This window comes from Mirounga leonina, unplaced genomic scaffold (genome assembly GCF_011800145.1).
Source record: "Mirounga leonina isolate KUSES-001 unplaced genomic scaffold, KU_Mleo_1.0 Mir_154, whole genome shotgun sequence".
NCBI lineage: Eukaryota > Metazoa > Chordata > Mammalia > Carnivora > Phocidae > Mirounga > Mirounga leonina.
In genome coordinates, this window is record NW_023270389.1 from 3,297,335 (window position 1) to 3,369,423 (window position 72,089).

General features: G+C 40.6%; 4 protein-coding genes across 4 annotated transcripts in view; 1 reads left to right on the top strand and 3 right to left on the bottom strand.

Moving 5' to 3' along the window:
- Positions 1-1,130, top strand: part of LOC118013949 (T-cell surface glycoprotein CD1e, membrane-associated-like) — a 3,461-nt gene extending 2,331 nt beyond the window's left edge. Inside the window, exons 5-6 of the mRNA XM_035009895.1 lie at positions 164-260; positions 376-1,130. Of these exons, the coding sequence (XP_034865786.1) occupies positions 164-260; positions 376-550 (272 nt within the window). The 3' untranslated portion in view covers positions 551-1,130. The remainder of the gene's footprint in view (positions 1-163; positions 261-375) is intronic.
- A 16,865-nt stretch (positions 1,131-17,995) lies between these two features.
- Positions 17,996-19,043, bottom strand: LOC118013614 (olfactory receptor 10T2). The gene is given in 2 exon segments (XM_035009478.1): positions 17,996-18,629; positions 18,632-19,043. Coding segments are annotated over 2 exon segments (945 nt in total). The 3' UTR covers positions 17,996-18,096.
- A 17,402-nt stretch (positions 19,044-36,445) lies between these two features.
- On the bottom strand, positions 36,446-37,390 carry LOC118013615 (olfactory receptor 10K2). Its single transcript, XM_035009479.1, has one exon. It carries the CDS (start codon positions 37,388-37,390, stop codon positions 36,446-36,448), a length of 945 nt encoding a protein of 314 aa, XP_034865370.1.
- Positions 37,391-58,460: 21,070 nt separating this feature from the next.
- LOC118013616 (olfactory receptor 10T2-like) lies at positions 58,461-59,418 on the bottom strand. The gene has a single exon (XM_035009480.1). The coding sequence runs from the start codon at positions 59,403-59,405 to the stop codon at positions 58,461-58,463; it is 945 nt and encodes a 314-aa protein (XP_034865371.1). The 5' UTR covers positions 59,406-59,418.
- Between the last annotated feature and the right edge of the window lie 12,671 nt (positions 59,419-72,089).

The window sequence follows — 72,089 nt, forward strand, 5'->3', positions numbered from 1 at the left end:
TGATTTGGGTAAGAGATGGGGTGGGAGATTGGGGACACAGACTCAGGAGGAATTGAGATGAAGTCTTCAGAACATGCAGATGAAAATTCTAGGAAGGAGAAGCATTGATGGTGGTGGCGGCGTGGAGAGCCTTGTAGACTGATATCCTTGGTTTACACCCAAGGAGGTGGAAACGCAGTCCTGCTGACACTGCTCTGTCTGGTGGTGATAGTTGCCCTGCTCCTGCTGCTTGTAAGGCACTCCTGCTTTAAAAAGCACAGGTGAGCCTCTTCTTGTTCTGTTTCTTCAATTTCTTATCAACTCATTCTTCTTTCCTCCACCCTCCCCGTTCTCTTTCTGATTTCCCTTCCTTGGGATGAAAATCTTTTCCCACAGCTCAAGTCGGAAGGCCCTGGCGCCCCCTACCCCCAGTCCTGACTCCCCCATAGGGGCCGATGCCCAGGGGCCCAGGACTCCTGGACACCAGCTCTACATGCCACAGGAATCGTGGATCAAGAATAGATTTTTAGAGAAATGGAAAACAAGCCTAAATCAACTCTGGCGACATTAGTTTTACCTCACACATAAAATCCTTTTCTGCTTCTTAAACATGGTTTATACCTATAAATAAAGCATAATTTTGATAAAATGGCTTGTTGTGGCAGAAATCTTGACCTCTTTGGAAACTTGTTTTATTTTTTGCCCCATCTTCTAGCAATATCTTTTCTGCTTTGGCCACATGTTCATTGCTGCTGATCCTTCAGACTCTAATTCAGATGCTTCTTTCTCATGGAATCTTCCCTGCCTTGCCCAATTGAAAGCTGTTCTGTACTTCCAAAATTGGATGGATCATCCTAAATACGTTCATCTCTTCCTACTCTGAACAGTGGTTATCCAGATTTTTGTTTTTCTGTTTTTTTCTCAGTTGCTTAAAAGCAGGATGTAGGTGTTTATAATTGGCACCTATGACCCAAACAAAGCCTGACCTGGATTCAGGGCCAGCTTCATGGGCATGTCATCTAAGCAGTGTTTGCTGTCTTGAAATCCTTAATAAAACTTGGAGATACTGTATTTTCATTCTGGACTCACCCCACAAAATATGTAGGTGGTTCAGCGTAAAGTGTTTCTCATTAAATTCTGCCTGAAATAAATGTTTGTCAAATCGAGTGATGTTTTCTTAATCCACTCCCCTTTGACATCACTGCATCATCTGACTGTGTTCTTATTAAAACCCTTTCTGTCTCCAGGTGTCTCTCACCAGAGGTTGGGGGAGGGGCAGGTGAGTGCTCTAGACTGCACAGTGATTGGGGTGTCTCTGCATCTTCAAAGACATTTCAAGAAAATAATAATACAGGACATGTCTCCCATCAGAGTGAGGACCGGGCATTCCCAATTCTCTGAGATAGTGTGTGACCACATTTGTCTTCACATGGCAGGTACTCAGGGAATAAATTCCTACTTTGAGTGGTCAGGAAGAGGACATGGGGACAGAGGATGGGCAGAGCCAAGGCAGCGAAGGAAAAGAGTGCTTAGATGCTATGTGTTTACTTTTCTTTATTGGTTCAGTTTATTATTATTTTTATTAACATTATCATTTACAGTTTTCCTCTGACTTTTTAAAATATGGATTTTAAAATGATCTACTTAACTTTGAGACACATTGACTGAGCCTGTTGGAGAGCGGGAAGCCGTTAAGGTGTAGAGTTCATGCAGATGTCTAGCCGACACCTCCCCTTAGGTGGGATAATTGAGCAGACTGCAGATTTCTTAGTGGAAATGCGTCACTCTTTATATTGGTCATTTTCAAGTTAAGACACAGGGTTCCATGACCCCTTACCCAGGCCATAACCTACCCATGAATAAGGTATTGGGGTCAGGCTTCCCCTACCAAGAGTCCATCACCTTCCGCATGACATGTTCAGACTGCTTATATGGAAGAGTCCAGGGAGGAAGGCAGGACTTTACAGGGCTGTTTGAAGCCCTCTATGATGAAGTTCAAGGTCCCCTCACATGGCACAAGGCCACAGGCGGTGACCTCTATCAAAATGAAGAGACTCACATAAGGACTTCTCAGTTCCTAGCACTAGTGTGTGATGCAAATATATTTTGGGTGTTTCCCATTTGGGTGGACTTTCCCCACTAGTCTAATTTTTGGGTCACAATAATTCTTGACCTCCTAAGATGCCTCAATCTCACTTCTCAAGTCCCACGTCCAACCATCCCCCCCACTGTGTGTTGTGCTTCTATGACGCTAGGCTTTCTGCCCTTCAGTTGTGCCAAGCTTCTTCTCAGCTCCAGGCGTTTATTTTAACTCTTCCCTCCACCCAGGGCCATTCTTCATTTACCTTGATCTTCCACGGATGATTTCAGGACAACCTCCAGCTCCTCAGCTCAAGCATCATCCTCATAGAGAGGCCCTTTGTGGTCAGTGTAGCCAAAGTGGCCAGTCTCCCTCAGTCACATACTATTCCAATGTTCTTTAGTCATTTGTGTTGAATACTGGATTGAGCTGAAATTATCTCATTTGCTTTTATGTAGTTAATGCCCTTTTCACCTACAATGTGGACACTGTGACATCACGTATATTGTCTGTCTTGATCACAGGTGTATCCTAGTGTGTAGATGGTAGCTGGACATATAGTGGGTGACTAAAATTATGTTTGGTGAATGAACAAATGCCATCAACTTTGACTTTCCAGAAAAGATCTTAGAGATCCCGATTCTCTAGTAAGCCATTGGTTTTCAGGAACTGACATGTTTAAGTAGATCATCGATATTGTGGCAATATGGTCACTGGTGGCTCTCTCTGTCCTTCAGATTATTGTCTTTATAAGTGTGGCAAGAGCCTAAGATGCAGATAGGGAGGAAGGCAGGAGGGAGGAGATCTCAGAAGATCTTGTCAGAGTCCTTTATACTGTGAGTGAGGAGCCCAGTTAACCACAAAGTCCTGCTCCTGGTTTCTCTGCTGCTGAATTGTACTGATCCTCACGGAATCTTTCAGGGAAGGATGATTGTTGAATACAGAGATTTTCAGGAAACTCTGGGTTCCTAAACACGATACCCTAACACATCCTAGCTCTACTCTGACAAGGTCCTGTAGTTGAGTAGTGGGTGTATGTTTGGGTGAGGCACAAGATATACACCCGAAGGAGATGGACCTGGGCTGCCTACACGTATGCATCCTCTCCCCCATCCCCCCAAAATTGGCATAAATGGGCTCAGAGAGAGCCCCAAGGGTAAATGACTATGTTGCCAGATATGCCACCTTAACAGGGTTTGGGGAAGTTTTACATATTGGTTCAGGAGATTGTCAGAAAACCTGTGTCATCCCCATGGTGTAGACCTTCATTCTGGGTAATCTAATGTATTTTAAGCTCCTGGGTGAGGAGCTAGTATTTAAGAGCAAAGTGTGTCACCTTATCACCCAAGAAGAGAGGTGTCACCTACTACTGTTAACTGTGTGATTCTGGCTGAACCCCTGGAACATGGGCTTATTTCTCTGGAGGGCCAGGTGTTCTCAATAGTGAGAGATAACCCTCTCTAGTCCTGCCAGCTGTAACACCAAGAAGGGGAGATGCTTTGCTGCTAGTACAAACCTGGAGCCTACTATATTTTGCTGTGTGCACAAATGTGGTAGAAATATTATGAGATCATTTGGAAGCAGAGATGGAGGCATGATTCTTGGTTATTGGTGAATTCTCCAGGAGTAGCAGTGATCGGTGGAGGAGGCTGCAGTAGGACTGGTGGGATCGGGATGTGCTGGGCCAAGCTCAGTAGCCATATGCCCTCGGCCAACCATGGCTGAGAGAATGCCCATCTGCCATCTTCTACCTAAGAAATGAAGAAAGCCGAGGATGTGGACAACTTGGTTAAGTGGAGCCCTGTCAACTGGGACAGGATCCAGGCTCCCGGAATGTCACTTGCTGCTGAAGAAAGGTATCTATGCAGAACATGCGCTGGAGCCTGTGTTCAGTTGGGGTAGGGGGTGTCATGATCTCAGAGTCGTAGGATCGAGCCCCATGTTGGGCTCCACACTCAGTGTGGAGTCTGCTTTGGATTCTCTCTCCCTCCCCCTCTGCCCCTCCCCATTCTCTTGCACGCGCTTTCTCTTTCTCATAAATAAATAAATAAATAAATAAATAAATTAATTAATAATAAATAAGAGAAGTACCTATTTTATGTTATGGTTACACCTGATTGAATACTAATAAACATTCAAATGGAGCCTGCTGTACAGAAGACACTGTCCTACATGCTTTATACATATTAACTCATGTGATCCTCAGAACAATTCTGAGGCAAACATCATTATTCCCATTTTATAGATAAAGATACAAAGGTCACATAACTAGTAAGCATTGTAAGCAGTTTTGCTCCCAAACCCATGCTTAACCATTACACTACACACTCAACAAACAATTATTGGAAGCCCTACCTTGTGATAGGTAATGAAATGCAGCAGAGACACAAGGTGCAATCCCTTATGCACTGCCCTTCCATGATAGTGGAGTACATGGTGGGGAACATGGTAGGAGGTGAAGCCTGTGAGTTGGGGTCAGATCCTAAAGGGGCTTCACAGGGCATTGCACAGGGACTGAAAGTCATTGGAGAATTTGGAATAAATGAATAGCAACTACTGGTAAAAGGAGAGGAGCTCTCAAGCACACATGCTATCTGGCCTCACCACTGGAGGACTACAAAGTGGGGTGCAATTGCACACCCACTCACACCACAGTGACCCTGGTCTGCTTCTGTGCACTGGCCCTAACTGAAAGTCTGCCTCAGTGATGCTCACAAACCAGTTTGCAGCTGTGCTTACCAAGTACACCTGACTGGTTTTTCCTTTCCAGGTCACGCCCCCATTTGCCACCTGTCTGCTGCCCACGGGGTTGCTTGGAGCTGCTTCGGGACCTCCACTGCTGCTGGTACCCAAAGCTTCCCACCAGTTCTCAGGTGCCTGCATGGAGGGATGCTCCATGTGGAGGCAGGTGCTATGGCTTCTTCCCCTGTTGTTTGTCTCAGGTGGCACCCAGTTCCAGAAGCTGCCTTCCTTGTGTTTAATCTAAAGCCTCTTGTGTACAACAACGTCAGCTCTGGCCCTCACCCATGTTTTGGGATTTGATAAAGACTCTCTTCACAGCTTTTTCTTCAGTGTCCTTCAGCTGTCCCTATTAGTTAGTAACATCATTACAGGACATGAAATGCTACAGGGTGCAGTGGATTCACATAAACTCAGTTATTTATGTTTTCTTCTAGAATAAAAATGGAGGAAGGAAAGACTAAGAATAAAAGTATGAATAAGGACAAGGATTAAAGAAAGGAAAATTCAGCTGAGTATATTTGGGAATAAAACTCTAATTATTTTACCAGAGAATGTTTAAGTCTATAGCTTCTATATTGATTTTAATTTTTTAAACATATATTTTAAACAAATTATTACTGGAAGCCGACCTTGTGATAGGTAATGAAACCCAGCAGAAACACAAGGTAAAATCCCTTACACACAGAATTTCCACAATACTGGAGGGCAAGGGAGACAGACAATAAGCAAATAAAAATACTTTCTGCTAGATAATGACACATGATACACTTTCAAACTGATGTGGGGAAGGGGATCAGAGAGAGGAAAATGGGCTATAATTGCAAAGATGGTGGACAGAATGGGCCCCTCTGAGAAGGTGGCTTTTGAGAGAAGACCTAAAACAAGAACGAGAACCACGCCATGCAGTGTCCGGGGGAAGGGATTTCATTCCAAGCAAAGGAACTGCAGATGAAAGCAGTGTTACACTGGGTGTATTCTTAAAAACTGTTAGAACTCCAGCGTGGCTGGCTGTATGGAGTACATGGTGGGGAACGTGGTAGGAGGTGAGGCCTTTGAAGAAAGTAGCCTACTTTCTTCTTCGTCTTCTTCTTTTTTTAAAAGATTTTATTTATTTATTTGACAGAGAGAGACACAGCGAGAGAGGAAACACAGCAGGGGGGGTGGGAGAGGGAGAAGGAGGCTCTCCGTGGAGCAGGGAGCCCGATGTGGGGCTCGACCCCAGGACCCTGGGACCATGAACTGAGCCGAAGGCAGATGCTTAACGACTGAGCCACCCAGGCACCCGCCTACTTTTTTCTTGACACAGAAAATGAAGCAAACACCTCCCTTAAAGGAAATTCCTTTTTTTTTTTTTTTAATGTAGAATCTGGGTTCTGGGGCACACATGGCATTTTAGTGGTAAGCAAAGGTGTTGCTACTAGTGCTTGGGGGCTGCTTTCAATATGACAGAGATTAAGAATACTTCTTAAGTCTTTTAACATACTGAGTTCAAACTGACCTCAAAATAAATAAAAACTTAAAGTGCTACCATTTTAATAAAGGAGAAATGCATACATACACATAATATAAACTCCTAGTTAATTTTCCTCTTGGATTTACCATCTTAGTATTTCATTAATTTTTCTAATTTCATGTGGCTTATGCTTCATAATTGGCTGTGTATTTAATGCATAAATATATAGAAAGATTGTGAGCGTTTAAGGTTTGAAGAATACAGTTTGATGTATTTATGTTACTAAGATGACTTCAAGTCTTTACAAACTTTAAAGTTTATAAAACTCACTTCATTTTATTTATTTGTTTTTTCAATCTTTTTTACTATTAGTTATGTTAATCACCATACATTACATCATTAGTTTTTGATGTGTGTTCCATGATTCATTGTTTGCATATAACACCCACTGCTCCATGCATAACATGCCCTCTTTAATACCCATCACCAGGCTAACCCATCCTCCCACCCCCCTCCCCTCTAGAACCCTCAGTTTGTTTTTCAGAGTCCATCGTCTCTCATGGTTCGTCTCCCCCTCAGATTTCCCCCCTTTCATTCTTCCCCTCTTGCTATCTTCTTCTTCTTTTTTTTTTTTAACATATAATGTATTATTTGTTTCAGAGGTACAGGTCTGTGGTTCAACACTCTTACACAATTCACAGCACTCACCATAGCACATACCCTCCCCAATGCCTATCACCCAGCCACCCCATCCCTCCCACCCCCCACTCCAGCAACCCTCAGTTTGTTTCCTGAGATTAAGAATTCCTCATATCAGTGAGGTCATATGATACATGTCTTTCTCTGATTGACTTATTTCGCTCAGCATAATACCCTCCAGTTCCAACCATGTTGTTGCAAATGGCAAGATCTCATTCCTTTTGATGGCTGCATAATATTCCATTGTGTGTGTGTGTGTGTGTGTGTGTGTGTATATATATATATATATATATATATATATATATATACCACATCTTCTTTATCCATTCATCTGTCAGTGGACATTTTGGCTCTTTCCATAGTTTGGCTATTGTGGACATTGCTGCTATAAACATCGGGGTGCACATACCCTTTCAGATCCATACATTTCTATCTTTGGGGTAAATACACAGTAGTGCAATTGCTGGGTTGTATGGTAGCTCTATTTTCAACTTTTTGAGGAACCTCCGTACTGTTTTCCAGAGTGGCTGCACCAGCGTGCATTCCCACCAACAGTGTAGGAGGGTTCCCCTTTCTCTGCATCCCCACCAACATCTGTTTCCTGACTTGTTAATTTTAGCCATTCTGACTGGTGTGAGGTGGTATCTCACTGAGGTTTTGATTTGGATTTCCCTGATGCTGAGCGATGCTGAGCACTTTTTCACGTGTCTGTTGGCCATTTGGACGTCTTCTTTGGAAAAATGTCTGTTCATGTCTTCTGCCCATTTCTTGATTGGATCATTTGTTCTTTGGGTGTTGAGTTTAAGAAGTTCTTTATAGATTTTGGATAATAGCCCTTTATCTGATATGTCATTTGCAAATATCTTCTCCCATTCTGTCGGTTGTCTTTTGGTTTTGTTGACTGTTTCCTTTGCTTTGCAAAAGCTTTTTATCTTGATGAAGTCCCAGTAGTTCATTTTTGCTTTTCCTTCTGTTGCCTTTGGCAATATTTCTAGGAAGAAGTTGCTGCGGCTGAGGTCGAAGAGGTTGCTGCCTGTGTTCTCCTTTAGGATTTTGATGGACTCCTATCTCACATTGAGGTCTTTCAACCATTTTGAGTCTACTTTTGTGTGTGGTGTAAGGAAATGGTCCAGTTTCATTCTTCTACATGTGGCTGACCAATTTTCCCAACACCATTTGTTGAAGAGACTGTCTTTGTTCCACTGGACATTCTTTCCTGCTTTGTCGAAGATTAGTTGACCGTAGAGTTGAGGGTCCATTTCTGGGCTCTCTATTCTGTTCCATTGATCTATGTGTCTGTTTTTGTGCCAGTACCATATTTCTTGATAATGACAGCTTTGTAATAGAGCTTGAAGTCAGGAATTGTGATGCCACCAGCTTTGCTTGCTTTGCTTTTCTTTTTCGACATTTCTCTGGCTATTCAGGGTCTTTTCTGGTTCCACACAAATTTTAGGATTATTTGTTCCATTTCTTTGAAAAAAGTGGATGATATTTGGATGGGGATTGCATTGAATGTGTAGATTGCTCTAGGTAGCATTGACATCTTCACAATATTTGTTCTTCCAATCCATGAGCATGGAACGTTTTTCCATTTCTTTGTGTCTTCCTCAATTTCTTTCATGAGTATTTTATAGTTCTCTGAGGACCGATTCTTTGCCTCTTTGGTTAGATTTATTCCTAGGTATCTTACAGTTTTGGGTGCAATTGTAAATGGGATCAACTCCTTAATTTCTCTTTCTTCTGTCTTGTTGTTGGTGTATAGGAATGCCACTGATTTCTGTGCATTGATTTTATATCCTGCCACTTGACTGAATTCCTGTATGGGTTCTAGCAGTTTTGGGGTGGAGTCTTTGGGGTTTTCCACATAAAGTACCATATCATCTGCAAAGAGTGAGAGTTTGACTTCTTCTTTGCCGATTTGGATGCCTTTGATTTCTTTTTGTTGTCTGATTGCTGTGGCTACAACTTCTAGTACTATGTTGAATAGCAGTGGTGATAGTGGACATCCCTGACATGTTCCTGACCTAAGGGGGAAAGCTCTCAGTCTTTTTCCATTGAGTATGATATTCGCTGTGAGTTTTTCATAGATGGCTTTTATGATATTGAGGTAGGTACCCTCTCTCCCTATACTCTGAAGAGTTTTGATCAAGAAAGGATGCTGTACTTTGTCAAATGCTTTTTCTGCATCTATTGAGAGGATCATATGGTTCTTGTTCTTTTATTAATGTATTGTATCACATTGATTGATTTGCAGATGTTGAACCAACCTTGCAGCCCAGGGATAAATCCCACTTGGTCATGGTGAATAATCCTTTTAATGTACTGTTGGATCCTATGGGCTAGTAGTTTGGTGAGAATTTTTGCATGCATGTTCATCAAGGATATTGGTCTGTAATTCTCCTTTTTGATGGGGTCTTTGTCTGGTTTTGGGATCAAGGTAATGGTGGCTTCATAAAACGAGTTTGGAATTTTTCCTTCCATTTCTATTTTTTGGAACAGTTTCAGAAGAATGGGTATTAATTTTTCTTTAAATGTTTGGTAGAACTCCCCTGGGAAGCCATCTGGCCCTGGGCTTTTGTTTGTTGGGAGATTTTTGATGACTGCTTCAATTTCCTTAGTGGTTATAGGTCTGTTCAGGTTTTCTATTTCTTCCTGGTTCAGTTTTGGTAGTTGATACATCTGTAGGAATGCATCCATTTCTTCCAGATTATCTCATTTGCTGGCATAGAGTTGCTCATAATATGTTCTTATAATTGTTTGTATTTCTTTGGTGTTGGTTGTGATCTCTCCTCTTTCAGTCATGATTTTGTTGATTTGGGTCATTTCTCTTTTCTTTTTGATAAGTCTGGCCAGGGGCTTATCAATCTTGTTAATTCTTTCAAAGAACCAGCTCCTAGTTTTGTTGATCTGTTCTACTGTTCTTTTGGTTTCTATTTCATTGATTTCTGCTCTGATCTTTATGATTTTTCTTCTCCTGCTGGGTTTAGGCTTTATTTGCTATTCTTTCTCCAGCTCCTTTAGGTGTAGGGTTAGGTTGTGTACTTGATACCTTTCTTGTTTCTTGAGAAAGGCTTGAATTGCTATATACTTTCCTCTTAGGACTGCCTTTGCTGCATCCCAAAGATTTTGAACAGTTGTGTTTTCATTTTCATTTGTTTCCATGAATTTTTTTAATTCTTTAATTTCCTGGTTGACCCATTCATTCTTTAGTAGGATGCTCTTTAGCCTCCATGTATTTGAGTTCTTTCTGACTTTCCTCTTGTGATTGAGTTCTAGTTTCAAAGCATTGTGGTCTGGAAATATGCAGGGAATGATCCCAATCTTTTGGTACTGGTTGAGACCTGATTTGTGACCTAGGATGTGATCTATTCTGGAGAATATTCCATGGGCACTAGAGAAGAATGTGTATTCTGTTGCTTTGGGATGGAGTGTTCTGAATATATCTGTGAAGTCCATTTGGTCCAGTGTGTCATTTAAAGTCTTTATTTCCTTGTTGCTCTTTTGCTTAGACGATCTGTCCATTTCAGTGAGGGGGGTGTTAAAGTCCCCCACTATTATTGTATTGTTGTCAATGTGTTTCTTTGCTTTTGTTATTAATTGCCTTATATAATTGGCTGCTCCCATGTTAGGGGCATAGATATTTACAATTGTTAGATCTTCTTGTTGGATAGACCCTTTAAGTAGGATATAGTGTCCTTCCTCATCTCTTATTACAGTCTTTGGTTTAAAATCTAATTTGTCTGATATAAGGATTGCCACCCCAGCTTTCTTTTGGTGTCCATTAGCATGGTAAATGGTTTTCCACCTCACTTTCAATCTGGGGGTGTTTTGGGGTCTAAAATGAGTCTCTTGCTGATAGCATATCGATGGGTCTTGTTTTTTAATCCAATCTGATAGCCTGTGTCTTTTGATTGGGGCATTTAGCCCATTTACATTCAGGGTAACTATTGAAAGATATGAATTTAGTGCCATTGTCTTGCCTGTAAGGTGACTGTTACTGTATATTGTCTGTGTTCCTTTCTGGTCTATGTTGCTTTTAGGCTCTCTCTTTGCTTAGAGGACCCCTTTCAATATTTCTTGTAGGTCTGGTTTCCTGTTTGCAAATTCCTTTAGTTTTTGTTTGTCCTGGAAAATTTTTCTCTCTCTATTTTCAATGACAGCCTAGCTGGATATAGTATTCTTGGCTGCATATTTTTCTCGTTTAGTGCTCTGAAGATATCATGCCAGTCCTTTCTGGCCTGCCAGGTCTCTGTGGATAGGTGTGTTGTCAATCTAATGTTTCTACCATTGTAGGTTACAGATCTCTTCTCCCAAGCTGCTTTCAGGATTTTCTCTTTGTCTCTGAGACTCATAAGTTTTACTCTAGATGTCAGGGTGTTTACCTATTTTTTTTTTATTTTGAGAGAGGTTCTCTGTGCCTCCTGGATTTTAATACCTGTTTCCTTCCCCAAATTAGGGAAGTTCTCTGCTATAATCTGTTCCAGTATATCTTCTGCCCCTCTCTCTCTTTCTTCTTCTTCTGGGATCCCAATTATTCTAATATTGTTTTGTCTTATGGTATCACTTATCTCTCGAATTCTGCCCTCGTGATCCAGTAGTTGTTTATCTCTCTTTTTCTCAGCTTCTTTATTTTCCATCATTTGGTCTTCTATATCGCTAATTCTTTCTTCTGACTCATTTTTCCTAGCAGTTAGAGCCTCCATTTTTTATTGCACCTCATTAATAGCCTTTTTGATTTCAACTTTGTTAGATTTTAGTTCTTTTATTTCTCCAGAAAGGGTTTCTCTAATATCTTCCATGCTTTTTTCAAGCCCAGCTAATATCTTTAAAATCATCATTCTGAACTGTAGTTCTGACATCTTACTAATGTCCATATTAATTAGGTCCCGGGCAGTCAGTACTGTCTCTTATTCTTTTTTTTGAGGTGATTTTTCCATCTTGTCATTTTGTCCAGAGGAGAATAGATGAATGAGAGAACAAAATGCTCATAGGGTAACAACAACCCCAGAAAAATATACACTAAGCAAATCAGAAGAGACCTGAAACCGGGGGAAAAGAAAGGTAAAGAAAGAAAAAAGAAAAGAAAAAGAAAAAGATAAAAACAAACAAACAAAAACAAAAAAATAAAACAGAATATGATCAAATATGATCAGGCTGGTGCATAGATCAGTGCCACACAGTAGATTTGGGGCATATTTTGGTCTGTTAGAAGAAAGTGTCTCCCAAACTTTTAAAGAAAGAAAAACTTACATATGTTTAGAAATAAGGGTTAATATGATGAAGGTATGGAATATGACTTCCAGAAAGTGGTTGCTTTTCTGTTCAGAGAGTTGCTGCTATTCTTTTCTTTGATCTCCTGTTGAGTTTGTAGGTGTTCAGAATGGTTTGATCCCTATCTAGTTGAATTCCTGGGACCAGACAAAAATTAGGTCTCCTACTCCTCCGCCATCTTGCTCCTCTCCCCCAAAACTCATTTTAGTGAGTTTTCCCATCCACACACAAAAGCTTCATTGGACAATAAAAATGTACATATCTGCAGGTTGAAATTCAAATTTAGCCCAAGGAAGTAGGGAAGGAACAGATGTGAAGGTATCCTCCCCATTGTCCTGTTGTCCCCAGCAGATCCCTGCTCCAGAGAGTGGCCAAAACTGAGGTCTTGGCAGAATGAGCCTCCCCATAACTAAAGGTTTTGTAGGTCACTTGAAGGCAGATTCCCTTTTGTGGGGCAGGATGGGAACTCCTGGGAGGCTTTGACTTGAGAAGAGATATAATCTGACTTGTTCTTCAAAGGATCATCCTGACTGTTTTGTTGAGAATAGATAGGCCTGGGGACAGGTGTAAGTAGCAAGACCTATTTCAAACCTCCTGTAAAAATGCAAGAAGATAATGATGGTGGTAAACCATAGGACTAGAGGTGGAGGTGGTGAACAGAGACTTTAGACTGTGTGTGTTTTGTAAACAGAGCCAAGAGATTCTATCTATTGTATTATATATATTTAATATATATATATTAAAAAGGCAGTTAGGAATGACCCCTGGTTTTTGTTCTGAGAAGCTGGAATTCCATTTGGAATTACAATTAACTGAGAGAGATCAGACTATGAAAGAAACAGAGTTGGAGGATAGGCTGAGGATTTTGCTTTGGATGTTTAATTTGAAATGCCCATTAAAATTCAGAATGGAGATGTCAACTGGGCCATCAGGTTTAGGTTTGGAATTGAGATATGTCTGTGCTGAAGACACTTATTTGAGAGCAGTAACAAGTTTGAGAAATACTCTACAATGCTGGAGATAGCCATTTGAACAGATAGTCAGAAGACATTGCTGAGACAGCTGGTCAGAAGCAATGATTTTCTGTTGTGGGCAGAAGAGAAGGAGTGGCCAGTTCTTCCTCCTGGATTACAAGAGAGGTATCAGAGATTTCACTGAAACTGAGAACTGGCTTGCTTATGGGGGGACTCCAAGCTGAAAAATTACAGGCCCAGAGACGGATAATATTTCAGTTTTGAATGTTGTGGGATTCCAAGTATTTTGGAAATACCAGAAGCATTGAGCAATGCCTTTCAAGGAACAGGATGAGAACAGGAAATATTGCTACACCTTCCTGACAAGAGAAGCTAGACTTAAAAACTTTTACAATTCAATTAATTTTCTGTATGTTAACTTAATGGTAAGACAAGAAAAGTTCTTGTGTGTCCTTTTAATTTTGTTTTTTAAATAATTCACTTTCATTGTATTTTATAATATCACTGGTACATAATAAATTTGCAGGAAAGTTAGTCTTTCACCTCAAATAGATTGAAAAGTTCAGACTTAGAATATGAGGAGAGCACCTGGCCATAAATAAGACTGGAAATAAGGAGCAGGACACACAGGCCTTTGTGGGTCATGTTGCATTATTTGAATGTGATCTCATAAGAAAGCCAATATGTTTAAAAAATATATTTAAAAACCCTTAGAAAAATGTATCTCAAGCATGTGCCAAAATTTACTAATGTACTGGGGCACCTGGGCGGCTCAGTTGGTTAAGCATCTGCCTTCAGCTCAGGTCATGATCCCAGGGTCCTGGGATCGAGCCCCACGTCGGGCCCCTGGCTTAGCGGGAAGCCTGCTTCTCCCTCTCCTTCTGCCCCCCACCCCCACTCATGCTCTCTCTCTTTCCATCTCTCTCTTTTTCTCAAATAAATAGATAAAATCTTTAAAAAATAAACTTCTTTGCCTTCAGAAAGTGTTTAATGCATCTGCAAGTTGATGTTAGCTAGCTCTTAGCACCTCTCACTTTGAATGTTACCCTGACATACTAAACCATAAAATTAACATATAACTCATTTATTGTCACACTGATAGTTTCTATTTATTCCAGTTCACATGTTTATTCTATTTATACACATTTAATATATCACGGACTACCCTCTGCCTCTGCCCCTCCTCCCACTCATGTGCTCTCCCTCTCTCTCTCTTGCTCACTCACTTTCTAATAAATAAATCTTAAAAAAATTTACTAATGTACTAACAGGTAAATCAGCAAGTTGTTGGCACGATAAGAAATGTGGGTTTCAGGAAGGGTGTGGAATTGGAGGAGTGACAAATTTGGGGACCAGAATATGTACCAAGTCAGGGTGATTACCATTTCATTTCACAGATTCATAAAAGCATGACGGCCAAGTGCATTTTTTACACAGGAAGTCTGTAGAAGGATGATCTGAGATGCCAGGTGTGCAGACTTAAGGTCAGAAGAAGAAAGATGATGAAGCAACTGATAGAGATACAACTTTGTCTAAAACTGGGGTAGCATGCTCCCTCACAGGAAGGCACTGATGTGACAAACAGAGACCTGGAAGGACACGAGCTCTGATTTCCAACATTGCTGGGGTTTTCCCCGCAAGCCGGAGACACTTATGCACTTCTTTCATTTCTTACTTGAGGATATTTTATTTACCTTTTTGACACAGGAAAGAGTGTTTGGTCGGGATGAGCTACGATGTTTCATTTTAGAAAGATAACGGGGTCTGCAGTGTGGAGGATGGAGTGAAGGGGTCTGAACACATTTTCAGGAGTTACTGTGTAAACTGACAAAGGACTCAACTAAAGCAATGAGAGAAGATAAATCTTGGCTACACAATCTAACCCAAATCAGGAGTTAAACAGCACACCATTGGGGGGAAAGTCAGTTTGCTTTATGGCAAAGAAGAATCACCGTCTGTGGACTTGGCTTCAGTCTTCTCTGAAACCTGGCTGAGGTCATGCCAACAGCTACAGGGCAGGGTTGTGAATGAAAATTAAGGAGGGACAGAGCTAAGACCTGGGAGTACATGTATGAGGAGCCCTCATTTATGTGGGGGACATGGATTTGCATCCCTCAAAGAGTCATGCCACCCTGGAAGCCCTTTGCAGTGGTGTGTGCACCAGAGCTGCCTGTGGGTCCTGTAGGGACAGCTCTGCAAATGGTACCAAGGATGGTGGCGGACCAGCGGCACAGTGAACTAGCCTGCGCTCCGAGTTTGTCCAGAAACCATTCTGACTCTTCTTAAATGTGTGCATCCCCAGAGTTACTGAAAAATCCAGCTTAGGTCACCTCAAGAAGGAAGTAGTGAATTTCTTGCTAACAAAGCATGTGTGGGATTGGGCTGTAGAGCACTTTGTAAGGTTGTATGGCCTTAAATAGCATTTGAGGACAATTAACTATATGCCCATCATGATAGCACAATTTCCTTTGTTTTCTTTTTGGCTTATTATGTCTCTATATTATCCACAGGAAAAAGAATATTTTTACATCGTTGAAAACATAAAATAGAAACCCTCTCACCTGCCCCAAAGACGGTCAGATAGTTGGCTGGTAGAGCAGAAAATCAAAAGAATGACCCTTATATCATTGAAATGTTTTATTTCAACTCAAAAAGTCTAAACATACACATATTTATAAATATTTTCACTTAGGGATAAAGCTTTTGCTTTAAGTGTTGGTCCATGTGATTGGAGATCTTTAGAGCATATCTAGCATAAGTCCACCCATAATTCATTAGAAAAATTCTCATGGATTTACAGATGAGCAGGAACTTAGAATCACTTGCAAAATAATCTAAGCAAATGACACTTCTAGGTTTTTATGATTTTCCTTTCTTCTGTGATTTTCTTGGTCATATTTTATTTTTCCAAAACACTCCATCTAGTTATGTTAGAAACAAATAATCTTTGGGACACCTGGGTGGCTCAGTTGGTTGGGTGACTGCCTTTGGCTCAGGTCATGATGCTGGAGTCCTGGGATCGAGTCCCTCATTGGGCTCCCTGCTCAGAGGGGAGTCTGCTTCTCCCTCTGACCACCCCTATCTCATGCTCTCTCTCTCTATCTCATTCTCTCTCTCAAATAAATAAATAAAATCTTTCAAAAAAATAAGATAAAATAAAGAAAAAAAGAAACAAATAATCTTTATTGCAGTAATACTTCACCAGCCCATACTACAAAATTACATATCACAAGCAGAATAATTAGAATAATAAATAAACTGTCACGGATGGTCTTGAGAACAGACACAGACAATTTAACTTGTAAGGGCTGAACCTCACAGACACCCCAGGAAGTAATGTGCTGGACACAAGTGTTTATTATACTGAGGGAAATCAGCCAAGGAGCTTTCCACAGGGAAGAGAGCGTGATGGCTAACTGGTTACATAAAAACATGTTCCCTGTTTACAAGTTATTTTCATGGTCTCATAATTAATGATAACCATTTTTCCTTTGGGTGATGATGAAACATAATTTTAACAAATCAGGAGATTTTTATTCTAGTATGGGCTGGGTCACTGGGCAGAGAAAAGGTCTAATTAATAGTGACTGACTCTCTGAACCAGAAGACAAGCTACGTGCTCACTAGATAATTCACATATTCATAGAAAAAAACCAAAACCCTCAGTTGCCCAGATGAAAAAAATTCAAGGCACATCAGTTTGAAGAGTTTTAAATAACATCTCAAATTACATGGCTTGAAATAATAGATTTAAAATAATAAAATAATAAAATAAAATAATAGATTAAAATCAATTCCTTTTAGTATTTATAGTTCAAATTATGACAATCATTAGAATCATGTAAGGTTTACATTGTGACCATTGCAGGGTCAGTGAGCTGCAAGATCTGGGCCTTTTGAGCCTTTCCAGAGCATTTACTGTGTTCCACGTTAGCAGCAAATGTGATGTCATTAATGGTGGTTTTAGGTCCATTACTAAAATAAAATTATATCCACTAAAAACTTGAACACATTACCATGAAAACAAAGCAAAACTACAAACAAAAATGAATGTGTTTAATTTATAATTAATATAATAAGAAACTAGCTTTAAATTTTGAAAAAAATCAACATTTCTGGTAATACCGATTCCTTCAGAAGCAATAAATATTTGTTCTCTTGGCTCTCATAACTCTTATTTTATATCCGTTTAACAGATCTGATCATTGTGCATTGTCATAGTTTTCTTTCTCCGTTCATGATCCTACCCCTCCTCCACCTCTGTAAACTATCAACCTACTCGTCTTAGTTTTTCCACTTTGTATGGAACCTGGTACATAGTTGGTTTACTACTTGTGAATGCCTGTGTCCTAGATAAGATGCTGTCCATAGTTTTGGATACTGTTCTCTAATCAGCCAGGAAAGCTAACCGTGGCCATCTTTCAATTTGAGTATTGCCTTCCCTTAAAAGAAAAAAAAATTATATTTTACTCTTTTTGCCAAGCGTGAGTTGTTTTATAGTTTGTTTGTTTGTTTGTTTGTTTTGAGAGAGAGTGTCAGCAGGGAGGGACAGAGGGAGAAAGAGAAAATCCCAAGTGGACTCCATGCTCAGCATAGAGCCCAACGCAGGGCTCAGTCTCATTACTCTGAGATCGTGATCTGAACCGAAACCAAGAGTCTGATGCTTAACCAACTAAGCCACCCAGGTGCCTTGGTTTTTTTTGTTTCTTAACCAAGCATTGGACAATGTAGCATGTAGACTGACTCATGCTTTTTCTGGACTGGGAGGAAAGAAAAGGGCAACAGTGGTCTTAGTCCTTGGAAACATTGTCCACATCAGGACTGAATTGGCAAAAGGGCAAAGAAAATATCCTGCCTTTGACCTCTGTAGAGTCCCTCATTAATTTTAGCGTTTTTTGTTAGATCACCTTGGTTGCCACAGGCATTCCCAGAACTCTCTTGAGGGCAGTCTTCATCTCCTGATTCCTCAGACTGTAGACAAGGGGATTAAGCAGGGGAGTCACCACAGTGTAGGTCAGTGCCACAAACAGATTCTTGTCTGAGGCAGACTTGGATCTGGGCCTCAGGTAGATGATGGAGGCACAACCGTAGTGCACAAAGACCACCGTGAGGTGGGAGGTGCACGTTGCAAAGGCCTTTCTTTTTCCCTCAGCTGAGGGGATCTTCAGGATGGTGTTAAAGATGAAGCCATAAGAGATGAGAATCAGCAGGAAAGGCACCACGATCACCAGGATGCTGAGGCTGAATAGAGCCAGTTCCTTCACATGGGTGTCTGTGCAAGCCAACTTAATAACACGTGCCATGTCACAGAAATAGTGGTTGGCCCTGTTGGGGTCACAAAAAGGCATGTCACAGATGAGGTTGGTGGCCACCAAAGCAATGAAGGAACCCATGACTCCGGACAGGGAAACCAATCCCAACCCTAACCCGTGTTCATGATGAGTGTGTACCTCAGAGGGTGGCAAATTGCCACATAGCAATCATACCCCATCACAGCGATGAGAAAGCAGTTGGTGCAGGCAAAGCCAAGGAAGAAGAAGAGCTGGGTGGCACAGGCCACAAAGGAGATGCTCTTGGTGGCTGAGAGCAGGTGGACCAGCAGCTGAGGGATGATGACAAATGTGTAGCAGGATTCAGAAAAGGAAAGAATGAACAGGAAACCATACATGGGAGTGTGCAGAGTCCAGCTGCAACGGATAACAGCCATGATGGTGGCATTGGCCAGCAGGATTGTCAAGTACAGGAAAAGGAAGATGACAAACAGCAGCAGCTGGAGCTCCCCCAGGCTAGAGAAGCCCATCAGGACAAACTGTGTAACCAGAGTGGTTCTATTGGAACTGTGCATCTGGATGACTTCTTTCTGTGAATGAGTTTGGGAGAGACAAAATGACAACAATCATTGTAATAAGAACATTTTTCCAATGCCTTCTTTTTCAGTATCACATTTTCAGGCCCAGAATATTGATAGGTCTCTCCCTCTCTCTCTCCCCCTCTGCCTCTCTCTATCTTGACAAAGATACCCTCTTTGATGATTTTTACAAGAAATTATTAATCTCCAATAATGGGATAATGATTAACTGTATTATAGAAATATACAAAGATTAAAAGAAGCAAGAAAAGAAGCAACTTCCATATTCCCAAAGACTATGTGAGGACATGAGAAAGTCTCCTACCATAATAAGAGAAAAAGCAAACTACTAAGCCATATTTATAATAAGATACCAAGCCATATTTATGATAAGATTAGAGATGATTTGGGTTTGCTTTCTAATATATTTTTATATTTTAAATATTTAACAATAAACATATTTTAATTTGATGATTCTAAATATACTTCACTTTTAGCCCAGAATATTTCCACCTCATTTTGTTGGGAAGGATACTGTCCAAACATAAATAAGAATGATTTACTACTTCCAAATATATTATTATTTTTCCAAAATAAAAAAAAAGACTTTTAGAATATCCAGATATCTAAATTACACATGTCATTTATAACATCTGCTGGTGCAGATGATTCCTAGGAGCATGATATACCTGTCCTCTGACCACTACCCGTCACAGTGGATGGCCTGCTAGGATGGGGGCAAGCAAGAAAAGCACATGCCATGGCCAAATACAATCAGCAGATGGGTGCAATGATAAAAGCAAACATTATTTTTAAAGTTCAAGAACAATTCCTGGTGGAGAACAGTCTAAGAATCCTACTCATCATTTGATCTTCATCAGAAGGCATCTTGGAGGTTCGGAACTGGAGTGGTGAGGTAAAGGAAAGGTAGATTTCTCATGTTAAATTGGGAAATACATTTCCACTATTCCTTTTAAACGGATGTATGGCACTTCTGTTGTCAGAGGCAGAACAGTGACCTCACCAGCCCTGCTTTGCTTCAGGAAATAGACCATCTCACCAACGCTCTCTCCACATCACACCCTTGGAAATTTTTCTACCAGTGCATAGTTCAGTCAAGACACAGGAGGAAGGAGTAGTAATAGCCTCTTGAAAGCAGAATTTCTCAGGGTCTAACTTCAAACATTTCCTTCCCTTAATTTTATAGGGTGCCATTTTATAACACATGCTTTCACTCAGAGGGAGATGTCTATCATGTCTAAGCTATTTTATTGCTAGAAATGTTAGCAAAATACAAATAGCACCTATTTCATAATAAAATAACATCCAGAGCCCTAATCATCTTACTTTCAGAATCAGGTTCAGGAACTTAGGAGAAATCCAGTATACTTGCACCTCACAACATCTCTCAACTTGTTGGCTCCTCCAATGACTATAAAGTATAAGGAATAGCTTCATGTGATGCACTGTGCACATTCACTCTTCATCATCTCTGCTGTAGCTCCTTTGCTTAGGTAGTTCCACACACCTGCCATTGTCACCCTGTCCCTTTGTATGGCACTTTGCAGAAAACAAGATGTTATCATGTAAGCTACCTCAGTTTGGCCCTCACCACCCAGTAAACCGCACAACTGTCTTTGTATCCTTGTTATAGGTAAGGCAAGTGCACCAAGTGCCCTCTCCTGAGCAGAGTAACCTGGGAGCCTCCTTGTCTTTGCACTTAAGGGGTTAAATTGAACTCATCTCCCATGTTTGGCTCCCTCTACAGACTTCTTATAAGCAGGGATGAACTTTTTTTTTTATTAGTAGCTGAGTCCCTAGCATAAAGCATAATTTCTAGTTTATCATAGGCTCATTTTTTAAATCTGAAGAGAATATAAAAAACTAAATAATACACTCAAGTAGTAGAGTCAGTACCAAAATTTAAGTCTTCTAACTTCTAATCCACTTTCTACCCAACATATTTCTTTTAGATTTTTAAAAAAATTTATTTATTTGAGAGAGAGAGAAAGAGAGTGAGTGCATGAGCAGGAGGGTGGGGTAGAGGGAGAAGCAGACTCCACACTGAGCAGGGACTGATGCAGGACTCAATCCCAGGACCCTGGGATCATGACCTGAACTGAAGGCAGACACTTAACTGGCTGAGCCACCCAGGTGCTCTCCACCATATTTTATGCTACTGCCATTTTATGACAGACTCTGTCCCACACACTTTTTCCAAGGGACTAAGGCAGGCATGGTCCCATGCTGCTTGTTCAAGTAAAAACTCATTTTGCCCTTGCTGATTTTTCTGGAATATTCCAATTTTAATTTTTGAATTTTCCTGAATTATCAAATTTTATAATATGTGATTTATTATCTCTAAACCTTAGGTTAGGGGATGAGGGAAAAAAAAAGAATAGGAGCAAGCAAAGTCAAAGATGCGGTGAACACACTCAAAGTTAGGGAAGATCAAGGATGTTGCTTAATTTTAATAACAGTTTTGTGACTCAAACTGTTTTCACCATCTCCCTAAAGCATCAGCATCTTTTTCTGTGATTCAAGCAAGAATTTGATTATGTCTAAGATAGTCCCTGTTCTTGGCCACAACTATAGTGTTTATACGTTTTCTCATGCTGTTTCACATACTTGTATGGCCTGCTGTTTTCTGTATCTGAATACTCATCATGACCCACATCCTCCAATAAACCTTCCCTGACTATTAGAGTCCACACAGATGCTTTTCCTCTTCCTAACATTTAGAGATCTTGAAATCATACTTCTATGGTGAATAGGTTGGATACTATCTTGTAGTACGATATATATGTTATAAATAGTATATAGATTATTATATATACCATATATTCTATACTAAATACTATATATTTATAATACATTATATACTATATATTATATAAGTATAGAACATAGTACATAATACCATGTAGGGTATAGAATATATATAGTATATAGTAACACACACACATATATACACACCTTCTATAGACTGTTTCTTTGGGACAGGGAACATAGAAATGTATTCTGGATGATCTACAGCCCCCACCAGAGTGCAGGGTACATAATAGACCCTTTAAACAAAAACTTAATAAGTGATGGCATGCTTTAATTCTCCTTTTGTTTCTGAGTTTTCTCACAGACTATTAATTTTTCCCTAGAATGTGTTCTCTGCTCTTCTACTATAATCCATATCATTCCTATTTTTTTTTATTATTCTCAAAGTCATCTTAAAAAGAATAGAAATCTACACTGATAAACTTTCCTGCCCCACCCCTGTTACTTCTTTACTTCTGAGATTTCTCAGCATTTCAATTTGATGTAAAGTGTGGTATGTGTGCATATATATTTTGTTTGTGTGTGTATGCAGACTCAATCAGAGTGGGTGCTTCTTTCATTTCAAGAAAAAGGCAAATCAAGTTTTACTTTGGTGCAGAATCTTTTTTTCATAATAATAAAAACTATTATGCAAATACATTCAATTTGAAATCCTTGGTGGAAAATGTTTCTTCAGATAGTAACTGACAAAAGAAATACCCTTACCCACTTATGTTCAAGCAATCAAAAACGTTGACATATGACTTTGGGTTTAATGGCTCACAGTCTTGTAGATCTTTTGAATGTTGAAAGAAGCAGCAGTACAAGGTCACTTGTAAAAGCAATGACATCTGTCCTGAAAGATTAAGTGATTGAGGAAAAAATGGACTGAAACATTTCATGAAGAGTTTATCTGGACACTTAGATGTCCAAACCTTTTTGAATCTTAAATAAGTGGCTGAAAATAGCCCATTCTATATTCCTATGTCAATTCAGATTCTATAATTAAGTTGGGAGAGTATTCACAGCCTTCTGGGATTCTAAGGCCTAAGGCCCTCTGAGACCTCGGGGAGCTGATGGGAAACAGAAAATAAATGGCTGAATGTGAACAAAGGCATCTTATCTGATAAATAAGTATTCTTTAGCATTGGGTGGGGGGAGTTTAGTTACTTCAAGACAAAAAGTTTACAAAACACTGAGATGTCAAGAGAAACCAAGTTTTCCAACCCCAAAATTTACACGAAGATTGATTTGATAAAGTATAAGAGGAAAAGGCCGTGTTGGTGATTAAGTAGGAAATCTCTGTCTTACTTCTCTACCCAAAGCCTGAATAAGTCAGACAACTGGGTTTTAAATGTCCTTCAGGGAATTATTGTTAAAGGAAAGACTTTTATTCAGCAACCATTCATAGAGTGCAGTGATTTGCAAAACATGACATTAGGAATCACAGTGACTCAAAGATAAATAGATCATACTGATCATTCTAATTAAGCAGGGAAGACAAATACAAGCATAACTATGTACAACAAGAGGCATACTGAAGCATGTGCCAGTGAATATCAGGACAGCTAGAAAGATGACCACCTCCCAGTGAAGATTCTCGAACACAACCAGGGCTGAGATTTGTCCCATGACTTTATGAACAAAAACATTAGGAATAAGAAAGTTAAGTGGAAACTACTAGATGTTTTGTGACAGGACATTCAAGGGGGAAGGAGTGAGGAGGAAAGCTGAGCACCCTTATTTCTGGCAGTAACCAACCTGGATATTCCAGCAAATCATTCTTCTGAAAACAACTAAAATTACTGGGGAAATATTTTTTAAATATTCATAAAGAGCAAACTGAAAAAAGATTCCTATACTAGGAATTTTCAGGTCAAAATCTGAAAGAAAGCAAGAATCTAGAGAGATGAGTGGAATGCTGGAAGTTCCTTCCACACTGAGGACATTTACTTATCTGGAAGGAATGACAAACCCAGGTTGTTCATTTGAGGGAATCACAGGATGACACCAACAGAAATTAAAGTCCAACACTGTCTAAATGAGGGTCAAAAAGTAGATCTTCTACTTTAAGCTGTAACTGAAGGATGCTGCCTTAACATAAGCATGAAGCAGAACTAAGCTCACACCTTAGCTCCCTGTTAGGAGGTACTAGTGGTAAAATTACCCCAAAGCTGACCAAAGGCATGGGTCAAGGTGGGGAAAATATATCCATTCAAGAGAGGTGTGAACAGTCGGCATTTATTCTAATTTACAGCTCAAATTTGTATCTCAACTTGGCCTAAGAAACCTTGAGCTCTGCTTTTAATTTGTAATTGATCTAAACTGGTAAATGTATTGAGAATCTAAACTGGTAGTCCCTCTAAACATCTACCAGACACAAAAACAGATTATCTCTGGAGAAAGGAAACTCTGCTTAGCTTCTAGAAAAGAACAAAACAGAAATTATAAAAATAAAAATATCTCTTCATGGATGGCATGATTGTCTACATAGAAAATCCCATAGAATAGATCAAAAAACTCCTGGAACTAATAGGTGATTAAAGCAAGATCTCAGAATATAAAATTAATATACAAAAGTCCATTTTGTGAAATTATAAAATACTGAGGAAAGAAATAGGAGATTTCAATAAATGGAAAAATATTGCATGTTCCTGGATGGGAAGACCATAGTGTTAAGATGCTAGCTCTTCCCATCTTGATCTATAAATTCAAGGTATTCCCAATCAAAATCACAAGTTATTTTATGCATATCAAGAAACTGACCATCAAGTTTGTATGGAAAGGCTAAAGACCCAGAATAGTCAACACAATATTATATGTTAACCACATTTTCTGATTTCTGTATCTGTTGTTTTAACATTTGGGACCTTTACCAGGGAGGGACTGCCCTCCCTGGGGTTAGAGGATTCCAATTCCTGGAGACAACAGATGGCTTTCCTTAGAGCATGTGCAAACAATCTAGGGCCCATACTCCCAAAATATCTGTTTTTTCAGGCTCTTTACATGATTTCCCTATGCTGGTTATCTCAGGGCCAAGCACCAGAAACTAGGGATGACCCTACACCCAGGAGCTCCCTGAAATTATTAAACTGGCCAGTCCTAAACCTGCTTAGCCTGCTTACCCTGCCTTGCCCATTCCTTCCCATGAAAACCAAAACCAAAAACAAGAACAAAAACAACAACAACAAAAGGAGGGTATCTTTCTCGGGTCCCCTAACCCTCTCTGCCTATGACTCAAGTCAGTGTTTCTTGGTATAGCCCTGAGTGACATGGTATGCCCCCTCCCCACGGGAACTGTGTGTAATAAACTATCTTTTCAATGGCAATTATCTCCTGATTTGTTGGTCTATCTGGATAAAAATAAAATCTACATTTTAAAATGCAGTAAAAGAGAGGAATAACGTTGGAAGACTCATACTACCAGACTTTAAGACTTACTATAAAGTAACAGTAATCAAGATGGCATGGTATTAGTGAAGGAAGAGACAAAGAAAAAGAAAGAAGCTATCCTGCCATGAAAAGACATTGAAGAACCTTAAATGCATATTGCTAACTGAAAAAAGTCAATCTACAAAGGCTACACAATTCTGGAAGAAAACACTGAAAAGTCAAGAGGTTGAGACCCATGGAGTCCGAGGACAAAAATACAGTTCATGGACCACCAAGGAGTGGCAGGCTGAAGAACTCCCCAAGCTTTTGGGTTGAGATCCACAAAGGGAACACAATAGGAATGAGACAAACAAGAAATAGATCAGCCAGCCTTCTCAGAGCCTGAGCCCAGTTTCAAATAGCCTCAAATCCTGGCAGACCTGAACCAAGACTTCTTCTATTATCCGACCTCCATTGGTCCTTATTCTGACCAGTAGATCATGTGGCATTCTGGGTCCCTTGGGATGTGCATAAGTGTACAAACAGTTTCTAAGAACCCCCACAAGGTCTAGATATTTTACTTTATCCAGTGCACAGGAACTTTGGTAAATGGTGGAGGTCCCTCTGGGAAATACAGGGTCAAGATTTTCAGGATACAATTGTGGCTGTGTTGTAGGGTCTTTCATCAAAATTACCCATCTTCTCTCATAATAAGGAGGTTCAGGTTTGGGAATTGGTGTAGTACTGAAATTTAGGGAAATGGCCATGAATTACCACACTGTAACTTGCACAGCCATCCATCCATCAGGCATAGAATACTATCAAGCAGTTTATTGATTGGCTGCTGATCTATTTCATTGCTAGAAATCCCTTAGTCAGACATTTCCACAGATCTTTGCAGGTCATAACACTAATCATCATCCTAAACTTCAATTTATATCGTTTATTGTCCACATCTTATTTCTGACAGTTCTGTGTGGCCCCTGGAGTTCCATTCTCCAGAATAATATTACTCTCTTTGACATCAGTGAACTCAATTGCTGTGCAGTATTTCCACCATCATCTCTAGTCTACAATAACAATTACCATAGAACTCTTTAAGGATGTTTATATTCTTATCACCACTACATTTTATAAACATAGCCAGGTCCCCTGGGTGATAGTGATTAGTGGTTGGATGAGGAGCTTTTCTGTAGTTTTTCTATCCCAACACATTCATTTCCCAAAGCTTTTGGATTCCTTTATGGTGTATTACAAAAACAGTGGCATATCCAATTTGTTAACCATATGTCAATATTTAGTTCAGACTTAGTTAGTTATTCTAAGATTGATGCCATTTCTGGATGCATGAGTCAACAAATTAAATTCTGAATCCTGGTGGGGCGCCTGGGTGGCTCAGTTGGTTGGGCGACTGCCTTCAGCTCGGGTCATGATCTTGGGGCTCAGGTCATGATCCTGGAGTCCCAGGATCGAGTCCCTCATCGGGCTCCCTGCTCGGCAGGGAGTCTGCTTCTCCCTCTGACCCTCCTCCCTCTCATGCCCTCTGTCTCTCATTCTCTCTCCCAAATAAATAAACAAATCTTTAAAAAAAAAAATTCTAATCCCTGTTGAGTGCTCCTATATCAATGAATTAAACGGGATTGAAATTGATGTTTCTTCTCCTCTGGCCTAAGATCATAATTCTTCATAATTCTCTTCTGCATAGGGACATGGCCTCCGAACTCCCACTGACACAAATTGGCCGAATTTGTAGGTGTTTGTTTTCATTTTTTGTGTTCAAGCTACCTCAGAAAAGCCTTGTACCTCTCTATCCAGATTGCATTGTGATCTGGTTCCTGTTGTAGGCCTACAAACAAAGTTAGGTAATGGGACAACTAGCCCAGGTGCAACCACAGAGTCTTTTATGCAGAGGACCGTTGATTCCCTTAGATGTGTATGTATGGGGGTAGGGGTAGTATCTTCCTCAACAGACAAGGGTGGTTCAGGGGAATTGGAGGCTAAAGATCTCAGCCTCACTTAGATCAGCTGAAACGTATTCATCCCGCGTCTCATGCCTCATGTCTTATTTAGCATTAAAGTTGATCTTTAAAAGCTAAATATACCTTCAGATTATGGATTTCACCCTTAGTGATAAGCTGTCCTAAGACTCCAGATGATGTGGACTCCTTCACATCTGTTAAAAGGGCATTCTGATTTTCCATGCATCTTTCAAATTGTGTATTCATTACTCGTAACTTTGTTTTTGTGTGTGTTCATTCTACGATTGTAAAAATGCCAGGATCTTAAAGATTCTTTATAAGTCACTGTCATTACCGTGCCATCTAAGTGAAAGCACATGAGTGCCCGATGCCATGGCCTCCCTCCATAATTCAAACTATGCCACACTGGTGCTTACCTGAGTAAGTGAAATGGTGTTAGATGTCAGGATGAACTCATCCCTTTTCACACTACTAAGGAGGTTGTCTGTGTACTCTTAAATAGACAAGTAACCCAGTCCTAGAACCCCATGTTTTTCCCCTCAGGTCATTTCTGTTCCAAGTCACTGCATCAGCCAAAGTCCCAGTGGAAAATAAATAGCACGTTAAAATTGAGGAAATTCAAGGCATAGGAGAATTGCATAGACTATGGAGTTACCTGGAGTTAGCAGCATCCTAGATGTTATATCCTTCATAATTGCATTTAATTACTATAATTCATACAGGTCAGCTTTTTGGGGAAGAAGGTGGGTGAGAGATCTGGAGTGGATCTGTATATTCTGAACATCAGCATGATATTAATTCTTGTTCTTGGCAAGGATAGTATAATAAAAGAAAATTTCAGGCCATTATCTGGACTGTAGATTTTGCTTTTTGTGTAATAGTACTGTATTCATTGGTGTATAGCCATTTGATCTGCCATGCTTCCCTGTGGGAAACGTATGTTTACCTGTCTCATTGACATCAAACTTGACCACAAGATTTGCTTTGGCTAAGAAGTGTAAACAGTGGTGTGGGCCATGCCTTAGCAGAAGCCTTAAAAACTATGGCCTGGATCTACCTGTCCTTTTTCCTGCTACAGTGAGAGCAGTGGGAGACAGATAAGGGCTGTTTCTTCAGCCTGGATCCCAGAAAAGAGGAAGCAGAGCTTAATGCAGAGGCGTAGCCACCTGATACCCAAAGGCAACATGCTCCAGAAATAAACCTTTGTAAACTGTTTAGAATTTAGAAATGTTTGTTACTATAGTGTAGTCTATGTAATGCAAAAAAAAATATTCAAGGCTTACAGCAAACAAAGAAATATAGTGCTAGCTGTATTAAAATGTGATATTTAGGCTTTATAGCAAAAAACATTACCAATGATAAGGGGTTTGGTTTATAATGTATATAGGTTAGTTCATTAGGAAGCTACCATAATTTGAACATATATATGTATAATATTTATGTAACATTATATATAAATATTAAGATAACTAAGGGAAGAAATAGAAAATCCATAGTCATTGTAGGAAGTTTAACACAAGTTCTTGGTCACTGATATAAAAAGTAGAGCACAGATTAGTAAGGATACAGAAGCCCTGAACAATGCTAAACTTTTTATTTAGGAAAACAATAGCAAAATGCTTCATCTAACAATTGCAGAATGTATATCCCCTTCAAAGGCACAGGGACATTTACTACAAGCTGGACAATAAAGTAATTTCAACTCACATCAAAGGATTAAAATCACACAAAACATGCTTTTAGCCTATAGTGTGTGCATATGAATAACAACAATGAGATAAAACCCCACAAGGCCAGACAAGTTTATTCATTTTGCTCACTGATCCATGTCCGGTGCTAGAAAGATGCACGGTAGGTAACAATCAATGAATATTTGCTGAATAAATAAATAAATAAAAAGTATAACTGGAAAATCCCCCATAAGTTTGGAAGTTAGGAAGTACACTTCTGAGTAACTACTAGTTTAAGAATTCTTTAGTGAGAAAATATTTTTAAAATATTGCGTAGGAAACTTGTGAGATCCAGCTACAATAGTACTTAGAAGGGAATCCACAGCCAAAAATACCTACAGCAGAAAGGAAAGAGGGACTGAAAGCTGCTTGCACAGCCTTAAAATCATACGTTAGAAAAAAGACCTAAAAACAAAGAGTATAAAAGGGAAAAGAATGGTTATGGTACAGGTAGGGATTGTTTAAATAGAAAAGAAACCTAAAATAGAGATGATTAGCAAAGTCAAAAATTGCTCTTCTGAGAAAAACTGATATGATAACTCTCCAGTAAGACTGATCAGAGACAGAGAAATTCAATAAATGTTATTAGAAATGATAAAGGGGATATGACCACAGATGCTATGAGGAATAACATGTTAATAAGAGCATACCGGGAAGAATGTTATATCTCCATTTATGAAAGTTAGGTGAAAATCAATCAAGTCTCAGTAAAATAAACCTTAACGTGATCTATTCTGGAAGATATGAGCATTTATTTAAACATTAAACAATTTAATCATTTATAAGCCATTTGATAAAGAAATAACCAGGCCCAAATGGCCTCCACAATTTCAATGATTCACAAATTCTTCATAGAACATGAAGAGAGAATACTTCCCAAGTCATTTTATGAGACCAGTGTGATCTTGATATTAAAACTCAATGTTGGGTTATATAACGTCAAATGGGACCCGTAAGAGAAGTGGAAAGTTCATACCTCTGTGTATAGACACACACACGCTCATGCATGCACATACATGGGCACACACACACGCATGCACATGCATGGACACACACTCACATGCACGGACACATGCACCCACATGCACATTAGCACATAACGGATATTCACACTATTTTAAAAGATAAAATGGCCTACATTGAGTTTAACCCCCAAAATGCAAGGGTTGGTTTTTTTTTTTTGACATTAGAACAATTGTAATATAATTTCCCACCTTTAATTAAAGAATGATGATAAAAAATAATCATTCATAAAAAGAAATTGTATCAAACTAGAAATTGTAAGCTATCTCTTAATCTGGTGCATATACAAAGAATCTAGAACAGAAATCTAATAGTAAAATGTCAGAAATTTTCCCTTTGAGATAAATACCAATAGCCCATTAATACCACTTCTATTCAATATTTCACATGATGCTCCAGAGAATATAATAAAAGGATAAAAAGAAATAAAAGGAATAAAGATTGGGAAAGAAGAATCAAATTGTCATTACTTGTAAATGATGCTATTATGTGTGTAGGAGTCCAAAAGAATTTACAAAGAATTTATTTGAATTAACAATTTTATTAGATTAAAAAAATTGGGGGCGCCTGGGTGGCTCAGTCGTTAAGCGTCTGCCTTCGGCTCAGGTCATGGTCCCAGGGTCCTGGGATCGAGCCCAACATCGGGCTCCCTGCTCGGCGGGAAGCCTGCTTCTCCCTCTCCCATTCCCCCTGCTTGTGTTCCGTCTCTCGCTGTGTCTCTCTCTGTCAAATAAATAAATAAAATCTTAAAAAAAAATTGTTTTACAGATCTATTGCATTTCCAAACATTCCAACAAGGAATTTGATGGGAAAAAAACACCATTTTTAAATCCTCAAAATAAAATAAAAATAAATCTAAAAAATTATATGCCAGACTTCTGCAGGGAAAATTACAAAATCTTATTATGAGCAGTTAGAGAAGGGCTATATTAAGGAAGACATGGCAGACTTATCACATGCATGTGAGGACATAACATCTGATCCAAGCTGTATTTCACATCCCCGGGCTAGAGAAGTGTTCATGCTGTGATGCTTAGGAAAAACGGTTAATACGGAGGGAGGAATTCCAACAGCATTTATGCAGAATTTACTGTTTTTAGGCACTGTTATAACCTTACATTTATTAATTCAACATAATCCTCACATCAACTTATCATATGAATAAAACTGTATCACAATTTAATACATGAGGAAAGTGATAGACAGAGAGGTTAAGTAACTTGCCTAAGGTCACACAGCTGCTAAGTAAAGGAGCTGGACCCAGACAGGAAGGCTACAGAATTCATGCTCTTACTCTGTACACTGTGTCCCCCTCATATGAGTTAAAGAAAAGAAAGGAAAAAGTATGACCTAGTGAAATAGTGAAAAATTGTGAAAGAAATACAAGAACAATCTATAGGTGAAGAAAGGCAAACGAGCAAGATATGAGTAATGATAAAAAATATTAACTAAAGTAAAATATTTTGTCCATTTTACTGGCAAAAGTAAACAGATGATACTTTCATTTTTGGCATGGATGCTGAGACTTGGTTGTCATGGATTGCTGTCGGGGGGTGGACAGCTGCACTTTTCTGAAGTCACTTTGGCATTAGCAAACTAAAACAAGCATGATCCTGCTCCTCTGCTCAGCAACCCCGCTTCAGTCCCTGCTAGCAAGAATCCCCAGTCACTTATGAATAATACTGGCTATCATTTGTTGTCCTGATATTGGTCAGGAAATTACTGACAACTTTGCACACGTTGTCTTATGTAATCCTTATGACCATTTCTGTGTTAATTCAGTTGCTTACACAACTGAACATTTTTCTAAAATATTTTTATATAGTGGCTATACTTTCTTTTTTTGAATTTCTTTTTCACTCGTGTTTTTTAATTTTTTAATTGGCTTTACTTTTATAGTATTTTTTCTATATTTATATTTCTATAAAGAAGTAATTATTATTATTTTTTTTAAAGATTTTTTTTTCATTTTTATTTATTCATGAGAGACAGAGAGAGAGAGAGGCAGAGGGAGGAGCAGGCGCCCAAGGAGCAGGGAGCCCGATGCGGGACTCGATCCCAGGACCCTGGGATCATGACCTGAGCCGAAGGCAGACGCTTAACCATCTGAGCCACCCAGGCGCCCAAGAAGTAATTATTTTTATGTGTTTAAATATTTTTGCTCATTTTGTCCCTTATTTTAATTAATAGCTAATTGATATTGTAGAAATCATTTATACACTAAAATCATTTCCTTTGTTTACTACTTCTGCTTTCACGTTTTAGAGAGCTCCTCAAGATCGGACGTATTTACTTAAATTGTCTTTTAAATTTACTATATTAAAAAATATTGTAACAGCTGATCAAATTTTAGAATAAACCGTGTGAGATAAAAATCTAACTGGCATCCTTTTAATATCAAATGATGTGCACTTCTTTTAAAATAACCCTTCCTCAATTATTTTGCTGCATAATAATATTACTTTGGGATTTTCCATTCTGTGCTTTGATCTGTGGATCTAATTTTCTTTAATATTACATTAATTTAATGGTTATCATTCATTTTGCATTTTACTTTTTGGCAGAGTAACACTTACCACTGCTTTTTTCAGAATACCCTTGGATATTCATCTGCAATTACTCTTCCCTTAGAAATGCAGGGGCATTTATCACACTATCAAAAAATAGATACTTGATTGGAACTGATTTGAAGTTAAAGATGAAATAGGACTAATTGGTAACTCTACAGAATTGGGACATCTGCTCCTTGTACATAGTGTGTTTCTATATTTACTCAGGTTTTATTCTGTATCCCTCAGAAAAGAGTTTCCTTTATATTTTAATAAAGTAAAAATTTTGTTTTAATAGGTCTTGACTAGAAATTGTTAAATGTATCTCTAGATGTTTTGTGAGGTAAATAATTTATTTTTCCCATATTTGCAAACACCTTCCGTTGACCTTCTCCTCAGCTGTGTTGAGCCCGAGGAGGAGCACATATATCCCAGATCTGCCCCTTTCCTCCTGAGGTCCTCATCTGCAGGCTGTTTAAGGATTTGATCTTAAACTTTCAGAGCCCTGTGGATGCAGACAGGGCAGCCAGCACATCTCTCTGCTCCCCTGCATGCACTCTATGGAGCTCACTCTCCTACAAATTCATTCTGAGTTGTTGCTCCACTGATCGCTGCCAGTGATGTCTCTTGGTCTCTTGCCAAGCAGAGACACAACATCTGCTCTGTGGATGTGTTATCATATCCCCTGGGAAAGATTACTGCATTACACTTGACAGAAGTTCTTTCCACCTTGCTCCTAAAGATTCATCAGGGGAAATGAGCAGCTTTCTTGACTGAGGCATACGAAGGAAAAAGCCAAAGCAAAAAGCAAAATCATGTTCCAAAAGGTTTTCCATAAAGGAAAGTTCGAGATAAAGTGGAATCGTGGGGAAAATCACCTCGTGGGGAAAAGGACAGAAGTTTTTCGGGGAAAAGATATAGGGAGTCGTCTCATGGAGCGTGGAATGAGTTTGAATTAACACATGAAGGCTGAGGCAGTGCAGAAGGGATAGGAATAATCTGCTACAAGATGGGCATGTCTGGAGCCCTGTTTTTGCCGTGGGCTGGTCTCTCTCGTCCTGTTAGACATATATGGTCTGTATTTCTGGTCCCTGGGCTCAGAGCCTCATTGAGAAGGTGAAGTTGTGTCACAGTCACATTTTAATTGCCAGGAGAGAAGGAGGAGGAGGATGGTACGCATACAAACGTGTGCAGAGTGCTTCTCTGAGCAACTGTCTTTTCAAATGAAGATGTCCTGGCAAGATGTGCAGAGCTAAGCTGGCCCACGCAAAATTCCATCTCTTACTGCACAGTGGCCGGTTTTCTGAAAATGTGTGAAATTACTGATATCTCCTTAAAATCATCAAGAGAGATGAGAAAAGCATCAGGAGTTTAGGAAAAAAATGATGTGTTGAATTTGTTCTCTGAGTATAAATACCTAGTCAATCTGATCAACTCAACCTGTGAATGTTAATATTGTTATAAATTAATGAATAGGAAAACAAAAATTTTCATTTAAAAATAATCTTTCACTGACTATGGAACAGAACTCTGTGAGGTGGGAGGCTCTTCGTTGCCTGGGCTCAAACTGACTCTTCCCTCCTCAGCGTGAATGCCTCTGTTGGGGGGCGGGGGGGGTTAACTGCTGTCTAGCCATAGTTCACTCTCCTCTAGTCTGGAGATATCTTAGGTTGATATGCTCAAAATTACATTCTCTTGAATAACGGTTGGCCTGCTCCGTGTTAGAGGGTGTCCTAGAACATCAGTCTTGTGTTACAGCCAAGGTCACAGAAATTCCCTGAGCCCTAATTCTGCCTCGATTTGGCCTTTCCCATGATGTATTCATGGATCACGATACTGAATGGAAACAAAGAAACAAACATGAATTTTTGTTATTGGCTGAATTTATGACTGTAAACTCAGCTGAAATAATGCCTTAGTCTGAAGGCCTAAAGGGCTTTGCTTTCTCACTAAAGCCAGCCCCAGATCTGAAGATCTTACCACTTTCCTGCAAGATACAAAGGACTACAGAGTGTGTGTGTGTGAATGTGTGTGAAAGAGGAAGGAGAGGATGTTCAGTTCTAACTCATGAGGTCAGGCCCAAGGTCAAATGAATTCTTTGGTCACATAAAAAAAGAGTAAGGATGAAGTGTCAGGAGAATCATCTAACACATGTGACCTTTTAACACACAGTGGCCCTACCCACTTATCAGTGTTCTGGTATCTGCCTCCAAGTAGCAGTGTCCATGAGTCATGGACAAGACCAGAGGAAAAGGGGGAGGTTTTCTTATGCCTCCACCCCACAGTACCTATCATATTAGGATGGGGATGAGTGACACACTATGAGGTGAAGGCCATTTGTCTCATCCATGGGAGTTTATCTTTTCCACCTGGCATAGTCTTCTGCTGCTGGAGATGAATACATATGCATTCTACCCTCTATTAATTAAAAAGATCATATCTTCATGAGAGGTCATGTGAGAGCACTGCAGGGACCTTAATAAAGGAAGCAGATGATGTGGGGTCAGTATTAATTCTACTCACTAGTGGGCTAGAGGTTTTAATTCTCTGACAGTCAGTTTCTCACCTCTAAAATATGGATCCTACTGTGTACTTCCCAGGCTGCCCAAAGTGCACATCAAGTGACAATTTTGAAAGAGCAGCACATACTGCAGGTTTGAAGAATTAACACATGGAATGGACTCACATGGGGTTTATCAGTTTATTTCCTTTTCATGAGACACTTGATAGGCTGGGGGGCTGAGCTGAGCAACAGGCCCAAGGAAAGGAGAGCTTGATGACCAAAGAAATTAATTTTGCTTTAGTCTCTGCTCTTTGGGACCCTCTCTCAGCAAGTCTCAAGCTTCAAAGAAATGGCAGTTGACTTACAGCCTTGCAGACAAGCTCAGCATCCCACAACAAGCAGGGGCTGTGAATGAGACATCCTGTCCCCTCCTCTTGCTTCAAGCCTTGGCAAGGATATGTCATTGATGAGCATCTAGTGGAAGAAAAGGGAGAAATGTGGAAACAAAGTGATTCAGTCAGAAGACCTTTATTGACCAGTGGATCTTGATGGGCGCATACAGCCAGGAGGCAGCTCTCTGCACAGAGTGGGTGCCCTGTTTGTTCTCACTCCTGCAGGAAGGAAAGAAAATGAAAATGGCTAACAGAAATTCTGGTCTCAAATGCCCATGAGACCCCGGAGCTCATGGAGAACAGAAACTGCTCTTTACACAGGGATTTCTATTTGCTGAATAGTTAATGAAAAGGGTTAAGCTTAGCCTGCCTTTCTTGGCCATGCTGTGAGATTTTAGGTGTTCTCTTTAACCCATGCTTCTGTGAGTATCCTCAAGGGATGCTAACCAAGTTTAGATTTATGTCAGTGCATAGAAAATTAGAAAAAAGTTTGCTCCCATAATACATTAGAAACACATAAATGGGTAACTTCTTGTATAATTTTCTTGCTTGAACTTTACTTCGATATATCTTAAGCACCAAACATCGTCTCACCCATTTAAAAATGTTATGTCATGTAAGCATTGTGGTCTGCTGTTATTGAAAGACTGAGACTCAGGAAACATCCAGAAAGGGAGAAATATGGAGACAGGAGCTTCCTGGGTCCTTGAAACAGAGATTCAGGGCCGTGAAGTATTTTTCAGGGTTGGATTCCCATCTGGCTAAGACTGAATAATAGTATTTGCCAGAGCCTAGAATTCTGAACACATACAAGTTTTCCTGTAATAGCCATCCATTATTTTTCCCTCAACTGAAAAAAACCTCAATGAGCAATAATGGATGTGATTACAGCAAGATGTGTTTTTCTGAATTTTATATATGGAAATGAAGGAAATGATCTCTGTTCTTGAAAACTCTGCTCTCTTGCTTGGTCACTTCTACTCTGGGAATCTTTCCTTGTACACCTTGCACTTTACTGTTTGGAAAGAGGAGGATATTGGTTAACGTTGTGGCAGGGAAATGGTTCTTCCCACAGCTCTACGAAGTGCTGACCTGAATTCTTTATTTCTGAGGCTATAAATCAGCGGGTTGAACAGTGGAGTGAGGATGGTGTAGGAGACAGATATGAGAGCATCTTGGCTTGAGGAGGAGGTGGACTTGAGCCGTAAGTAGATGAAGGAGGCACAACCATAATGGATGGTGACAACAATGAGGTGGGATGCACAGGTGGAGAAAGCTTTGTACCTGCCTAATGTGGAAGGAAACTGGACTATGGCAGAAATGATGTGAATATAGGATACCAAAATCAGTAACAGGGGGACAATGAGGACCAAAGCACAGAGCATGATGATGACAATCTGACTCAAGTGGGTATGGTGAGATGCCACTTTGAGGACAGGGGCGATGTCACAGAAGTAGTGATGGAGCTGGCTGGAGGAGCGGAAGGGCAGGTGAAATACCATGGAGGTGATAATCTGTGCAATAGTAAAGCCACAGGCACAGGCAGCAGCCACTAGTCCCACACACACCCGATGTCCCATGAGCTCCGTGTAGCGCAGAGGGTTACAGATGGCCACGTAGCGGTCATAACCCATGGCTGCCAGCAGGAAGGAGTGAGAGCAGCCAAGGAAGAGGAAGGTGAGCATCTGGATGGCACAGCCCAAGAAGGAGATGGTCTTCTTCTGGGCCAGCAGGTCCACCAGCATCTTGGGTACAATAACGAAGGTGTAGCAGGTCTCAGAGCAGGAGAGGACAGCAAGGAAGAAGTACATGGGGGTGTGAAGGGCTCTGTCCAGCACGATGGTGGCAATGATGATGGCATTGGCGCCCAGAGTGAACAGGTAGAGGGGCAGGAAGGCTATGAAGAGCAGTCGCTGCAGCCCAGCCAGAGAAGAGAAGCCAAAGAAGATGAACTCCCTCACCAGGGTCTCATTGCCTCGCTCCATGGAAGATTCATAATTTGGAGACAATCCAAGAGAGGAGGAGATAGTGTCAAGATAAACCTCTGAAAACTAGTAAAATCACAAGAAATTGTTCATCATTGAGTAGGTGTTAAGATCTGAGTTCTAAATTCATTATTCCCCCTCCATCCAGTTTATTTTTAAGACAGGAAGAGGTGTCTAAAATCAGCCAAGTGCATGTCCAACTTTGCATCTCCACAATCATTCTAACACCACAGGCGAACGGTTCTGGACTTTCTCAGACCCAACTATCGCTTCATCTGCTTTTGCAGGATGCAACTGTCGTTCACATTCTTCGCCCCTCACTCGGTTTATCATGCAAACCTGGCCTTTTGGTTTACTTGTCCTCACACATGCCCATACCCTCAGTTGCAGAGTAAATCGTTTTAACATGCTACATTGAGAGGCAACTTTGTCTGTGATCCTCAGCAGCTTCTCATTAGCATTCCCCTTATACTTACAGTCCGACTCTTAGTTCCCATCTCTCTGTAACCTGGACCTGCATTTTCCTTGCCCCTGTTGGCCACACTTCCTGGCATGGTCTTTGGCTCCACCTTTGCATACTCTCATTATGCTGACGCTTGCTTCTGAACCTTCCTTCTGTTCCCCAATCTCAAAAAAGTTTTCCAGGATAGAAAATACCTCTGCATCCTCCAATGCCCACCTCAGAGTCCTTCCCCCTACAGAGAGTACCCCCATCTTCCTCAGGACCCTTGTCCATTTCCATCACTTCTCTTAACTCCTACTGACACCCCATTGTGCCTGTCCTTCCCATCCCACCCACATCTCTTCAATGCATCTTGCCCCTGATGCCAGGTAAACTTCTATAATATAAATTATATCATATTACTCCCCTCCTCAAAATTTTACTCATGACTTCATATCCCAACACTTTGTGGTTTTTAAGGTCTTGTTTTGGAAACCAAACTATGTGTCTGTGATCATATCAACCTTCATGGAATGCATCACTCTCATGCAGTTATGTTGCATCTTCCTTGCCTCTACTCCTTGCTTATGCTAGCTTGTTACCCATTTTTTATTTATAAATGTTTTACCATTATTCTGAAGCCTCAGCCAAATCTGCTTATTGGGGAACTTCCTTGATATCTCCCCATAAAGAGTTGTTTCTTCTTCAGAATTTGTGTAAGACATTAATTGCCAATTTAATGTGTTTACTTGATTTTGAAATATTGTGTTGCATTTTTCTCATCTCTCTTTTCTGTTGGATTTTGTACCCTTAAGGGGAAGATGTAAATTTTATGTATCTTCACCTGAATGCTCTTCAGTATCTAGAACCATCTTAAGTACCTAATAGCTTCTCAATAAATAATAATCATACAAATAAAAAAGCTAACTTGGCATGTTGTTATTTATCTCGTGGTGTCAAGAAGCCTTCCTAGAATGTGCAGAGTAAGAGAATCCTCAGTGTTCTTTCCTCCTGGGCATGAGGATTGTACAAGACCAAGAATGCCTAAGGGTTTCTGTACTACAAGGAACTAAGTAGTATCTTTCAAACCGAAAAGAGAAATCTCCATTTACAATAGGAATATAGCACTGAAGAGAGCATCACTGGAATTCCATGTATTCCCAAATCCTTGGACATATGTTACTCTCTAGGGTATATGGGAATGTAAGTAAATGGGAGAGAAATTATAAGGTAGACTTGTGTTTATCCCATTTTAAAAAAAGCATATCATTTGAAGTTATTATCTTAACTAATACCAATAATGAAAATTAATGGCAGTGTACCCTACCTTAGCAGAGAACCCCTAAATCAAGAATATCATATGCTATACAAGAAGTGTTAAGCAATGTGATTAGGACCAGGCACTGTGTGTTAAGGACACACATATAAATAAGACCCAGTCCAAGACTTCACAGTTCAAGGTGAGATGTTTGCAGAAGTGATTATCATAAAATAGTGTGATGATTGAAATGACAGATTTGCACTTGCAACTGAAAGCACCAAGGAGAAAAATCTTTTGTATATCCTTGGAAAAAAATATGTCTGTGCTTATTTCTGGGTTTCTTTATATCTGTTATAGAAATGTTGAACTAAAACATTCTTGGAAAATATAATGAGACTGGGCATAATTTAGTATCTACCACTTTCATCCAGATGTATGAATAGTTCAGGGAAGCACAGTGGCTGTCCTGTCCCTGATGTTTTGTGTCTCCATAGTATCATGCCTCACCCCGTCAGACCTTCTCTTCCTCCACCTTATTCCCCTCATTCTTTGTTCAATGCCTGACACAAGGGCTTTTATTTCCTAGAAAGCATATTTATTACTAGTAAACTGTTATCTTTCTAATTCCGGGATCCCCAATTCTCAGGACTACTAATGAATTTCCATGCATATGATCTCAAATTTTACCTTTATAAACACAAGTAAAGTTGAGTAATGTAGGAATAAAGTAGGTATTGAACTTAAACAGATTTAGGCCTTAATCCTGACTCTGGCATATTCTTAGTGGTAAGATCATAAATTCTCCAAGTCCCGTTTTCTCATTTGTATAGTGAGAAAAGTAACTCCTACATCCCAGGGCTACAGTGGAAATTAATTGAAAGCATGTATATGAAAGAGTCTAATTTAGTAAATGGTGAATGCTCAGTAAACACTTCTTTTTCATTACTTTACTGTTGTTCTGTGGAAGTTGGACCAGAAATATTTTCATCAGTGAGATAATGAGCATTTAACTCATGGCAAGTTGTTGAATCTGCCTTTTCTGTGATTTCTAGGGGAGGGAAAATTTAAGAGGGATTATCATTCCCCTGAGGCTTTCCAAGCTTGACTGAAGGTAATCTGGTTTTCCAAAGAGTCCTGCTCTGCGCTGGAGGGAGCAAGGGCTAGACCTCTGGTTGCTCTGTAGCCAGAGTCATCCATATCAGTTATTTACGCCTGGTAGAAAGTTTTCCTACATTTTCTATTTTGTTGGGGGATGGTATGAAACAAATTTAGAAAATAAATTGTAGTTAATCTTAGTCACATATGAATATAAACCTAGGGCTTTTTCCTTATGGATGTTTTATAATTATCAATGATACATATTTTGTACAACATGTTTTTAGGTATCTATGTATTTAGGTATCAAACTCAACTATTCATTGAGCTTCTAAAGACTGGAATACATTGTTCCATGATTCTCATACTTTATGATTTCATGATTTCTATTATGTTCTAAGCACTGAAAATGTAAACATGAATAAAATCACAGTTCCTTTCTCCAAGAAGAGAGAATCAAACAACAAGCATATTACAAGGCAGACTATCATAAACATTATGAAAGAAGTACAAGCAAAATGTCCTGAAAATCTTGAGGAAAAAACAAATAATTTCTGGAAAGCTTTGAAGAACAAACAGTATTTGAATATCACCAGTAAGCATTTTGATAAAAATATGGATATTACTGGTGTTATTCATGTAAACATTGTGATTGGGTTGATGACCACTTTCCTTAGTGTTGACTGGCCCTTCAGAATGGAACCAGGGCCTGCTATTTAGCTGTGTCAACACACGGAGTCTTCATATTTCCAAAGGAAAAGCAGATGTTTATACAGGTCTGTGAAACAAGAGACACACATTTTTCCCTTTCTTCTGTTTCTGTACCATAAACTTCACATCAGGGTCACAAATTAACCTCACCCCCAGCCTACTTCAGTTAGTCCTTTAGGGGGAATTTCATCCCCACCATTAGTCTGTCAGTATTCCTTTTGACATTTCCGGGAAGAAAACAATTAAAATACAATTTTGCTAATAGTTTATCAACCAAAATTTAGAACCATCTTTTAGAAATATAATGTGAACTAACATTTATTACAATTCACCATATTCAGGATAGAGTGAAAAAAATGTATATGTATTGTCTCATTTGGTGTTCATAATGAGTCCTTGAGGTATATATTATTTTTAATATCTCCATTATAAAGATGAGAAATTTGATAACCAAAGAGTTTGAGGATACTCATCAAGTTCACACAGCCATTAGAACTATTACTAGATTATAGATCATCTGACTGGTGTAGGAGTATTGCTCACATGTACACACACACACACATATGTTGGTGAGAAGAGGAAAGCAGAATTTTGTCCCTCTCCTTCCATGTGAAAGTACTTTAAGACAAGATTTCTGTTACACTTTTGCTGTGGACTCAAGTCCTGACCCCACTATGTTTTGGCTATGGGACTTTGATGTGTCTGAATCAATTTTCTCATCTTTATAATGGAGTTCACTCATAATCAGCTAACTTAACTTTCAAGCTTTCTCCAAAATGAGTGAGAAAATACTACTGCAATGGTTAAGTGTTATACAAATATTAATTCTGTCATTATCATTTAGAATCAAAATGGGGCAGATGCTTTTCAGAATATGACTTTGATACTGCTGGCTGCACTCCACTGGTTTCAGAAAGGGTTTAATAGGATAAAGACAGTTTCCTTTCACAGGACAGGGAAGGGTATGCTGCATCAGCCCTGCCCCCTACCCAGGAGAATCTCCAAAAGTCTGAGTCATAAATGCCATGGTCATAAGAGATCTTAAAGCTCCAGCCTAGCAGTCTCATCTGAGAGATGAAAAAATTGAGCTTCAGAGAGTGCTGTGAAGACCCCAAGACTAGAACGCAACCAAGTGGATGTGCCTGCAACAGAAGAATGGTATTTGTCTTTCAGAATGTTATTGCAATTGTGTTATTATGCCTCCTTGAGGTGTTTATTATGTAGATACTAACTCCCTCTTTGTGCATCTTCGTACAGTTGCTCCCGTGTTCTGTTCCTGAGCCCAACTGGTCTCTTTGAGCTTGTGCTAGTGATTCTGACTGATGCTAATTTTGTGTTCCTTTGGATTTCTGTGTCTTCATATCTGTCAACTATCATTGTTTGCAGGGAACTCACTAAGTACTAGGACCTGTATTAGGTATTGTAATTGTCTAGATGCCACATACTACAACCATTTCTGAAAAAGGTCATTATTCAAGATTTTGTAGGTATATATACACAATGGGATGTTATTCAGACTTAAAAAAAAAAAAAGGAAATCCTGCTATTTTCAACAACATGAACCTGGAGGACATTATGCTGAGTGAAGTAAGCCAGTCACAGAAGAGCAAATTCCACATATAGGAGAAAGCTAAAGAGTCAAACTCATAGACACAGAGCAGAATGGTGATTGCCAGGGTCAGGGAAGTGCGGAGTGGTTGTTCAATGGCTATGAGAGTCAGCCATGCAAGATGAATCCATTCTAGAGATCTGCTTTTCAGTACTGTGCCTGTAGTTAACACTACGGTATTATGTACTTCATATTTATGAAGAGGGTAGATTTTATGTTAAGTATCCTTGCTCTAATGAACTAAAGATTTTCTGATTAAAATATTGTTGAGTGCCCTACTGAGTTAAATCAGAACCAAGACAGTGTCTATGTAAATTGAGGAAGCACACTGAGTCAGTTAATTTAGGATATGTATAAAATTTATATGCATAGCTTTACAGAAATTCACTTTAAGGCTTAAACAGTCCTGGATAACATTATTTGGAGACGACATCCTCACTTGTGGTGACATCTGTTTTTAGAGGCACTGTACCGGCATGGCGCATCACCCTTCTCTGTCTCTTACCTGAGATGTAAAACCACAGATCCCACTGGGAGCTAGATGTTTACTCTCACCTTCTGTCCATTGTCCAGTTTCTCAGTTGGATAGGGATTCAGTCCTAGACGGATGTCTGTTACTCAGTGATGGACTCCCATCTGTCCTCCCTCTTCCTAAGAGGAACAGAGGCACAGAGGCTGCTGGAGACTGAACCGAAGCTGAAGTGGAGGGAGGGGAACGATCAAAATGGGACAGAGGCTACTGATCTCTATTCGGGGACAGAGATGTGATGATAGCCTGGGGCCTTAGACCCCGACCAAAGGCAACCCAGTTTCCTCCTGCCCTTTTGTGCCAATTGACCAAAATCCACAACCCACCTCAAATACTGACCACAGAAGAGTTGGCACTTTTGTTGTATTTATTGGTAGTGGGCGGTTCTTTGCTGGGTCTCCTGATGCCAGAGTCATTGTCATGGAGATGTTGCTCTGTGTTTAATTAACAGCTGAGTTGATTGTGAAAGATAGAGGGAAATCACCAAATGCCAAATTGCTCAAAATTGGGGCCAGGCAAGAAGGTTTGGGGAACAGAGGGCTCTCCACAACTCTCAGATGCAGCATGCAGCAATTCTAGAAAATTTGAGTAATTTTAAGTTGATTTCTCAATTTTACACATTACCAAAAGGACAAAAGGGAAATTTATACAGAGATTCATGATGATAGGTACATTGTAAAACATGTTTGTTTAGCTTAAAATGTGCTTTTGTATTTACAATTAGGGAAGTCTTTCCTGTCAGGCTGAGAGGGTCGATTGAGCAATGTTGTTTTTTATAGAGAAGGCCCTGGTGGGAGTGAGCTGAAAGGAGACACAGCTCACTACCCATACCGAGTGCATTTTTCCTACCTCTCTCCTCCATTATCCAGAAGCAAATATAGCATACTGTTGTGCGTAGGGGACATGATATCAATGTGTGCAGAGTGTTGGGTAGATCAGTGGTCACAGCAGCATTACCCAATGATACAAATGACCTCTCAGTTTACACAAAAATACCATCACGTATTTTTCTAATCTCCAAAGTTTCTGGTTTTCTCTTGTTCTTTGGCCACATGAGGAATAAATGCAATTTCAGCATCACTTTCCAAACATACCTAGATGGATGTTGAAAACCCCTAACAATGACATGGGAAGAAAGTAGGAACCCATCAAGTATCCGGTAGATGAAGAAATAATGATACAAAAGGGAGCAAAAGGGAGAATGAAAACTGGTTGAGACAAAAAGTAATGCCCATGAAGAAGTGGGAAGAAGAGTGGAATTTAATATATTTGAATTGGAATGCTGAACTTTGTTTTGTTATTGATGCCTATCACTCACTTCTACTACTTTATCAAGGTACCTGTGACAAGCTGTGTATATTTAATGTAGGCACCTCGATGAGTTTGGAGATAAGTACAAACCCATAAAACCATCATCACCACCAAGGCCATAGACCTATCCATCAGCTCCCAACGTTTCCTCCCATCACTATTGTTATTATTATTACTATTATTATTATCATTCTTCTTATTATTTTGTGGTGAAAATACCAAACATAAGATCTATCCTCTTAGCCAATTTTAAGTAAACATACAATATTGTATTGTTAGCTGTAGTACTATGTGGTATAGCAGATCTCCAGAACTCATCTTCCACAACTGAAATTTTGTACCCTTGACAAACCTCTCCACATTTTCCCCTCCCCCTAGCCCTTGGCTACCACCATTTATTCTCCATTCTCTTCTATGACTTTGGCTATTTTAGATTCCACTTATAAGGACCTTGTGTAGTATTTGTGCTTCTGTGACTGGTTTATTTCACTTACCATAATGTCCTCAAGGCTCATCTGGGTAGTTGTAAATGACAGGACTTCCTTCTGTTTTAAGGCTGAATAAGATTCCATTGTATGTATGTACCACATTTTCTTTATCTATTCTTCTTTCCATGTGGACCTTTAGTTTGTTTTCATATCTTGATTATTGTGAATAGTGCTGCAATGAACACGGGAGTGCAGGTATCTCTTTGATCTCCTGATTTTGATTCCCTTGGATAAATACTCAGAAGTGGGATTGCTGGATCATATGATAGTTCTATTTTTAATGTTTTGAGGAAATTCCATTTTGTTTTTCATAATGGCTATACCAAGTACAATTCCACCAACAGGGTATCAGAGTTCCCTTTTCTCCACTTCCTTGCCAATACTTACCTTTTGTTTCTGATAAAATTCATTCTTATGAACATTTAATCTAGGTGTAAGCTGATACCTCATCATGCTTTTAATTTACATTTCCCTGATGATAAGTGATGTTGAGCAATTTTTCATATACCTGTTGGCTTTTTGTGTGCTTTCAATATGGGAAAAGGAGTTTCTTCAATAAAGCTGTTGGAAAAAACTGGATATCTCCATGCAAAAGAATGACATTGGGCCCATATATTACACCATACACATCCATCAACTCAAAATAGATTAAATCCTTAAGCATAAGACCTGACACTCTAAACTTCTCAAAGAAAACAGAGGGAATATTATCTTGTTATTGGTCTTGGCAATAATTTTTTGGATATGACACCAAAAGTACAAGCAACAAAAGCAAACATCAAGTATATCAAACTAAAAAGCTTCTGCACAGCAAAGAAACAATCCACAAATGAAAAGATAATTTACAGAGTAGGAGAAAATTTTTGCAAAGTATGTATTTGATAAGTGGTTAATGTCCCAAATACATAAAGAACTCATACATTTCAAAAGCAAAGCAATAATGACAACAAAGAACCAAAAACCAAATAACTTGATTAAACAAAGGGTAAAGGACCCGAATAGACATTTCTCCAAAGAAGATATACAAATGGTCACTCCTACTGTTACAGAACCTGGACTGGAACCCCGAAGGAAGAATCAAGTGGCACTTGGAAATCTTGGAGGTTAGGAGGTTTATTTAATGCCAGTGGGCTCAGAGGAGAATGATCTCCAAAGGTCTGAGCCCTGAGCACAAGCAAAGGGGGGGTAATTTATACATTTCTACTTCCACATACTTGGCACTTTTGGCATGCAGGAAATGGAGCAGGGAGAAGAACCCGGAAGAGCCCTGGGGCAGGGACTGGGACTTTCTTGCTGGCTCAGTCAGCCACCCTAGGACACAGATTTTTCCTCTTCATTCCCCCTTTCGATGCCTTTTTCTTACTTGAATGGGCATTGATTATTATTATTATTAGGGCTCTTGCCAGTCTAGTGGTCTGTATTGGGTTACCAGTAGTTGTAATTTAATTAATTCTATCCAAGAGCTGATGAATTGGGTGATGAGATTAGTAATACATGGACCGAACAGGAATACCAAAAGGATCATGAGGAGAGGACCGGCTAGGGGAAGGAGCCATGTAGCCTAGCTCCAGATATTATATTAAATGCCCCAAGAATTAGCTAATTCTTCTCTCCTGTGTGCAAACCGATCCTGTAGTTGCTGGATCATGTCTCTGACTAACCCTGATTGGTTTACATAGAAACAACATTCCTCATTTAGGAAAAGACAAAGTCCCCCCTTTTCAGCGGTGAGCAGGTTCAAGCCCCTCTGATTCTGTAGTACCACTGCTGCAAGGGAGTCCATCTGACCTTGTATGGTCATTATAGACATGGCCACCTGTTCTTTATCTTCTGCAAGATTTTCTGACAGTTGCTGGTAGTGATAGGAGGATGAGGCGATTCCTCCTATTCTAGTGCCCACAGCCGTTGTTATGCCTAATCCAGCCAATAGTGGGATGAATTGGACGGCCCTTTTGGGCTGTGCATGTGCCAAAAAGGGAATGGGAAGGGATTAATTATTGGGGATTATATCTACCTGGAGATTAAGAAGCACCAATGCACATGTCCCCGCCCAGTTAGCTGGTAAGCATCGATAAATATACCATCTGCACATGAAAAGGGTGCCAGGTTCTGGAGGGCACCATGGTGTGACAGACATACACCCATCAAGCGAAAGGCAGCTGTGGGTTTGGAGACACTGGGTGGCAGATAGGCTTCCTACTGAATGTGTTTCCCCAGGATTATGGACACAGTTGGGGGCCAGGTAAGACAACAATACTTTGGCCGGTTTTGGGTCTATTTCTGCGGGTTTGGGAGGGTCACTCGTGGGTCTGGTCAGGTTGAGGAAACTCAGTGGGCTTGCTATAAGCTGAGGGGGCCCGGTTCGCAGGCAGAGCCAGCTATCTGCAGCCACCCGAGGGTTGGTTGTGTTGAGTAAATGGTGGGTCCCTTCTAATATACCATTCACTTGAGGGTCTAGAGCGAGAGGTCCCCGATGGGGAGGAAGCCTCAGCAGGGGTTGATAAAGGTCAGGTTCCCAGCAGGTTAGGCCCTTTTCCTCAGGACACCTCAGATTCCTATATCTCCAGTATATTCTGGGCCTAATTTTTCCTGTCATGAGTGTCTCCCCTCTATGGTGACAAACAGTAACTTCCTTTGAGTCATAACATTGTCTTGGTATGCTAGGGTATACGGAGGTACAAGAACAGGGAGACCATGGGGTTGGTGTTGTCTGTTCTCGGTTGGGTATGGCTGCAGTTAGAGTGAGAGTGGGAGCTCGGGCAGGGGCTTTTGGGACAGGAGTGGGGAGAGGCCGTGGAGGGGCTGGGGGTCCTCAGGGGTAGGGACACATAGCAGTTGGGACATCGGTCTGTTGGGTGACTGGACACATAGAATAGATCCTCATGTTGGCAGAGGGTTGGGTGGCATTTAGCACACTCATTGAGGTTATTTGCCCAAGAGGGCTATGATAATGCTGGCATGTACATGGCGGGTAGTTGGTGCTCCCTAGTGTCCTTATGGCTTGGAGAGTAAGGGAGGGGAAACCTGTGAGCAAGTGAGTGTAGTAATACATCCTAAGGTGACCCAATAAACAACAACAATGGCAAGTCTCTGGGGGAAAGTCCAGTCAGAAGGGGCAACAGTATAAAGTCTGACTGCTAGGATGAGGGATATCACGCCTATGAGAGCTAGGGACCACGGCAAGCAGGTGTCCATTAGTCGGTGGGGTCTCATCGAAGGCAAAGCCAGAGCAGGTCTGTGGGGTTTGGCTGGACTTTCCACTGGCATGACTCCTCGTCTGAATGATGAGCTTTCTTCACTCTGGAGTGGTGGACCCACAGGTGACACCTGAGACCTTGAGGGCAGTAGGGGTGGCTAGTACAACAGTGTGGGGTCCTGTCCACTGTGGTTTGAGGAGATCTTTCTTCCAATCCTTGACCCCAACTGAGTCCTCTGTCTGGAAGGAGTGTACCCGAGACCCTAAGGAGATTGGGGCCCTCTCAGTGGTGTATTTTTGTAATTTATTTAGGGTGGCCCCCAGGGCCTGAAGCTGCTCCTTTATTTTTTTGGCATGGGGGGGCGTCCATATATTATTTCAAAAGGGGAGAAATCTAGTGTCCCAGGCATGCAGCGAGCACACAGGAGAACTAGGAGAAGCAGATCTGGCCATGAGAGGTTAGTCTCCTGACAAAACTCTGCTAAGTTTCCCTTAAGGGTGCAATTCATTCACTCTACTTTTCCTGAGCTTTGGGGCTGGTAAGCGGTATGGAGTCTCCAGGTGATGTTGAGAGATTTGGTTAAGGCCAGTACAATACAGTGTCTGCTACAAATGCGGGTCCATTGTCACTGTGGATTGTTAATGGCAGGCCAAACCAGGGTACGATCTCCCACAAAAGGACTTTAGCTACTTCCTGGCTCTGCTCTGTCCTGGTCGGGAAGCTTTGACCCACCCAGAGTATGTGCATACTATTACTAGGAGATATCTGAACCCCCTGCTCAGCTGCACATCTGTGAAGTCTATCTCTAGATCTTAGATCTAGGGGGTTGCTCCCATCCTCTGGACACCTGGCGGGGGGCGTGGTGTAGATCAAGCATTGTTTTTAGCACATGTTATGCACCGTTCACTCATTGCTCAGCATAGTGCTGGCAGCCAACTGATGTAGTAGTGCTTCTTGAGAAGGGCCTCTAATGCAGTTTTTCCCAGATGAGTGAGTCAGTGGTGTTCCTTGACTAGATGCCCTCCAGTTGCTGTTGGAATGAAGACGCACCCATATGGCATCATCGACCATCCCTTTTCAGTCAGGGTGGCCCCCTCAGCCATGGCCCATTCTTTTTCCTTTTTAGTGTAACTGGGCAGAGGGACTTCTTCCTGGGGTGTCAGGGCCATGGTGAGGGAAGGGGCTCTGTTCATGTCCTCCCTGGCTGCGGTCTTGGCTGCCTCATCTGCCAGATGATTTCCCCACATGATGGGGTCATCTCCTTTCTGGTGTCCCTTACAGTGCAGGATTGCTACTTCCTTTGGAAACCAGATGGCTTCGAGGAGTCTCAGCATCTCCTCTTTGTTCTTGATAGCTTTCCCTGCTGCAGTTAGGAGGCCCCTTTCCTTGTAGATGGCTCCATGTATATGTACAGTAGCGAAGGTGTACCGAGAGTCAGTATAGATGTTGACTCACTTGCTCTCACCGAGGGTGAGGGCTCGGACTAAGGCATATAGTTCAGCCCATTGAGCTGCCATCCAGCTTCTAATGCCTTAGCTTCTAGGACTTAAGTTGTTGTGGTTACTGCATAACCCACTTTCCGGGCACCCTTTTGTAGGTAACTGCTGCCATCACTGAACACCGCATGAGCTCTGGATTCTTTATGGCTTGATCCCGCAGATCTGGACAGCTCGTATAGACTTCATCAGTCACCTCAGAGCAGTCATGGTCTGGTTCTTCCTCTTCCATGGGGAGGAAGGTTGCTGGGTTTAATGTCCTTACTGTTTCGAGGGTGATCCATGGGTTTTCGCAGAAGAGCCCTTGGTATTGTGCTAGCTGAGAGTTGGAAAGGAAGCGGTGTCCCTGTGTGTTCATGAGGGACACAACTGCATGAGGGACCTTGACATTAAGTTCTTGCCACAGGGTGAGTTTTTCTGCCTCCTTGATGAGTAGGACTGTGGCTGTCAGCTCCCTGAGGCACAGTGGCCATCCTGCTGCCACGGGGTCCTGCTTCTTTGACAGGTATGCAACTGGCCATTGCCAGAGCCCAATAGTCTGGGTGAGTACCATGAGCGCTATTTTTTCCTTTTTATGTACAAAGAGATTGAAGGGTTTTTCTACATCTGGTAGGCCCAGGGCTGGAGCCCACCACAGGGCGGTCTTTATCTCTGTGAAAGCTGCTTCTGCTTCCTCAGTCCAGGCAGGGGGTTCTTGATCTGGTCCCCCTAAGAGATCATAGAGGGGTCTTGCTGTTGCCAAGAACCCAGGGATCCAGATGCGGCAGAATCCTGCAGCCCCTAGGAATTCTCACAGGCCCATTTTTGTCTGGGGCTGTGGCAGGGAGATGATGACTTTTTTCTCTCTGGCCCTAGTTCTCTCTTCCCTTGGGTGAGGAGGAAACTGAGGTATCAGACCTGTTGTTGGCAGATTTGGGCCTTCTTCCATGAGACTCAGTATCCCGAGTCTGACAGGAGCTGTAGGAGGGCCTTTGTGTTTTTGTGCGGTCTTCTTGGGTGTCACTGGTGAAGAGGAGGTCATCCACATACTGTAGGAGGGTGCATCGTGCAGCCTCTCTTGGGAAGCTGGCGAGGTCCGCAGCCAGTGCTTCCCAAAAGAGTGTTGGTGAGTTTTTAAACCCCTGTGGGAGGCGCATCCAAGTTAATTGCATCTGGCACCCTGTATCAGGTTCAGTCAATTCAAAGGCAAACAGTGGCTGACTCTGGGGAGCTAAGCAGAGGCAGAAGGCATCCTTTAAATCTAGCCAAGTGAACCATCTGGCTGACCCTGGGATTTGGCCAAAGAGAGTGTATGGATTCGGGACCACTGGGTGCAGAGAGATTGTTACCTTTTTGATGGCCTGCAGGTCTTGAACTGGTTGGTATCCCCCTCCCAGCTTCTTGACTGGCAGGAGTGGGGTATTCCAGGCTGACTGGCACTCGATTAGAATACCTGCTTCTTTGAGTTTGGCCAGATGTTCTTGGATGCCAACCTTACCTTTTTGTGGGAGGGGTATTGCCTTTGCCTCTGAGGTTGGGCTCATGGGATCAGTTCAACAACAATAGGGGCCTGATTCCGGGCTAGTCCAGGTGGGTTGTCTTCAGCCCATACTGAAGGGAAGGAGAGTCTGAACTCTGGCAGCCTGCTTGGTTGGGCCTGGCACAGAATAGCCTCCATTCTTCTTCCCTCAGCGTGGCAATTGCTAGTACCAGAGACCCTGTCTCCTCTTGCCTTGGGTTCAATCGGAGGCTGGTGTGTCCAGTGGGCTCAAAGGTTATCTAAGCCCCAAGCTTGGAGAGTATGTCTCGGTCCAGGAGGGCAATGGGGCAATCAGGCAGATAAAGGAATTCATGTTGGACCTTGTGGCCCCCGAGTTTGTGCTGGCGAGCCTGGCAAAAGGGCTGTTGTATCACCTGCATCCCGGTGGCCCCAAGGATGGTTGCAGTCCTTTTGCTGAAAGGGGCCACTGGGAAGGTGACAACAGAGTGCTCAGCCCCAATATCAACCATAAAAGTCTCTGATTGGCCCCCTACTTTCATTCTGACTGGGGCTCATGGGGGCCAAAGAGGAGAAAGCCCGGTCCCCCTCAGTCTGAGTCTATTCCCGCAAGGCCTATGAGGTCTTCCTCTCAGGGTTCTTCCTTGTAGCGGCTGGGTTTCTGAGCCTTTCCCTGGTTGGGACATTCATTTTTCCAATGCCCTTTCTCATTAACAGTAGGCACATTGATCCTTTGCCAAGGGGGTCCTGGGTCTCCCCCCTTTCAGTGGTCGGGGTCTCCCCGCCTTTGTGTCGTCCTTTTCTTTCAGGGAGGTGGCGAGGAGGCTGACCTTTTTCATCCTTTTGTCAGCTTCCCTTTCGGCTGTGACCTCCCTGTTCATGTAGACCTTATTGGCAAGCTCTGTTAGCTGGGTGATGTTCATCCTAGCAAAACCCTCTAGTTTCTGAAGTTTTTTTCTGATGTCTGGGGTGGCCTGAGCCACAAAGGAGGTGTTTACCATCTGTTGGCTTTCCTGTGCCTCAGAGTCAAATGGAGTGTATATCCTGTAGGCTTCACATAGTCTTTTGTAGTAGTCTCCGGGGGACTCCCCTGGTTGTTGAGTGACTGAGTATATCTTAGTCATGTTCATGGGTTTCTAAGCTCCTGCCCGGATTTCCCAGAAGAAGACCTCCTGGAATTGGCGGATGTGGGCCTGTCCCTTGGTTGTGGTGAAGTCCCGTGCTGGGCGCTCCTCAGGTGCAGCTGTGTTAGCCCAGGGTCGATGACTCCCGCTTGTGCATGCTCTTCTAGGTACTGCCGTGCTCCCCTCAGTATTCTCCTCTCTTCTGTGTTAAAAAGGGTGTGGAATAACTGTTGGCAGTCTTCCCAGGTCGGCCAGTGAGTCTGGAAGAGGAATTCCATGAGGGCTGCCATAACTTGTGTTTTCTCAGAGTAGGAAGGAGTGCTGGGTTTCCAGTTGAGGAGGTCCGTGGTGGAGAAAGGTTGATAATACATCATGGAATGACCTGGTTGCACTCTCCCATCTTCACTGCATCTCTTGGGTTCCCGTGTCTCTCGTACCAGCATTTGGAGGACACTTACGTCTGGCCTGGGGCACAGCCTGGCTGCTGGTCCTGGAAAGAGTGGATCCACTGATGGCGGTGGAGTGTTTGGAACTGGGGGTGCAGAACTTTAAGGTGTGTATGGTGGAGGCAGGATCAGTTCATCTTTGGGATCTCCAGTTAGAATCTGTGGAGGCTGGGGCTTCTGTCGGCCTTCTTTGGGCCACTTGGATGAGGTGACTAAGACCCTGGCCTGTCTCTGCCTATTGCAAGTGAATCACACCCAAGGGGGAAGGGTCTGGGCAATTCCTAGCCAGGAGTCAATGTACGGGAACTGGTTGGGGTGTCCTGGTTCTCCTATTATGACTCGCCACACTCGACAGATAGTTGGGACATCCAACATCCCTTCAGAAGGCCACCTGACATTAAAGGTGGGCCATTCCAATTCACATAGGGTTCTCAGTTTGCCAGGATTCATCCTGACTCCATAGTCTCCCGAGAACCCCTTCTTGAAATTTTTGATCATGATCTCGAGGACCGTGGGTTTACTCTGTCCTGACCCCATGATAATATTCCCATGTGTGATGGCATAGAGACAGACAAAAAGGGGTGGAGACCAATTAGATGCCCGTCTGGCTGTGTCCTGAGGGAGCTTAGGTGAGGCTTAGCAGTAGCGGTGTCAGCGTTGTGACTTACGATCAAAAACTATTCTGATGTCACCCTAGACTGTATGCCGTTCACCACAGAATCACAGACAGGCCCACTCAGACTCCATAGGCTTCTGAGGACTTTAAGGGTGCCCGCCCATGGAGTCACAGAATCAGTCCACTTGAGCAAGCCAGGTCGGACTGTACATTCACTCACACATTCACACTCCAGAAGTTACATTCCCTCCCTGGGAATCCCTACCTGTGAGACCTCTAAGAGGTCCCTTCCACTCCAGCAGGTGGGTCTGTCTGGGTCTGGGGCCCCCAGGCCTTACCGTGATCCAACATCGAGACCAGGTCCTCACCTGCCAAGTCTCCGAGTCAGCGGGAACGGCGGAGTGGGACCAGTCTGAGGCGACCAAGGGGGAGGAGGGGACTGCTGAATATTAGGCAGGGCGCACCTTCTCCGTTCTGATCTCTCGTTCCAATCTCTTGTTCCGTCCCTGCCCCACCGTTGCCCCCAAACCAGTGACAACAATGGGTTTCCCGGTTAGGGAACCAAATGTTACGGAACCTGGACTGGATTGTTGGTTGGAAGAACCAAGTGGCACTCGGAGATCTTGGAGGATAGGAGGTTTATTTAACACCGATGGGCTCAGGGAAGGATGAACTCCAAAGGTCTGAGCCCCAGCACAAGCAAAAAGGGGTAATTTTTTTTTATTCTTATGTTAATCCCCATACATTACATCATTAGTTCTAGATGAAGTGTTCCATGATTCATTGTTTGTGCATAACACCTAGTACTCCATGCAGAATGTGCCCTCCTCAATACCCAGCACCAGGCTAACCCATCCTCCCACCCCCCTCCCCTCTAGAACCCTCAGTTTGTTTTTCAGAGTCCATCGTCCCTCATGATTCGAAAAAGGGGTAATTTATACACTTCTACTTCCACATACTTGGCACTTTTGGTGCCCATGGGAAATGGAGCAGGGAGAAGGACCATGCACGGGAAGCAGAGCAAGGAGAAGAACCTGGAAGAGCCCTGGGACAGGGACTGGGACTTCCCTGCTGGCTCGGTCAGCCATCTTAGGGCACAGATTTTTCCTCTTCACTACTACCTTAATTTTTTTCAAATTTTGGCTTCAATCTCATCCAATTGCCTCGCTTTAATGTTCCAGGGGAGAGCAGGTGACACTATGGCAGTCAGCCACTGGATTCCCTCTGGCTTAAGGGTTTGCTTCAGGATAGGCATGTGATCCAAGTCTGGACAATCAGGAACAACAAAATTCAATGTCTTGACTTTTGTTTTCACATTTGAAGAAGTGAATTCTCTCTTCCTTTGGATTGGATTGTGTGAGCTGGAGTTGTCAGAGACTGTTGAGTTTAGACTAAAAACGAAGCCAAGATTGAAGAAGCAGAGCTTTCAGACACATCTCAAAGACTGTGTGAAGATGACTATTGGAATTCTATATCACCCTGTGCCCAAAACTGTTGCAACACTGAACTTTTCAGCTTACATAAGCCAATAGGTTAGTTTTCATTAATACCAGTTTGAGTTGGATTACTTTATATTTGTAACCCAAAGAATTTTAAATTATGAGTAACCTTCCAGGATGGATTAGAGATGATTTAAGTATGTGCTGTGCAGGCAAGTATAAATATATTAACATATAAGAAATAAGAGCAAAATTAAAGTAATAATATAGTCAGGTGAATTTGGGAGGAGTCATTTGGAAGGAGGATATAAAAATGTATACCCTGAGTCCAAATATATGTATTAAATTTAGTTTCAAAATTATGCAGCAAAGTTTACACTGGGTAATTCAAGAGACAATGAAAACAGTTAAGAGTCATGTTGTTCACAGACATAAAACATGTGGGGGATGTGATTTCCAATATAGAAGGACTGATGATATTAATGAAGCCAGAAATAATTATTGTATATCTAAGCAGAATGAAGGAGGTCTGCAAAACAATGTGACCGTATCCCATCTAAAACTTCAGACTTACAGCCTAAATGGAAAACGCAGATTTATTTACTTAGTCTCAGCCCAACCAGGTCAGGAGTCTAGACTAAGACTGTCCAGACCCTTCCCCAGTGCAGTTCCCAGTCAACAACTTCTTCAAGGCCTCGTGAGTGAGGGATGACAAAAGGAAGCATCCCCGTCCACTCACTGTCTCTCTTTGCCTTTTCATACAACAGAAGCCAGTGTGATACCTCCCACTCTTCTTCACCTGTGCTGCCCAACCCCACCCCTCCCACCCACATTTTCAATATTCTAGAAAATGTATTGCTTGACCTTAAATATTTAGTTTTAATATCCATCTGGAATTGATTACCTGTGTGATATGAGATAAGGGTAGATTTTCTGTTTTCTCCTGTGGATATCCATTGATCCTGCACTATTTTTGTAAAGATTTTCTTTCATTCCAGATATGAGAGAATGCACTTGAACTCAGTGTCACCTTTGCCTTAACCAGATGAATATATGCATATTGGATTATTTCTGAGTGATCTTTTTTCTTCCATTGTTCAAGTTTATATTTTTGCACCAGCATTTTACTATCTCTTTTTTTTTTTTTTTTTTTTACTGTAACTTAATTATAGGTTTGGTATTGGAAATGTAAGTACTCTAGACTAGTGCTTTTTAAAGATCACTTTGACTTTTCTTGTTCTTTTGCATTTCTGTATTCCATATTCCTATACATAAGGATTTTATTTTCTGTTGATTCAGAGAAATATATTTTATTTTTTTATTATTGACTTTGTATCAAGGAATCTTGTAAATATGTTAATTTATTAATTCTTATCTTTATCTGTATATTCCTATGTAATTTCTATGTTCCTAAGAATATTTTCAATGACCACAGTTTAAGTTCTTCCTTTTAAACTACCATTATTTTATTTGTTTCCCTTACAATAGGAAAGACCTCTAGGACAGTACTGAATAGAGTGGGCATTATTGTTTTATTCCTGGTATCAAAGGGACATTCCCCCTATTTTATCATTAAGCACAATATTTTTTAAAGATAGGCTATCGGATTAGAAAAGTCTACTATTTTTAGTTTTATATGTTTTTATTTATAATTGCATGTTAAATGTTTGAATTTTTCTGCACCTATCGGGAAAATCACATCTTAAATATATAAATCAAATTTTAAAGTAAATTATGTATATAATTGTCTTAATAGATGCATAAAATTACATATATATAACTTATATCCCGTATCTACTCCCATCTGTTCTATCTGCTGATCTAATTTAATCAATAAATCTATCACTTCATCTATCCTTTTTTGCCATACAAAGAGTAATTTTGAACTATAAAATATGTTAAGTCAAGCCACCCTTGGATAGACCCTGTTTATTAATATAGTTGGGTTCAATCTGGCTGTCTTAATTTAAACCAGAAAGTTCTTCCTAAGGGGATGACATTTCTGCCTTATATTATCACCTCTGTCTGTCACCCTGGATTTCTATTTTCAGGGCCTGTGGAACACATAAATATACTCATCTAAGCTACGCAATCCTTCTCTGAATCTGTGCACCTCCCCAAACACTCTTCACCACTCTCTACTTCCTCAGTTTTTACTTATTTTTCAGATCTCAATTTCAATATTACTTACTCCACGAAGTCTTTTTTGATTTCTCTAAGATTGAGGTAGATCCTTAAACATATACAGCCATTGTATCCCAAGTAATTACTTATCACACTGTGTTATAATTCTCTTTTTTTAGTTTGCAATATTTCTCATCTCTTCGTTACCCTCATTGTGCCTATTGAGTGACAGATGCTAAATAATTATTTGTTAGATAAAAAAATAACAGTAGAAACATATTCTGAGTTGATCATATAAAATAAATCTTTATTCAATATCTTATTAAATCAATATTAAAGTTACACTGAAAGGTTCTTGGGTGGCTAAGTCAGTTAAGCATCCAACTCTTGATTTTGGCTCAGGTCATGACCTCAGGGTCATGAAATCAAGCCCCACTGTGGGCTCTGCACTTAGCATGGATCCTGCTTAAGATTCTCCCTCTTTCTTTCCCTCTGGCCCTCCCACCCCACTCATACATTTGCTCTCTTAAAAAAAAGAAAAAAAAGGACCACGAAGATCCAGGAAAAAAATCCATTCAGTTTGGTGATAATTTATATTTACAGGTAAATCAGGAGATCTCAACGAACTGCCTTTTATCATCATGTATTAATTGAACAAAGATTTTTTTGAAAGCCTAGCGTGTGCTCAAGTGAAATGCTGAGGAATGAATAATTATGAAATTATTACATAAAGTGCAGTGGTTTTATTGAAACAGACCTTTAACAAAACCCAGAGTACTCAGTGGAATATGTATGAGATACTGAAATAGGTAACTGAAATTTGGTCACTTCTTATAATGGGACACGAAAGAGAGGGGTGGGTTCAGTCACTCTTTACCTACAACACTTAATTTACTACTTTGCACACAGTAGTAGGTGTATCAACAGAGCTCTTGAGTAGTCAACTTACTTTCCCACCATATCTGACATTTAGTACAATCCTGGTTTATAGTAGAAAGAAAGAGGAGGAAGGTGGTATGAAAGGGAACAATAATTTGTAATGCCTATGCCTTCTATCAGATAAGCATGGGATTGCTTTGCGTCTACTAATTTACTGAGTTCTTAAAATGCCCCACTCAAGAGGTATTGGGAGTCTCATGTTACACAGGGGATAACTGACCACAAGAGAGGTTAACCTTGGCTCATGGCATTTAGCTAGAAAATGATCCAAACCAAGATTCAAATCCAGGTTTCTGTGAGTCCACAGTCTATATTTTCTACTCTACCATCAGGCTTTTAGAACCTGAATTCCCTACTCATTTAACTATAAGTGAATTCATTCTTTTTATCTATAAATAATTTATTTATTATAAATATTTCTTTGGAAACCTCAAAATATAGAGAAAATCATTGAGAAACTTAAACTCCTTCTCCACAGTGTCCTTCGGTGTGAGAAGAGGATCAGTGGGCTAGGCATTCTCAGAAGGATAATGCATCAGTTGTAGTGTCAGCTGAGAAAACCTACATTTCCAGTGCATGAAAATAGCATGACTTGAGTGCTTGAGAGTTTCCACATTCACATAACTTACTGGGGACCAATGGATAATATAACCACTGCAATCAATATAGGCTAACCACAAATAAAGACTTCCCAATTAAAAAAATCAAAGTAACTTGAAATCCTCATTTCTATCATGAATATAACTCTTTTGATTTACCAAGCCACTCATACAGTTTTGGGGAATGAGTACCTGCTGAGAACCTTACTCAGAGCAGTCTTCACTTCTTTATTTCTCAGTGTGTAGACGAGAGGGTTGAGCAGTGGGGTGATCACAGTGTAGGTCACTGCCATGAGCCGGTCCTTATCTGAGGAGTATAGGGATGTGGGCCTCAGGTAGATGAAGGAGGCGCAGCCATAGTGGACAATGACCACTGTGAGGTGGGAGGCACAGGTGGCAAAGGCCTTGCGCTGTCCCTCAGCTGATGCAATCTTGAGGATGGTGGAGACAATGAAAACATAGGAGATGAAGATCAGCACGAAGGGGACCAGCAAGACCAGAATACTGAGGAAGAAGATGACCATCTCCTTCAGGTTGGTGTCAGTGCAGCCTAGTTTTATGACTGGGGAAATATCACAGAAAAAGTGGTTGATCTGATTGGAGGCACAGAAGGGCACACTAAACACCAAGACATTGACAACCACAGAGATCAAGAAGCCACAGCAGCTGGAGGCTAGAACTAGCTGCACACAGGTGGCTCGGCTGACAACAAGTGTGTAGTTGAGAGGGTTGCAGATGGCAATGTAGCGATCATACCCCATTACAGCAATTAGAAAACAGTTGGTACAAGCCAAGCCCACGAAGAAGAATAGCTGAGCAGAACACCCGGAGAAAGAAATAGTCTGACATGTGGAAAGCAGGTTGGTCAGCATTTTTGGTACTGTGACCAAGGTGTAGCAGGTTTCAGAGCAGGAGAGGACAAAGAGAAAAAAGTACATAGGAGTGTGCAAAGTCCTGTCTAGCCGAATGACAGTCATGATGGTGGCATTGGCCATCAGCGTGGTCAGGTAAACCAGGAGGAAGATGAAGAAGAGAAGGATCTGCAGATCCCCCAGGTTTGAGAAGCCTATAAGGATGAATTCAGTGATCATGCTCTGGTTCTGTCTTGTCATTGGTCAGTGGGAATCAGATTCACACATCCTGAAATTATGAACAGAGAGAATCTGACAAAAGGGAAATGCCCCAAATATTTGTGTTTCTGCACAAAGCTGAAAATATTGGCTTGAAGACATGAGTAGCAAACCCTTAAGCACAGTGATCATAGGATGGAGGAAAGCAGGAGGCAGGGGAAGTGACCTAAAATATGTCCCAATTTAAGGACACCTGAAATTTCATACACAGTCTGCTAAATCAAGAAGTGATTTAGAGCTCATCTCACCTAATCCTGTCATTTTATGGAAGAAGAAAGGGAGGCACAAAAAGATCAAGCCATTTATTTAACCCACATGAGAACAACAGCCCTCAGAAATCACTTACCTGAAAAGCATTCTTATGACCGTTTCAGAAAAAAACAAAAACCAATGAAAAGTGTTCTATCCAGCCCCTCCTATGTTGGCCTCAAATAGTGTTTGCTTAGATACAATGAAGTATTTTTTAATATTATTAATTAAAAGTGTAGAGATTATTTATGATAAATAATCAGTTGTGAAGCCTTTGGGACAGGCGTAGAATGATCCCACATATTGGGATTTTCTTTGTCATGATTGCATGGGAATTTGGGATTAAGAGGCTAAGTAGAGCTCCAACTCAGTGCAAAGGGTGACGAGGTCTCCATTCTTCCAGAATGTTCTAAGAACAACTCTCCCCATTATCTGTGTGAAGATCTGTCATTTAATCTGAGAGCACGTAGTGCTGAAAGCTTCCGACTAGGCTGAGACAAGCAGACAATCTTTATATTAGAAGAAGCTCAGGAATCTCCTCAATTTGCACCCAATTCTGTGAACTTTTTATATAAACCTGGGATATATGTCTAGTCCCCACAGTCAAGATCCAATTATAAGAAACCCTCAGACACAGCGCAGGCTGCTCTCTTGCTACGTGTCTTCATTGTCGAGAACCTTCTTATTCAGAAATGAACCAGATATGCCTCCTTGACTCATGCAGCCCTAGCTTTGGAAGTGTCCCCTGCTGACACCTGCAAGGGGTTCTTTTTATCAGTGACAACCCTTTAGTTATTGGAGTAGTGATCATATCCCTTTAGGGGTCTCATTTTCCTCCTAACACTCTTAGTTCTCTCAATTATTTTTCATGACATTATTTCTGGAAGTCTCTGTCCTGATCATCGCCTCAGGTATTTTACTCCTGAGCATTACAACACACTTCTGGCTTCAGCTGTAGAAACGTGGCTTGTCGATGACCATTATACATCACTAATTTCCCTCCCTCTGTCTTCACAATTAACATTAATTTCTTTTCCTACTGTTCTTTATCCCCCACAGTCAATATTTATCCCTGCTACAAAACCCCAGCTTAATACTGATCTCCAGAAAGGCTTCTCTGAGTAGCTGTAAGGCTTTGATACTGTGTGTGTCTACTTCTCTGTCCATTTGTTCTGGGACCATGTGTTGGAACCAAAGCAGAGAAAGGCCGGCAAGGACGCAGAAGCTAGACTGTGAGGCTGGGACCATGACTCTGACACTGACCTGCTTTATGACTGTGGAAATCACCTCAGGCTTTCATCTGAGATGGCAATAATATGAGCAGAAACCATTTCATGAGCACCAAATGCTCACAGTTAAGTCCCTGACTCAGAGTGAACACTCAGGAAGTGCTAGCTGTATCTCACCCACATGCCTCACATTACAAATTGGGAAACTGAGGCCCAGAGAGGTAAAGTGTAAAGTTCTAAGTTGTGTAGCATTTTAGAAGCAGAGGTGAGACTGTACCCCAAATATCTAAAACTCTCCCATCCTGGGCTCTGTCTTCTCATTAACTTGGGTTCTATTTTTGAGATTTCCTCTGTACTGTGTGTTTACATACCAGTGGCTGGGGAAACAGATCAGTGTGTCATTTACTCTGTGGGACCCCATGAGGCAGTCTGCCCCTCCTGCCTCTCCTTCTTCCACCTTCACTGTGTCACCAAAGCTTTCCTTCTGCTAAAGTACACATCTGTGCTGCCATTCAGGATGTGTCCTCCTATTTCCTGGTTCAGGTCTGTTTTAGAAATAGTTGCCAATTTTATACTCGTAACCTTTTCCTCCCTTTTTTCTCTCCTTATCGAGATGGCAAAACTTGTTCACTGGACCATTGGATCTTTGTTCCCCATGTTTCCCCCTGGATCCTGATGCTCTGGCCCAGCTCACCTGTGCATGGTGTCCACCAGTTGTTCTGCCTCTGAGTCTTCCCATGGGGCCCAGGACTTTTGTAGACTGAGAGGAAAGTCTGGGGCTCCGGCCACAATGCAAGGGAAACACATTTCGAGGCGGAGTTGCTGCCCAATCCCAGGTTTCCTTCTGTGTCCTGTCACAGTATAAAGGGAGAGACAAACAGGCAAACTCTCTAAGAACATCAAGCAGGATTTTCTTTCTAGAATTAATTGGAGGAAGTTCAGGGGCTATGAGCCTTTAAAGAGGAAAGAAAGCTCTGTTTGCTGTATGGACTGGAGATAAGTGGACAGCCTCCATCTCACCAGCCCTGTATTCCTGGTGGCAGAGGTGGCAGTGAAATCCCTGGGTCTTATAGAAGCAGGGGACCCCAAGGGGATTGAGGCCTTGGAGGGAAGTACTTTTTGGATTCTGGGCATAAAAAACTTGAGATAAAAAGAATTAAATAAATTATGTACTTTACTTGATCTCTGTAGAGAATGGATAGCTTTGAATACTATGATTTTTTTCCCCCACAGGTCATTCATTTTGGCTCAAGGTCCCATTTGCTCAATGAAATAAGGCAATATAACTCACTTTATCATTGGCCTCATAGATTCTGCATATAGATTAAGTGTTTTAAGGGATTACATAAATGCCTTCTTTGACAAATATCATAATTTCCTCCTTTTTCAAGTGTGCTTGTTGAATAAACCAGATAATTATTTTTCTGTATCTCTCCTGCTTCATGCATCTTTGCTATGCTTGCATTCCAAGGGGGCACAAATTCTAAACTTTTTGACATTTCTCTGTTAGATTCATCTTTTCACAGACATGTTTTAATTCAGATATTCAACTATGCATCTGTCAATTCATTAATTTAATCATTATGCATTAAGTACTAATGTCATTCCAGGCACTCTGGTGATTGTTTTGTGGGGAGGGCTTCGCAAAGAGGGAAATGACATAGCCCATGATGGTGGTGGTTCATGGGCCACATACACATGAGCTTCCTGCAGTTCATGGGAAGATGCCTGTCATTGGATTTACCCAGGATCTTCTGGGTAAGAAGTATTTGGGGTGGGGTTTGGGAATAGTTTGTACTTGGTTCAAGTGATTTCTTTTCCTCTTAGCATGTTTAGAACTACAGTCCTTTGTCTGAAAAGAATGTGATGTTTAGAAGGGGAGATGGAGAAATAAGGCAAAGAGGGCTAAGACTGAGGCCCACTGAGGATGCTGCAGCATTACCCATGCCCAGGGGCCAAACAGTGGGTCTCAAACTCCTCAAATTTCCCTTACACATCTCTCCCTTCCAATAGGATGCCTCTTCCTGCATGATTCAGGATTTTGGGGCTATGTAAGGAGGGAAGAAATCATAGATTTCTTTCTTGTTTTAATTTTTAATTTTGAGAAATATAAGGTTCTCATTGATAGACGTATTCTGTGGGCTAATAGAAATAAAGAGTCTTGTCAGTGTTGATCTGATTTCTGAGGAGGAGGACACAGGTACTTGAAAGAATTGTTTCAATTGATAGGTCATTTTAGAGAGGGGGCAAAGGACTGTACCATCAAGGTTTCCTTGCTTCTCACTTCCATACTGCAGCTCCGATATTAAGAGCAGCTTTGTGAGCAGCTACTAGGCACCATCCGTATCCATTCACTAGTGCATATAGGCTTGTGATAAGCTCATCGTTCAGACCACATTCTGTGCACTTTCAGAAGGAACCCAAGGAGAGCACAGTGGTCCTGCTGAGCTGAGGAGTGTAAATCGGCCTAAAGTGAAAAAGCTTGAGGAGGTAAAGCAGCTGTACTCTGAAAGCAGAATATGAGGGAGGTGGGCCAATTTAGGGAGAGTGTAGTCACCTTCTCTCACCACACAAGATGATTACACTATTACTGACTCTATTCCCTATGCTGTGCTTTTCATCCTCATGACTTATTTATTTTGTAACGGGAAGTTTGTACCTCTTAAATCCCTTCACTGATTTTGTCACCACCCACCCTCCCCCCTCTGGCAACCACCAGTTTGTTGTCTGTATTTATGAGTCTGAATCTGTTTCTTTAGTTTGTTTGTTTGTTAGTTTTGGTTTTTAGATTCCACATTTGAAGTAATAATTAAAGAAAAAAACATCACACACAATAAGCACAATTTAGAAACAGGTGGACCAGATTATCAAGACATGCTATAGAGCAACACTGAGCCGGTAATAGTGGCATAAGACTAAGCACATGAATCAATGGGACAGGCTGAACAATATGGACATAACACCATGCATATATCCCCGAATGATTTTCAACAAAGATGGTAAGGTTTTTCAATGAAGAAAGGATAGTCCTTTCAACTTACTGTGATGGACATATTGGATGTATATATGAAAAAATACAAATCTTGACTTTTACCAAAAGTCACGCACAATTTAACTAAAAATGTCAAAAGCTATAACTAATTTCAGGAAAAAAACCCAGAAAATCTGCAACTTGGAGTAGACAAATATTTATTAGGTAGGAGACAGAAAACATGAAATATATAAAGAAAGAGGTGATAAATTGAACTACATCAACATTAAAAATGTTGTTATTCTAAAGTTAGATATTGTTAATGGGTGCACAACTCTGATTATACAGACAACTATTGAATGATACACTTTAAAAGTGTAAATAAAATGTTTTGCAAGTTATGTTTCATTAAAACTATTATGACAAACACATAATTAATAAAATTAAAAGGAGTAGGAGAACATATTTGCAAAGTTTATATCTAGTAAAGAACTTTTATCCAGCATACAAAACTATCTCTTGCAAAGGAAAACAAGGAAGACAAACTTGTTAATGAAAATATTGTCAAAGCTTTGAACACATACTTCATTAACAAGAAACAACAAATAGCCAAAAGCACATGAAAGACTGCCTAACATACTAAGTCTTCAATAAATGCATAATAAAAGTACTGTGAAATGTCACTATCCATGTGGGATGTTGAAAAGATGGACAGTAGGTGAAGAAGTGAGGATGTGAGAGAGCAGGATACCTCCTGCATTGCTGGTGGAAATTAGTCACCATACAGCCTTTCTGGAAAACAGTGCCAATTTATAAGCAGCTAAATTTACCTCTAGCAGATGGCACAGCCATTGCTCTCATAGATACTTACCAAAGATAAATGAACATATATATCTACACAATGAATTGGAGACTCATTTTATAAGAGTTTTACTCTGATTAGCCTCAAACTGGAAACAATCAAAATGTCCCCCAACAGTTCAACAGATGAATAAATTGTGGTATATTTGTAAAAGGAATGCTATTAAGCAATAAACAGAAAGTTGATGAATGCAACAACATGAGTGAGTCTCAAAAACTATGCTCAGTGAAAGAAATAAGACACAAAAATGAACATACTCTTTGATTTCACATATATGAAATTATGGGAAAGAGTAAGCCATTCAATAAAAAAGCAAGATTAGTATTTTTTTTTTAAGATTTTATTTATTTATTTGAGAGCGAGAGAATGAGAGACAGAGAGCATGAGAGGGAGGAGGGTCAGAGGGAGAAGCAGACTCCCTGCCGAGCAGGGAGCCCAATGCGGGACTCGATCCCGGGACTCCAGGATCATGACCTGAGCTGAAGGCAGTTGCTTAACCAACTGAGCCACGCAGGCGCCCCAAGATTAGTATTTTTCTAAGGACCAAGGCTGGGTGGGTTTGACCACAAAAGGATAGAAAGGAACTTTGGGGGGTTGTAGAAATGTTCTATAACTTGACTGGGTGGTTGTCACTTGGATGTATACATTTTTTTCCAAACTCAAAAACTGTAAATTTAAATTAGGAACATTTTATGGTACGTAAATTAAATCTCCATAAGGTTAGTTTTCAATGTAAAAAGTATTTTAATAAAAATAGAAGTGCAGGGACTCCTGGGAGGCTCAGTCGTTAAGTGTCTGCCTTCAGCTCAGGTCGTGGTCCCAGTGTCCTGGGACCGAGCCCCACATCAGGCTCCCTGCTAGGTGGGAAGCCTGCTTCTCCCTCTCCCACTCCCCCTGCTTGTGTTCCCTCTCTCGTTGTGTCTCTCTCCGTCAAATAAAATCTTAAAAAAAAATAGAAGTGCAAGGGGATCGCTTCATTTTTTAATTTTTTTAGAGAGCAAGACCACCAGTTGGGGCGGGAGGGGTGGGTAGGAGGAGAGAAATCATCTTAAACAGGCCCCATACTCAGTGCAGAGCCCCACACAGGGCTTGATCTATGACCCTGAGATCATGACTTGAACCAAAATCAAGAGTTGTATGCTTTACACCAGGCACCCTTAAATGGAACACTTTAATTCAAAGTCCAAATGCAGTTTTTTAAAGACTTATTTATTTATTTTAGAGAGAGAGCAGGAGGAAGAGGTAGAGGGTGAGAGAGAATCTCCAGCAGACTCTCAGCTAAGTGCAGAGTCTGATGCAGGGCTTGATCTCACAACCCAGAGATCATAACCTGAGCCAAAATCAAGAGCTGGACACTTAGCCAACTGAACCACTGGGGCACCCCTCAAATAAAATTTTTGAACCAAGTAGTTTTACAAATCTATAAAAAAAATGGGGGAGAAAGAAAAATAGGAAAATGTTATCAGCAGAAAATTTCCAAAAGTTGAATAAGAATAACTGATATATTTATGTAAAATGTTTTACCCTACTAATATGTAATCAAAGAAATATAAAAGGAGACAACATATAATTTTTATCTTTCATCTGCTATAACTGATCTTTTTTTAAAAAAAAAAAGCACTGTGTATGTCAAGGAGAAATTAACATGTCCACATGTAATTGGTGAAAGTATACATTTACATAGCCTTTGTAGAATTTGTCAATATGATGCATATGGAAATTTGAAATGCAAATAGATTTTGACTCAGTAATTTCATTCTGTGAATAATGTTAAGAAGATGGTTAACAATTGCTCCAAGGACAATTTCATTTTTTTGTTACAAGACCAAAAGTCTGGGAACTTTATTACATCAAATAAAAAGACATTTATAATATTACACATATAGATAAGAAAAACTCAAGCTCCTGTATCTATTACAAAGATTGAGGTAGAATTATACAGAGTTGTTTTCTGAGAATCAATCAGATTCTACTTGTGGTATTTAAAGTAATGAAAGGCTTGATAGAGGAATTAGAAACTTACACATTTATGTACTGAAGGCTGGGAGAGTGAATGTCAGGAGGCTTGTTCTTGACTTTCAGCATTGAAAGGATTGTAGGGAGCCTCTACCTATGGTCTTGGATGATGCAGCCCTGATGAGTGATGCTCAGGAAATCCAAAAGCCAAGGGTAAAAGCCTATATCTACCACCTGACAAGTGCTCACATAACATGTTCCCAGAAAAAAAACTAACTTTCTTTCTCTTCCATTATTTGTATACTTCTAAACATATCTGAAATTCTCCTGGCAAGTGACGGGGTTCAGGAGAGTTTCCACCTCCCACTCCCCCAGAATGTGACACTTTGGCATGTGGGTTATTTTGAGCTGAAGGCCCTTGAGACCCTGTGGGCTCAAGACAAACTTTGGTCCTCCCTTAACCACACAGAAGAATCTAAATTGGGGGTCTTTCCCAAAATATGAGTTATTAACAGATAAATTTTATCTGAATGACCCATCTACATGGTAGGGCAAACATCTAATTACCAAACATCTGCTCTTCTTATCACCCTATGAAGTGCATTCCTTTCCTCTGAAACCCAGAGCCCTACCCCTTCTCCTTAGGTCACAATGACATACATACCTCCTTTTGCCTGACTGTCTTTGGATTCCCATGTCTATGTGGATTTTCCACATGTATACCTATTAATTTTAATTGACTTTCTCCTGTTAATCTGTCTCATGTCAATTTCTTAATCCAGCTAGAAGGACCTTCCAGAGGACAGGAAGTGTTGGTCCCTGACCCCTGACACAAAGAACCAGGACAGACTCCAGGATTTTGATAGGAGAGTACAGCAAAGAGAATCAGAGAAGAATAAGTATGATATGAAGTATCAACAAAATATAACCAGCACAGTTTCCCATTTGGATATTCAACATCCATACATACCCTTCTTTTCATGTCTACCTTTTCAAACAGTAGTAACTAATATCATGCAAATATGTCTCACACAGAGAGTGGCCCCATTCATCTTCATAAAAGGGAGACACAGAGTGTCACAGGTTAAGTATTCCTTGATGGTCTTTCTTTAAAGTTTGAATTATGATGCTTACCACCAGCAACACACCTTATATATACCAGCATATTAAGAGAGGAGGGGAATGGTTAACATATACAAATATATACAAAATTAAGTAAACAAGAAAATAAAACAGCTACTGTAATCCTCATTTCTGGAATTCATCACAAGATTCTCATAGTTATTTATGATTGTTTTCTTTCACCTATTGAACATTCTTTTGAGCTTAGCTAGCACCTTAACATTCCCTAAGGATCTGGTCATGGGTGGCTTTGCCTAAATGAGGTTGCTCCAATCAAAATTTGCCTTTGTATGTGAAGTAATAAAAGGTACCCTACCATCTCTCCTAGATTCTACACATGCTCTTCTCTACCCTAGGACTGTAGTAGTGACCCTATTTTCCTTAAAAAATAGTACCCACAAAGGAAGATAGCAAGAGAGGAAGAAAGGAAGGAAGAAACCAACTACAAAAAAGTAAAAAAACAATGAACCAAAGGGCAAGAGTCTTTCCCTAGTCACTTTAAATGTCAATGGAGTAAATACTCCAAAAATAAGACAGAGTGGCTGAATGAATAAAAAAACAAAACAAAACAAAACAAAAAAACAAGAACCAACAATATCCTGCCTACAAGAGACTTGCTTTAGCTTTTAGGACACACATGGGCTAAAAATGAAGGGATGGAAAAACATATTCCATGAAGGACAGGGGTAGCTCTCTTCATACCAGACAAAACAAGCTAGAAGTCAAAAACTGTCACAAGAGACAAACATCATTATATAATGATAAAAGTGTCGATTTAACAGGAAGATATAACAATTATAAATAATGCTCATCCTACATCAAAGCACCTAAATATATAAAACAAATATTGACATATCTGAAGGGAGAAAGAGACAACAATTCGATAATAGTAGATATCAATACCCCACCCTCCATAAAAGGATCATTCAGACAGAAAGTTGGGAAAGAAACAGAAGAATAAAACAACAGAATAGAAAAAATAGATCTAACAGACACAGAACTTCACACCCAACTGCAGAAGAATATACTTTTTTTTCAAGTGTACATGGAAAATCCTCCCAGATAGATCACATGTTAGGTCACAAAACAAGTCTTAACAAATTAAAGAGCAAAATCATTCCAAGTATTTTTTCTGACTACAATGGAATGAAACCAGAAATCGGTAACAGTAAGAAAATGGGAAAATTCACCAATATCTGGAAACTAAACAATGCACACTTACAATCATTGGGTCAAGGAGGAAATCAAAAGGGAATTTAAAAAATATCTTGAGACAAACAAAAATGAAAATACGATATACTAAGATGTACGGGATGCAGCAAAAGCAGAATTAAGATGAAAGTTTATAGCCTCCACACTGTTTTCCAAAGTGGCTATATCGATTTGCATTCCCACCAACAGTGTAAGAGGTTTCCCCTTTCTCCACAACCTCTCCAACATTTGTTGTTTCTTTCCCTGTCCATTTTTGCCATTCTAACTGGTGTAAGGTGGTATCTCAATGTGGTTTTAATTTGAATTTCCCTGATGGCTAATGATGATGAACATTTTTTCATGTGTCTGTTAGCCATTTGTATGTCTTCTTTGGAGAAGTGTCTGTCCTCAAAAAGTTAAAAATAGAGCTACCCTATAACCCAGCAATTGCACTACTGGGAATTTACCCCAAAGATACAGATGTAGTGAAAAGAAGGGCCACATGCACCCCAATGTTCATAGAAACAATGTCCACAATAGCCAAACTTTGGAAAGAGCCGAGATGCCCTTCAACAGATGAATGGATAAAGAAGATGTGGTTCATATATACAATGGAATATTAGTCATCAGAAAGGATGAATACCCAACTTTTTCATCAACATGGATGGGACTGGAGGAGATTATGCTAAGTGAAATAAATCAAGCAGAGAAAGTCAATTATCATATGGTTTCACTTATTTGTGGAACATAAGGAATAGCATGGAGGATATTAGGTGAAGGAACGGAAAAATGAAGGGGCGGGGGGGAATGAAAGGGGAAGATGAACCAAGAGAGACTATGGACCCCGGGAAACAAACTGAGGGTTTTAGAGGGAAGGAGGGTGAGGGGATGGGTGAGCCCGGTGATGGGTATTAAGGAGGGCACATATTGCATGGAGCACTGCGTGTTATGCACAAACAATGAATCATGGAACACTACATGAAAAACTAATGATGTACTGTATGGTGACTAACATAATAAAAAAATTAAAAATTAAAAAAGATTTTAAAAAAGAATGTTTATAGTCATAAATGTCTAAAGAAGAAAGATCTCAAACAAACAACCTGACATTACACCTTCAGGAACGAGAACAAAAAGCACAAAAAACTAAGTCCAAAGTTAGCAGAGGGAGTAAAATAATAATAATTAGAGAAGTAAATACTAGCAAGAGAATATAAAAGAAAGATCAACAAAATTAAGAGCTACTTTTTTTGAAAACCAAAATAAAAAGAAAATCGACAAAACCTTCAACAAACTAATTGGAAAAAAAAAGAGAGAAGACTCAAATAAATAAAATAAAATAAAAGAAGAGACATTTCAATCTATGCCTCAGAATCAGAAAAGATAATAAAGGACTATTATGAACAACTATACAACTAAATTTGGATAGTCTAGAAAAATGGATAAATTCCTAGAAACATATAATCCAAAACTGTCTCAGGAAGAAATAGAAAGCTTGAGAAGACCTTACAAATAAAAGATTGGTCAATAATCAAAAAGTTCCAAACAAGAAAAACCCAGGACCAGATGGTTTCATGGGTGCATTCTAGCAAATATGCAAAGAAGAATTAACACCAATCCTTGTAAACTCTTCCAAAAAAAAAATAGAAGAGGGAAGATTTTCAAACTCATATCATGAAGGTAACATTACCCTAACACCAAAGCCAAAGACACCACAGAAATACTATGGACTAAAATCACTGATAAGCAAAATGCTGGGAAACTGAATTCAATAACACACTGAATTATTTTTTTTATTATGTTCAATTAGCCACCATATAGTACATCATTAGTTCTTGATGTAGTGTTCAACAATTCATTAGTTCTGAATAATATACAATGCTCATCACAGCACGTGCCTTCCTTAATACCCATCACCCAATTACTCCATCTCCCCACCCCTCTCCCCTCTGTACCCTCCATTTCTTTCCTGGAGTCCAGAGTCTCTCATGGTTTGTCTCCCTCTCTGATTTCCTCCCATCCAGTTTTCCCTCCCTTCCCCTCTGTTCCTCCATGCTATTCCTAATGTTCCACATATGAGTGAAACCATATGATAATTTGTCTTTCTCTATTTGACTTATTTCATTTAGCATAATCCCCTCCAATTCCATCCATGTCGATGCAAATAGTGGGTATTCATCCTTTCTAATTGCTGAGTAATATTCCATTGTATATATGGACCACATCTTCTTTTTCCATTCATCTGTTGAAGATCATTCCGGCTCCTAACTTACACATCTATAAGCTAAATTTAAATTTTTATATCAAGGAAATGTTTTCAGAAAAATAAAACCAATTCTGTAGCAATCACACACACAAAAATAGGAACAATTACCCTAGCTAGTGTAACAAGACCCTTTCTGCCTGCAGATCACTTGTACAGTAAAACAAAGTAGACTGAAGTGGCCAAGGGCACGTCTCAATTTTCAACTTTGTGTTTCCTACAGAGGCAACACTCCTTTGAGAAATAATGCTTCTAAACTACAAAGCTCAACCTTATGTGTGTCAGTCATTCAGGGTGTAATGGAAGGAGCTGTGTCCAACTCCTCCCACACTGATTCCCAGACTCACACATGCTTGGTGCTGGAGAGTGGGCACAGTACATTGTTTAGAGGATGCAGTAGATTCATGGGGCTCCATCAGGGGTGGTCACACACTTGGTGCTTCTACTGAGCCTTCAGGAAGCCATTTCCTTATTCTACCAGGACATCTCCTTTGTGTGATGGGGTACATAGAGGAGGTCTGTTTCCCAGTATTATTCACTAAATAATCACGGTTTTCTTATTGACATGTGAGGTCATTTCTGTTGTCAAAAAATGCACAGATGCATTTCTGAGCTCTCCTCTCTGTCTCTCTGTACTGTTTATCTCTCCTTGTTGCCACAGCATGCTCTTTTTTTTTTTATTACTGAGGCATCTCACTCCTGGGAAGAGTGAGACTCTATATGACCCATCTTTTCAAAATTGTCTTATTATTCCATGTAAACCTTAGAAATTTGATTATCAGGTTGCCTTCGTGATTCATGCTGGGATTTGGACCAGACTTAT

Coding starts and splice junctions, on each gene's coding strand:
- LOC118013615 (XM_035009479.1), bottom strand. CDS start 37,390: ATGGAGCGAGGCAATGAGACCCTGGTGAGGGAGTTCATCTTCTTTGGC.
- LOC118013616 (XM_035009480.1), bottom strand. CDS start 59,405: ATGACAAGACAGAACCAGAGCATGATCACTGAATTCATCCTTATAGGC.